Below are 72,089 nucleotides of genomic sequence, written 5' to 3'. Positions count from 1 at the left end.
GAACCTGTACGTGGGCAGTCTTCCCCCTTTATCTCTGTGGCTTTGCCTTCTGAATCAATAAATATTGAAGAGGTAGAAAAAAAAAAAGAATTTCCCTTAAAACTGAATAATATAAAATCATTTCAAATTACTAATTTCTGTGATATTACCTTGAGGAAATCTCCATCCCACTAGAAATCAAGTGGAAAATAACAATAAAGAAAGGAAACCAATAGGAAGCACACATGTGACAGACAGGAAGCTGAACTCCCAGGTGACGTTCCAGAAAAGGAAAGACATCGTCAGGCCTTCTAAGCTCATGGGCAGCTACATGCCAAACACATCATATTTATCCTTGTCTTCAAGTTCACATTTGGTTTAATCACAATTCATTTCATGATGAGTCATACACTCGATAGGGGCATGTACTGTATGCTATCTTGCAGTGTCAACCAACGGAAAACATTTCATGCAAGTGTACATTTTTGTTTGCTTGACACATTACAAAATAGCAATTAGAATACAACCAACACACAAAGCTTTTAGCCAGTATTCCTGAATTCAGTGGGGTTCGGTTTTTTATTGTCTCTACACCCTGGAATTCTACAACGCCACGGACCTCCACAGTGTAGCACCTTTGCATCCCAACGTTAACTCTATTCAGGTCTTTCAATTTAGTCAAGTGAACACTCTTCTCTACATCAAGCAAATCTTGTATTTTTCTTTCTGTCCTAATGATCAGGACTGAATCTGTGCCTTGGATAAAAATGATTAGATAAGGCTTGGCACAATGTGTCAATGAGCTACTGTGAATGCATGCAAAGCAGGCTCTGCTGTTCTCTGCATCAGGTCACAGATTCTGCCACTGGGGACTCAGGTTGCAATAGCCAGTCATCCCGGAGGTTCAACTGCGGGAGCAACTGCCTGGCATGTCTCCAAGGTCAGAATTCTAAGACTAAATGAATTCATTTTAGGATTTTGATGAATGCCTTTCCATTAGAAGCTACAAAATGAAGAGTAATTGATGTCTTGACAGTCTTTTTTGATACTGTAAATCATTTTAAAATGGTAGTTTTATACCTCAAGATGCATAACACTTACACACTTTGCTAAGTATGTCACAATAGTAATCACCTACTTTGCCTAACAGTCAATTTAGAATTTTTTTCTTTTTAAGATTTACTTGTTTTTATTGGAAAATCATATAGAGAGCAGAAGAGAGACAGAGGAAGATCTTCCATCCACTGATTCACTCCCCAAGTGGCCTAGAAGACTGAAGCTGAGCTGATCGCATGCCAGGAGTCAGGAGCTTTTCTGGGGTCTCCCATGCAGACACAGGGTCCTAAGGCCCTGGGTCGTCCTTGACTGCATTCCCAGGCCACAAGCAGGAAACTTGATAGGACGTTAGCCTGCCAGGATATGAACTGATGATCGCATGAGATTCTGGGTCACGCAAGGTGACGATTGTAGCAACTAGGCTACTGCACCAGGTCCCAAGTTAGAACATTTTCAAGGAGCGTCTTAGATTACTCCATATGATTGTTGCAATGAATTATGGAATGATGCCATTGATTTCATAACGAAATATTCCTGTTTTGAAAACACTCATGCATTTAAAAGTGAGCCCACACACAGTACCCCCTCCTCCAGCCCAGAGCTGTGGCACCTGGACCTGTAGCGGTTTGCCTGCGCCAATACACACGCGTCCTGTGGAACTCTGGCGCCCGACGGCCACCGTCCAGCCCACAATCCCCGGATGTTCTGCAGCCCTGGCCCCATGACGCCCGAGCCTCCTCAGTGGCTCAGTTCCCTAGGTGATGGTCCAGCGCCGGCCAGGGTGTCTCCCAGAAGGCGCCTTCTCGGCCACGCTGCCTGCTCCCGCCTGTGGCCATGGTGGCCTAACAGGTGCCGAAGGACACGAAGACCCTGGACGCTGTTGGGGCCTGGAGAAGGCGCTGCTGCGGGACTGGCGGTGCTGCTGCGGGCCTACCTGGCCAGGCACGTGCTCAGCCACACGCGCTGCTGCTGGCCATTCACAGGCCCAGGGAGTGGACCAGAGCCATGTCGGCTGCTCCCCAGCGGCTCTGGGCGAGGACTGTGGTGGCAGCGGCCTGGTGCGGCAGTGTGAGGCAAGGTGCCACTTTCTCCATGCATGCATGCCCCGTGCTCCAGGGCATGGCCACCCGTGCTGAGGGACTCAGGCATGGGCTGCGGGGAGAAGGCGCTTCTGCTGATGCTGGACTGGGTGGAGCAGCTGCTGTGGCTGCACCAGCTGCAAGGCCTCCTGCATCCACAGTGTTCCTGCCGCTTCCACAACTCCTTCTGCATACTCCTGCGGCCTGAGGAAGAGCTGCAGCAGCTTTGTGCACACCTCGCCTACCAGCTCGCCCTGGAGCAGGCTGTGGCCTTGGCTCTCTTTATCTGGATAGACAAGCAGAACGTGGTCGGAGGTGTCCACGAAGAGATGGCTGAAGATGGCTTCTTCCCCGAGCATCCGGCGCCCAGCACCTGGTGGTGCAGCTCAGGTACTACTGTGTGGCTGGTGGGGGGTTTGCTGTTCGAGGCCCTTAGCAGGTGGTTCCCAAGGTGAACGTCCTGGACCCCCGCGGAAGGGCTATGGGGCTGCTTCCCATGAGCAGGCTTTGGCCCACTGTGGCCCTTGGGAGCCCTGAACAGGACTCGTGCCATTCCCCTGGTGAGTCCCAAGGGCATGAGCCCTGCCGCAGAAGGCCATGGAGGCCTTGGGGAGCAGGGAGCTGTATTAGTGCAGCCGTCTGGTGGTTGCACTCAGCCTAGCGGAACGGGGGCCTTGGGTTGAGCATGGTGACATCTGTGTCCCCAGACTGCAGTCCTGGCAGTGGTGGCCTGCACAAATGGGACCAAAGGGCTCAGTGTGCCCTCCCTGGAGAATCCTGCCTGCCTCTGTGCATCTCCTGCAAGGGGTCCACACCACTGCCCTCTCCCAGTCATGGCTGGAGGCCTCTTGTCCGTTTTGTAGATCCTTCTACAGAGGCCAGTGTTTGGCTCTAGGTGCCAGGGCTGGGTTGCCTGAGGCCCACGAACCAGGTGGCAATAAACTGGCTTATCCTTGAGAAAAGGTGTTTTTTTAAAATTAATTTATATTTTGAAGGCAAGTTAGATAAAAGGAATGACATAAGAAAATCTTCCATCCACTAGCTCCCTCCTCAATAGGCTGTAACTAACTGATCTGAACTGATCTGAAACCACAAACCAGGCTGTGTCTCTTCTGGGTTTCCCCCATTTGGACAGCAGCCCAAACACTTGAGTCCCCCTCCATTGATTTCCCAGGCCATAGGTGGGAACTGGATGGGAAGTGCACTGCTGGGACTCCCATATGGGATGCCAGCACTGCAGGGAGAGGATTAGCACACCATGCCACCACACCAACCCTGGTAAAGTTTAATCTTAAATATGATTCGAAACAGGCAATGATAAGACAGGCCTGCTGGAATGCTTTATTGAGAATTATTTTTTCTAAGAAAAGCACAAGCTGCAGCTGCACAATCAGAATCAAAGAGTCTTGTAAATCTTACATTAAAGCATGGCAAGGAAATCAGCTTTAATTTAGAATTTACTTTTTTTTATTAATTGAATTGCATTATGTGACAGAGTGTTTTAGGCACTGGGATTCCCCCCACCCCTCCCAGAACCCTCTCCCCATGGTGGATTTCTCCACCTTGCTGCATTACCACAGTTCAAATTCAGTTGAGGTTCTTTCATTGGAAGTATTTACCAAGCATAAAGTCCAGCATCTATTATCCTGGTGAGTTCAATGATTTCTTGGTGAGACCATCTCTTTTCTGAAAGTGAAGCCGGCAAAGTATCATCCCAATCAATTAAAACCCTGAGCATCACATCAACAACAGTTTACAACATTATGGTATTAATTGACATGGTATTGATTAACCAATATGTTAATAGGAAAATGCAGGTGCTTAACTACATCCTGTGACTTCTTCATAGACATTTCAATTTTGTTTTATATTCAACTGGGTTCTAAATACAACAAAATGGCTAGAGATTACTATCCAGCTGTCTCATGTCTATTTTATCCGTTAATAGTGTTGAAACACGATTTTGCTGAACTTGGTTGTTTTTCGGATGGTCTGAACTGGCTTATAACTCTAGCAAAACATGTGTCATCAGTTTAGGTACAGAACATTTTTTTTTTTTGCGGGGAGAGTGGTGTGCAGAGAAATCCCCAATACCCTAGTGAGGCGTAACTAATCTTTGTGTCCCACCTAGTGAGGTATGAGTGAATCCATGCTGACCATTTCCTATCTGATTCTAAGCTTTCCTTGTTGTCTGTCCATTCTAGGTTTTTTGTTTGTCTGTTTTTTTGTGTTAAGGGGTTTCTGGAGTGATCCTAATAGGCATCGTGAGAGAGGGTGGGGACCCAGAGCCGGAGCTAAGCAAGGACCAGAGAAAGCTCGCCTCCCTAATCCCGAAGGAACTTTATTCTTCTGTTTCTGCAGACCGCTCAGGGCTCCTGGTTGTTGTTCCAATGACACTGGTTTCTGCACAGCAGAGTTTGGACTTCTTCCATCCCCTGTGGAAGCTCCAGATGGGGGTGGGTGACCTCAGAGTTCTCTGCCTCCGAAGGCACTCCTACTCCCCGTGGTCTCCTTGGCAGTTGGGATGTAGTCCTTGGTGTCTGTACTGATAGTCCTTGGTGAGGATCTGGGAGTCTTCAGGGTTGGGATACAAGCCTCCTCCTGCTTGCTCCATATGCACGACCTCCTGTTAAAAGACTGTCAGGATCATTCCCGATTCCCCCCTTATGCCTGTGTAGCTTTACTATTGTCTAGTGCCGACTCGAGTCTGTTGTCTATGAGTTACCAGATTTGATTCTGCTAGGCTGTATTTCTTGTCTTCCTCACACTTTTTAGGGAGATGGAAGATTTCTCTGCATTCCCTCCCCATTACGGAATAACATAGGGTATTAAGAGTGTTTTAGGTTTTACAGTTCTTTGATGTAGACCATAAGCATTCTGACTCGCATTAATTGTTGATTTATAGATTACAACCGCTTATCTTATTGCATTGGATACAGGCTGCCAGAGATTGCAATAATATTTCAATATACAGGTACTGTTTTCCAGATTGACATCTTTTCATGTCAAATTAAGGCAAACATGTGGTATTTAACCTTTTGGGATTGGTTCATTTCTCTTAGCATAATGGATTCCAGTTGGGCCCATTTGGCCACAAAAAACTGCATTTCATTTTTTTTTTAATAGCTGAGTAGTATTCCGTGGAGTAGTTGAACCAAAGCTTTCTTATCCAGCCTTCTGTTGATGGGCATTTAGGTTGCTTCCAAGTCTTTGCAATTATTGATTGTGCTGCTATAAACATAGGGGTGCATGTTGGTTTCTCATGTAGCAGGTGTTTTGGACATATTCCTAGGAGTGCTGTTGCTGGGTCATATTGTATGCTGATTTTCATTTGTTTGCGTATCCTCCATACTGATTTCCATAGAGGCTGTACAAGTTTGCAGTCCCACCAGAGTGGAGTAGGGTTTCCTTTTCCCCACATTCTCGCCAGCAAGTGTTGTTGGTGGTGTTTTGTATGTGTGCCATCCTTGCTGGCATTAGGTGGTCCCTCATTGTTGTCTTCATTTGGATTTCCCTTATTGCCAGGGAATTTGAGCATTTTTTCATATGTTTGTTTGCCATTTGGGTTTGTTCTTTTGTGAAACGTCTGCCCATTTCCTGTGCCCATTTTTTGAGTAGTTTGTTTGTTTTGGTGTTTTGGTTGTTCTAGAGATCTTTGTATATCCTGGAGATTAGCCCCCTATCACCTATGTAGTGTGCAAAGATCTTCTCCCATCCTGTGGGTTGCTTTTTTCCTTTGTTGATTGTTTTCCTTGCTGTGCAGAAGCTTCTTAGTTTGATGAAGTCCCACTTGTTTATTTTGGTCTTGTTTATTTTGGTCTTGATTGCTATTGCTTTTGGAGTCCTTTTTAGGAAGTCAGGGCCTACACCTAAATCTTGTAGTGCGCTTTCTACATTTTCCTCCAAATGTTTGAAGGTTTCTGGGTGTTGGTTTAAGTGTTTTATCCATTTTTAGAGTTGATCTTAGTGTATGGTGAGTGGTGTGGGTCTATCTTCTTGTTTCTACAGGCTATCGTCCAGTTGTCCCAACAGCTTTTGTTGAAGAGATCTTCCCATTTGCTTGGGTTGTCGCCTGTCTTTGTCAAAGATTAATTGGCTGTATCTATTTGGGTTTCCTTCTGTTGTTTCTATTCTGTTCCATTGATCCTCCTCTCTATCTTTGTGCCAGTACCAGGCTGTTTTGATAATCACTGCGCTATAGTATGTCCAGAGGTCCGGGACTGTGATTCCCCTTGATAAGTTTCTATTCTTCACAATGGTTCAGCTATTCGTGGTTTTTTGTGTTTCCAGATGAACCTTTGTATCATTTTTTTTCCAGTTCAATGAAGAATGTTTTGGGTAATTTGATTGGGATTGCATTGAAAGTGTATATATTGCTTTTGGTAGTATAGAGGTTTTAATGATATTAATTTTGCCTATCCAGGATCATGGGTTGTTGCACCATCTTTCGAGGTCTTGTTCAGTTTGTTTTTTAAATGTTTTGTAATTTTCTTCTAAAAGGTCTCCTACACTTTTGGTTAAATTTATTCCTAGATACTTCATACTTTTCTCTGTTATTTTGAATGGTAGCTTGCTGATTAGATCTTCTTCCATCTTTGTGTTGTTTGTGTACACTGGCTGTTGATTTTTGTTCATTAATTTTGTATCCTGTCACTCTTCCAAATTCTCATATAATTTCTAGCAGTCTCTGTATTGAGTCTCTTGGTTCTTCTGTGTAATAGATCATGTCGTCTGCGAATAGTGAAAGCTTGACTTCTTCATTTCCCATTTGGATTCTTTTGATTACTTTTTCTTGTCTTATGGCTCTGTGAGCACCTCTAGGACTATGTTGAATAGCAGTGGTGATAGCAGGCATCCTTGTCTCGTTCCAGATCTCAGTGGAAAGGGATCCAGTTTTTCTCCATTCAGTCTCATGCTGGCGTTTGTGTTTGTGTATATTGCTTTGAGTATGTTGTGTATTGTTCCTTCTATGCCTACCCTAATTAGGTTTTTTAACGTAAAGTGATGTTGCATTTTGTTGAAGGCTTTTTCTGCATCTATTGATACTATTATATGGTTTTTGTTCTTAAGTCTTTGGATGTGGTGTATCACATTTATGGATTTCTGTATGTTGAACCATCCCTGCACTCCCTGGATGAATCCTACTTGGTCTGGATGAATGATCTGTCCGATGTTTTTTTGAATTCTGTTGGCTAGAATTTTATTGAGAATCTTGGTGTCAGTGTTCATCAGGGAGATTGGTCTGTAGTTCTCCTTCTTGGTTAATTCTCTACCCGGTTTTGGGATTAAGGTGATATTAGCTTCATAGAATGAGTTTGGAAGGGTTGCTTCCTTTTCTATTATTTTGAAGATTTTGTAGAGGATTGGAGTTAGCTCTGGTTGGAATGTTTTGTAGAATTCTGTGGTAAAGCCGTCTGGGCCTGGGCTTTTCTTTGTTGGGAGTCCTTTAATCACTGACTCTATCTCTGCTTCGGTTTTGGGTTTATTCAAGTGTTCTGTTGCTTCTGAGGTGAGTTTTGGTAAGTGGTGGGAGTCTAGGAACCTTTCCATTTCCGAGTGGTTATCTAATTTGTTGGAGTACAGTTCTTTGTAATAATTTCTGATTATTTTCTTAATGGTTGCAGTGTCTGTTGTTATGTTGCCTTTTTCATCTTTGATGCTGCTAATTCTCGCTTTCTCTTGCTTTCTCTTTTTTTAATCAGGCCAGTGGGGTGTCTATTTTATTTATCTTCTCAAGAAACCAGCTTTTGGATTCATTGATTTTGTGTATAATCTTTTTGATATCTATTTGATTTATTTGTTCCCCTGTTTTGCTAGCTCCTTGTTTCCTATTGTTTGTGGGGTCATTCTGCTGCTGTTTTTCCAATTTCTGAAGGTGTGTGTTTAATTCCTGTATTTGATGCCTTTCTTGGGCCTTGACATGAGCACTAATGAGCTTACCCTGTAGCACTGCTTTGGTTGTGTCTCACAAGTTTTGGACTGTTGTATCTGAGTTTTCATTGGTTTCCATAAATTTTTTTATCTTGTCCTTAATTTCTTCTCTAACACATTGCTTGTTTAATAGCATATTGTTCAACCTCCAAGAGTTTACATATTTCCTGGGGCATTTTGAATTGCTGATTTCCAGTCATTCTGTGATGGTCTGAGAAGGTACATGGTATGATTCAGATTTTTTTGTAGTTAGTCAAACTTGCTTTGTGTCCTATCATGTGGTGTATCCTAGAGAAGGTGCCACGTACTGCTGAAAAAAATATATAATCTGCTGCCTTAGGATGAAATCTATCTATTGGAGTTAATGGCGTATTCAGATCTCCCAGGATTATCGTATATTCAACTATATCTCCCTTTAAGTCTTTAAGTAATTGTTTCACGTAACTAGGTGCATCTGGACTTGGAGTGTAAATGTTAAGAATGGTAATTTCTTCCTGATGGATCTTGCCTTTCAGCAACATATATCGCCCTTCCCTGTCCTTTTTGATGCTTGTCACGTTGAACTCTATATCGTCTGAAATTAAGATTGCTACACCATCCTTTTATTCTCATCCATTGGTGTGAAATATCTTTTTCCATCTCTTCACTTTCAGTTTCTTAGCGTCTTTTCTGGTTAGATGCGTCTCTTGTACGCAGCAGATAGTTGGGTCCTGTTTGTTAATCCAGTCTGTTAATCTGTGTTTTTTGACTGATGAATTAAGGTCATTCGTGTTAAGGTTTAATGTTGAGAGATTGCGATTTTGTCCTGCCATGCGTGTGTTTCTTTGAAGTTGTTGGTATCTGAGTGTCTTTCCTTGCATGATCTTTAATGTGGTGGTCTTCCCACTTGCCATCCTTACTTATGGTTTGCTTCCTTTTTCTCTGGGAGTAGCACATTTCTGAGGAGATTTTGTAAAGCTGGTTTTGTGCTGGCATATTCTTCTAATTTCTCTTTGCTATGGAAGTATCTAATTTCGTTCTCAAATACAAATGAGATCTTTGCTGGGTACAATATTCTTGGTTGACAGTTGTTCTGTTTCAGTATTTGAAAGATTTTATTCCATTCTCTTCTTGCCTGCAGCGTCTGCTCTGAGAAGTCAGTGGTGATTCTGATGGACCTGCCTCTAAAGGTAAGCTTGTCTTTGCTTTGTGCTAGCCTCGTGATTCTTTCTTTGTGTTCATTGGATTACTTGATTACTACGTGTGTGGGAGAAGATTTTTTTGGGTCACACCTATGGGACGTTCTCTGGCCTTCCTGGATTTGGACTGGGCTCATGTTCCAAGCGTTTTGGAAGTTCTCCTGTATAATTTCATCGAGCACTGGTTGTATGCCTGACTCTTTTTCCACTCTGTCTGGGAGCCCCATAATTCTCATATTTAACTTCTTGATATTGTCGTTCATCTCCTGGATCACCTTGGATGCCTTGTGTAATTGTGTCTCCAGTTGGTCAGTGATCTGCCTCCTTTCATTCTGGGAATCTTCCAGTTCGGATGTCTTATCTTCTGTTGGCTAAGTGCTCGACCCTGTGCTTGACATCGAGAATCTCGTTTTTGAGTAATTTTGTTTCTGTGATTATGTAGTTTGTGAATTCCTTAAGATTGTCCCATCGTTTTTCATTGTCTCTGAAGAGTATCATAATTACTTTTATGAACTCCTTATCTGGTACATCTTCGATATCTTCATCTGTAATCTCTGTGATTGACCAGGCCTTCTGGTGACTTTTTGGTGTGTCACCGGCTCCTTCCTCTGACTCATTTATTTTCCTGTGATTTCGCCCCATGTCTGTGTAATATAAGGGTATTGCTGCCTTCACACCCTTGACTTCTGTGGCCACCTAGTGGGGTGACCTGAAGTCTTGCTGACCTAGGTGTTTTTTTGTTTGTTTTTTGTCCTAAGTTCCTCCTGCTAAGGACGTGTCCTTCTCTGTGCTAGGGACTCATCCAATTGTGCTAGCCCGAGTTCGAGTTCAGTTCCTTAGCCTGATTTTGCCTCCTGCTGCTGGTGGGGAAGTGGGGTTCTCTTTGTTTGAATTTCACGAAGGCTCACTTCCTGACCACTTGCCCAGTTTTGCCTCCTGCTGAGGGCAGGCACTTCCCTGTTAGCGATTCACTGTGGCTCGCTCCCTGATTTCTTCCCTGCGTTAGCCATTCACCGAAGTTTCGCTCGAATCTCTGCAGTCCAAGGCTCCCTCTTTGTCCTTCTCAGGTTGTTGGCCCCATTATTTTGTGATTGTTTTACTGCTGTGTGCCTGGCGGGACTCATAAATTTCCCACAGTGTTCCCCGTGGTTCTTTTCCTCTCGGGCTCACTTCAGTATGCTCCCATCCCTATATTTTAGGACCCTCGGTTACATCAGTCTAACTCCGTCGGCCATCTTCACTCCTGCTGCCTAAAATTTGCCTTTTTAGAGAATGTGCACATAGGGTTTCAGGAAATAATCTTTGTCATATGCAAAGGAAATAGTTGTATATTTCTTACAGCTTTGAATTGAGGCAGTTTACACACCATTCTTGCCTTTTTTTGCTATTCAGTTATCCCCTTTTTGTCAACTTCCTCAGCCTCTTTTAATACACACACAGTTTTATTATTGTTTGTAATCAGAATATTCATTTTCCTGATGTGTTTGCTATTGTATTTACTGTTGCACAGCCACTCTACCTTCTGAACAGCTCTAGGGGACATTTGTTAATAACTTACACTTTAAAAAGATTTATTTACATGACAGAAGGAGAGAGAGGACAAGAGACACAGAGTGAGAATCTCCCATCTGCAGATGGTCACAAGGGCCAAGGGCACATCGGGCCGAGTCAGAAGAATGGGTCTTCGTCTGGCTGGGTCTCAGTGTGAGTTCCAGGAACCCAAGTACATGGGCCGGCCTTGCTGTCTCCCAAGGATGTGTGATAGCAGGAAGCAGGGCACATGCAGGATTTCAACCAGCAATTTGGACCTTCTTGGCTCCAGTAGGTGGCTTATGCACCTGTACCAATATTAGCAATGCAGCATCTTACATATTACTGACCTTTATGCTAGCTAGTGCTTTCCAAGACAGAATAACAAATTTTATTTTTAAGGTCCTGTAGTAGTTTATTCATGTAGGGAAGAAAAAAACATGCTACAAAAGAGCGCTGATGAAGGGATTCTGACTGCTTGGCATTTTATTCTTTCACTAACAGAGTGGAAATAAACAAGTTAATCTCTTTGTGCTGCAATTTTATAATGTATAAATTGACTTTCAGAATGCAGTAACAACAATGAGAACCAAAGGTATAGTCTCTGCATGGATGAGATTTCAGACAGGATGGTAAGAGATGGTTTGGTTAAAACAGAAAACAGTAATGTAACTAGTTGAGGGAAAGGATCTTCAAAAACAAAAAATAGGAAACAGAACAATGTCAGGCAGTTGCAGAGCTGAAATAGGTATGCAAGAGGTAGAGGCTTAGGTGGATTTTTACAGTTGAAGGGCGAGCCAACCAGTGCACAGGAATGTGCCATCTGTGGCCAGGGTGACTGAGCTCTGAGTGGAGACCCTCACCTCTCACTGCTGAACACATCCTGACAGTAGGATGCTGGACTCTATGATATTGCCTATGCTACAGAACAGGAAAACTCCTTAATAATGGGATGATGGACTTAGGACGGTTCATGAAGGACGCGCTGACCCTGTAATACTGGAGTGGAAACAGGAGGAGGAGAGGTTACATGGGGAATGGGGACAGGAAATCCCAGAGCCTCTGGAATGATATCAGAAACCAATAAAAAAGCATGATTTTAATTCTGGAAATAAATGAATTAATACTGCAGGTGTATGGACATTTAAAAACATAAATAGAGGTTTGGAATCTATAGTAACTATATAAATAATAAATAACATGAAAGTAACAATCTAATAATAATTCAATAAATAAGAGAATTGTATAGCATGTATAAAGAAAACAAAGGAGGGAAGCAAGAAATTTCCCTGTCCCTAAAATATAAATAAATTATATGGAAATCTAAAAAATAAAGCAACAACAACAACAACAAAATCTCCAAAACAAATGAATAAGTAAATACTTGAGTGCATGGATAAATATAAGAAAAATAGGTGAAGAGTTTTTATTCAACAAATACATAAGTAAAAATATTACATACATTAAAAAAGTGTGTACTTTGGTCTTTCCTAGAATTTAGTGGCCAAGAAATGTTTTCTCTTCAGGGGCAAATAAAGTTGTGCTCACCTGGACAGATATAAGGGGCAGCATATTGGGAATGGCCAGACAGGAGATTTCTCCCGGGAAAGCAGTACCTGGGCCAGTGGACAGAGTGTCCCAAGGCACCTGTTGACCTTAGCTGGTTGCCCTGACCAGCTGCCCTTAGCTGGTGCTGGCAGGGTCTGGATGTGGACATGGGCTCCCTGGGTGGCAAAGCCTGGTTTTATTCTGGGTCTTCGTCCCTTATGCCCTTGATAGGACAATCGTCACCTGTCACAGACTGTGCTGGTAGTTTGGTGATGCAAAGCACATCGACCATCCTTCCATTTGGCCTGGGGTAGCAGGGAGCTCCCTTGTGCTGGCAGAAACACACCTCCTCCGAGACCTGGGAATGCTTTTGTATGAATTTTCCTCCCAGGATAAAAGTCTAGGTTGACATAGCATTTTCCCCTCTCAGGGGACCCTGTCCTGGGGTTCTCTAAGGCCCACAAAGAATCCGTTTCTGGCTGAGCCCCTGTTGGGGGCACAGGATGCTGGTGAGAAATTTTGCTGTTTTTTGGTTTGTGGAAATATAACCTTCAGGAAGTTCCTTATCCTGCTCGCTGGATGGTTGGCTGGGATGACTCTGGTTTGTTGGGCTGGAGCAGCGAGGTTAATCTTGTTAGACACTCTATAGGTCGCTTGTCCTGGGCAGGGTGTAGCACAGCGCAAACACATGGGCAGCGTTCTATCCTACAAACCTTCCTTCTTGCCCTCCTAGTCTGAGTCTCCTGCATACATCATCTTGTAAGTCAGAGAGAGCATTTTGGTCACTCTGCTATTGGAGTTTCAGGTTCAAGATCCTCTGCTTCTGCTGCTCCAGGCTCCTCTCTGCCCCTGATAGGATGTCACTTAGCCCCTGTGAAGTTGAGGTTCTCTCAGATATTGCCCAAGTGGCCTGAAAAGCCAAGATATCGGCAGTAAGGGTCAATTGTGGGGTACACTCTTAGAGCTGGTGCAGTGGCAAGATAATGTAGAATGGTGCCCATTGCCAAGTCCTCTGACTCTTCTTCCACTGGGAGGACTTTCTGTGTGTGACGTGGGCCTTCGGGTCTTCTTCTTGTGTCTGTGCAGTGGGAATTGTGTTGGTTCTTAGGGATTCTAAAAGATTCACTCGAGTGTTTTGGGAGTTGGCTACTACATTGTCTGCCATGGTAACTTCCCGAGGTGATGGCTTCTCCTCCCCTTCCTTTAATCCCTGTCTGGTCTCTCCAGGCTGTGTATCCTGGGCTTTGTAACAAGAGTTTTTGTCACCCTGTCCCTTTTGGGATATAAAAATCTGTATCTTCTTGGGCAAGGTGTATCATCCTAAAAGCATGGATGATGGCTGCAGTGTAGTTTAATCATATCATTTCTCTGCTAAGCATCTTCTCATTATCTCTTCAAGCAATCCTGATATCTGGCACCCAATCAGGGCCTCATATAACAAATTCATGTTACTGATTTTCTTTCTTTTGGATGTCTCCATAAACCTCATTATGCTATATTTATTCTGGTCTTCATTGGTTCACTCCCTTATCTCCTGAGAAAAGTTTGTGTACTTATTAAGCATTTATATGAATGCCTTAATGTGATGGGTCTCCCCTATATAATAAACCTTGCAATGCTCCTTTTTATCATAGCAGTTCTTTTCAACAGGTTTTGCATTGTTTAACCTTAAACATGCTATTGAAGTCTGTTATAACTCTCAAACAGAAGCACAAGCTCTTTGGTATCATTCTGAAGATGCCCAGTGGAAGGAACAAGGGAAATGTTAAGATCTGGGTGTGAGGCTATGCACTTATATTTTCACATTTGCAAGAACAGTGGTTCCAGTTTGGTGGCTGTGATATTGCCATGAGCAAGAGTATTTGGTTCAATCTGGAGCTACTGGAGGAGGAGAGAAAAAATTTACTATATCGATAGAAGTACGCTGTCAGACAACTAAAGGCAAAACTCCCTACACAGGTTCAGTTAAAAAGCATACACAACAAGCCGGGATGTGGTGCAGAAGAAGGGCAAGATCTAACTCCTGAAGCATTCTCTCTGGCAGTGTCAGTTATTGTGATGGTGGCAACTACATCAGCGGACATGACTAATCATCCATATTAAGTTTATGTTCCACACTGTCCATTAAACAGTCCTACTACATGGTAGATCCTGGCTCTTCCTGAGTATGTTAAGCCACATGGCTTGCGAGTCCTTTTCATGAATGAGGATCATTTTCACCCAAGGAAGAAGGAACTGTATTATTAGGAAATGAGGAATTAGGTCCAGAAGGAATTCCAATATATATCAGGGCTGAAGATCATTGTCTATAGCCTGAGAGATGAGCACAAATGAGAGTCCACAGGGGGGAAAAAGTAGAATAAAGAAAAACTGTTTTTCCTGTCTTCTATGTTGTTTGGTATTTGCATAACAAATGGAGTGTCAGGGTTCTGTTTAAAATAGCAATATTTGATTATGGCACTGATTGGCTATAGTGGGTCTTGTGTATAGGACTTGAAACCCAGCAGATGATTAATATGCCCTATGGAAACGCCATAGACTCTGGCTGGAACAAAATGGAAGGAAAGCAACTGCAATGGTATCAAGTGAATGACACAATAAAGACCAGCAGAAACTAAAAAGATTGTACTGTGTGGCATGCAGAAGGAATGGCTGACCCTTCCCCTTCTATCCCAGGATTTGTCATCAAAGTTACATATGCCAATTGGAAGACACATTATACCCCATGGGAAAAAAAATGGACCAGGTTACTTTTAAACAGATCTGGTAATGTTTTTTCAGTGCCATTTAAAACAAACTGCCTCATGTATACTCAGGGATGTGTAAGATTGCTAAAATAACATGCTTTGGTTTCTGTAACTTGAACAAATTCCTAACAGGTCAGGGCAACAGAGAAATTCCCCACTTTCTGAGAATGTCTGAGGAAGATTGAAGTTTGCTCCATTAAGGCTCTAACCAGTGATTTATAAATTACAGGCTACTAATTGCCATGGATATTGTGAAAAAGCCCCTGAGACTTGCACCTGGACCAGAGAGCACCCTGGACATCCTCTTGAAAGTGGCCATATGGTCTTAATCACAGATAAGGAGGGTGTCCCATAGCAGAGCAGGGGCTAACAGGATGTATGTTCTCCTGGTCCTAGCAAGACCCCTGGTGGCTTCAAGTGCTTTCCCTGCAAAAGCAGTGGACATTTCAGCAACGATGGTCACAAAGGATACCCAGGACCATGTTCCAACTGCCTAGGCGATTGCAGGGCCTGGTCTCCCAAGGGTTAACTCCACAGCTTAGATTGTTTTCAAGGCAAAACAGGATGTGCAATCTTGGCCTGATGCATTTTTAACTCCTGGCTTAACCACAAGTTCCTGCTTCTCCTTTGTCAAGATGCCCCTGGGGGTCTTAGGAGCTGCTTGAGCATTAGAAAATTATTGGGAGGAACCAGAGAGTATAAAAGGCAGGCTAGACTTCAATAAAGCGGCATTCTCTTTGCAGGAATGACCCAGTGTGTGTTGTCTTCTTTGTAACCCTAGTGCCTCTGCTTGACTCGGGGTATATGGTGATGTGGGCATTGCCGACAGATGGAGGTCCAACTGAGATCAAGAAAGAGAGGATTCAGCAAAGGATCGTCCCAGGAGGCTGGCCAGCGGATTAAGGTAAGTCGGACATATTGTAAGCCTTTCCTAGACAGGTAGGAGAGGGAGTTTTATTTTGAAGTATAGTTAGGTCTTAGATTTATTTTGAAATATGGTTAGGTCTTGGTGTTTAGTTTATCCTGTGAAAAGGATGGTAAAATGGGTTCAGCCTTCTCCCAGGATAAATCGGTCACCGAGCGTGAAGATCTTCTACTTGAAATGAGAATGCTGTTGGTCAGAACAGGCTGACCAGAGAATTAAGCAATTCATGCAAGGTTGGGAAAAAAAAGGAAAAAAAAAAAAAGAAAGAAACAAAGAAACATGTTTTGTAACTTAATTTAACAAAAATAATCTGATCTAGAGTGGTCCAAATCTACTGTTAAATTAACCTAAAGCATGAGATAAACTTATGTACTTGTTTTACAAAATATCTCCAGGTTAAAGTATGTTGAAGAAGAGGTTAGAAGTCGCAAAGGGTTTAAGAGTTCTATGTCTCTGTTCTGATGTGCTTAGTGATTGTGCATATGTTTGTTTTTGGTCATTATTGTTGGTGTTCTATTATTTTTTTCTGGACAAAAACTAGATTTTGTTTTAATACTCTTTCTCCAGTTCTGTCTTTGTCTTGAATTGTTAAGTTGTTCTTGTTCTGAATTGAGTGTGTGTGTGACTGACTGACTGGCAGACGATATGGGAAAGACCATGACTGACCCCCTTTATCTCTCCTGGTAAATAATTTTAGAGAGGTCTAACAAATTTAACAGGCCCTGGCCAGACCAGACTCCCCACCTCCACTGGGGAAAAGTTCGTATGATGTTTTCTTACTGTTTGGTCTTCAGCTTACAGTGTTGTCCTGGCAAAACTGTCTTGTATACATATAACATCTTAGCACTATGACATTCTTGAATGTTAGCATTTTCAACATTACTTGTACATTGTTAAGTATGTCTTTTTGAATCTCAGCAACCAGCTTGCTGCCATCATTATTAAGGTCAATGAGCCCTGGGGGCCGCTCATGTTGAGGGAAGTTATTCTAAATGGCATTAGACTGGCAGCATGGATATTTAAGGAATGGAGTGGAGTCTCAGCCTTGGGACTGATGGTCATAGCCATGATTGCAGTACTGTTTCCTCTTCTTTGCCACCTAGGCAGGCAACAAGCCCGGGAGCAGGTCATCATTTGACAAACCATGATGGCCTTGGCTGTGGAAAACCCTAGTGCTCAAGTCTGGTTGAGCATGATATGTGATGGGCAGCCAGAGACGGGTGAGATCTGGCAGAGCTGATGACCAGTCTAAGACAGGGATCCCACGTGCCCCAAGTGGGGCTCCCCATGACAGGTAAGGCATCAACTGACTGCTGGACAACCTAAGACAGGCGTCCATTAAAAAACATAAAAGGGGAGATATGCAGAGCCAGGTCTCTCAAGGGTTAACTCCACAGCTTAGCTTGCTTTTCAAGGCAAAACAGGATGTGCAATCTTGGCCTGATACATTTAGCTCCTGGCTTAACCACAAGTTCCTGCTTCTCCTTTATCAAGATGCCCCTGGGGGTCTTAGGAGCTGCTTGAGCATTGGAAAAATACTGGGAGGAACCAGGGAATATAAAAGGCAGGCCAGACTTCAATAAAGCGGCATTGTCTTTGCAGGAATGACCCAGTGTGTGTTGTCTTCTTTGTAACCCTAGTCCCTCTGCTAGACTCCAGGTACATGGTGATGTGGGCATTGCCAACAGGCAATCACTAGAAATTTGACTGCCCTCCAAGGCTCAGAATTCCAGGGTCAGCCATTTCCTATTAGATCTTCCATGTGGGAATGAAGCAGCCAGTATCCTCCATGGAGTGCAGTGACACATCTGATCAGCACTCAGGAGCCCTGGTTGGTTCTCATAGAGAAAGGGAAGCCTACAAAATCCCTTCTGGACAGAGGAGAGCAACTTTCTCTGTGCTTAGCTCTAGCTTTGGCCCCTTTTTCTCCATTAGAGTGACCTTAATGGTCTCTCAGGAGCTCAAAATTAGCTCAGGTAAAGACCATCATTCTTACATGTGTTCCTCTGACAGTGACTAATCCAAAATTTTGAGGCATCCAGGAATAGGGGCTGGTCTGTGACTGCTCAGCTTGTGCCACTGGTGCGGCTCACTGTATGCTTGTGTTTACATGTCTCCCTTTTAAGTTTTCTGCTAAATTTTACAGAAGTAGGACACCCTGACTTCTCTGATGCAAAGTTCAGGTCTCCCTCACATGCTAAATTGTTTGGGATTTCTCTGCTCACCTGCATAAAATTTCTGCTCTCCAACTATACATATATGTCTTATTGGAACTGTGGAGCTCTTTCATTGTGACTGTGGTAAAGTGTGTAAAGCTCTGTGAGATCTTCCTAGAATGCTATACCAACTTCTGAGATTTGTCATTTAGAAAGCAGAAATGAGCATTGAAAAAGGCAGGATTGGGTTTTGGCCAAAGATAGCTTACCTTCCAGATGACCCCATCTCTCCTTGGTTTTGGTGAACATTTTGTTTTTGTTTCACAAATAGTTTTTTCACAAATTATTTTGATATTGAGTACAAAGGTGAGCGCTATGGGTATGTGATTAGGGTGAAGAGTGTCATGATGGGAATGAAGATAGGAGAGAGGAGTGTTTCAGTTCTTAATCCTGTGTCCATTGGGGCAAGTGTGTACATTGATCCGTGCTATTAGACTCTGTCATCTCCTATGGACAGAGATGTTCATTTGATGTCACCTTGGAGACCTTGATGTGGAGAAGAAAGTTTTCAGAGTACTGCTTGAGTAGTCTTGATATTTAGCTCAGTTTCCCCGGCCTGAGTTGTTATTCTGAAGCCTGGCCTCAAGTATTATTCAACCTGTCTTGCTTTCCATTTTCAGATGAGGCACTGGGGGTCCTCTGTTGGCTTAGATGAGCTGCCTGACTTGGTCATTTGTGTGTAGCTGGGTATGATCTGCATTATTACACAAGAGTCGATAACTGAGGCGGTCCAGTCCATACTTTTACACAGGTGCAAACAGAGAATCAGTGATGATCTCTATTTTGAAGTGTTCAGAGGAGAGAAAAATGTTCTTTGCAGTGAAACAATTCTATCAAATCTTTTGATACATAGACATAAAAAATGAGCTGTTTTTAAATTTAATATTTAGTGTTGAACTAAATTCTGTCTGCACCATTTTCCCCCTGATATTTTCATGGCCTCTTTCACATCTTCGTTCCTCAAGCTGTATATGATAGGATTCAGCATGGGTATTAAAATGGTGTAAAACACAGATACTATCATGTCATTCTGCAAAACATAGCTAGATCTTGGCCGTACATATATGGAGAGGATTGTTGTATAGTAGATAAAGACTGCAGTTAGGTGAGACTCACATGTAGAGAAGACCTTTTGCCTTCCTGCAGCTGAATTTATCCTCAGAGTGGTCACAGAATGAAACCACAGGAGGCTGGGACAGTCCGGATAGTGACAGCCTCAGTGGAACTCACAGGGAGGAACGGTGTCTGATTCCGACCTCCTGCTAATAGCATCACTAGGTAGCAGCAAGTAAGAGATGGATAATTGGGCTTCCTATCACCCACAAGTGAGTGACTAATATAGTGTAAATAATATACAAAAAAATGAAAATAATTGCTAAAAATGTGTAGATAACGCTAAATAAAAATTAGTATCTCCTTTATACTAAAATCCATGGTTTTGATTTTAAAATGATGCTTTGTGGTGGCATTCGATAAAGTAGGTTGGATGTTATATCCATGTAATTTTAAGGCTCTTATCATTCATGAACATCCATCAATATTCACTATGCAGGTAAAAGACTTTTATGGAGTAAATTGACTTTGGTGCTAGGACTTTAATTCCTATCTGCTAAATATTACAAGGCTTTAAAGCTCTTAGTTCCATAAAGCACCCAGTGGTGCTTGATCTGTTTCTGTAGCATGCAGTCATATATGGTTTATATTATAGAAGTAAGAACAAATTGTTTTCAATACTATTCATAAATACATATGGTGTATAGGATAGTTTTATTATGAGTAACATATTTGCATATATAAAAGTTTGACTTGTATTATTACGAATTTGAATGTGGACAGTCAGTGAATACATTCTAACTGGAGTGAACCAGAGTCACTTTCTTAGCGTTCTTTCCACCACTATTCAATGAAAGCAGAACTGCATACAGTGTATCCATCCGCAGCTTCTGCTGCTCCAAATACTTCCACAGAATCGTCACTTTTAAAATTATCTCTTGTTAGGAATCACTGCTTTGTAGCCCTTATTCGTGGCATTGTGCTTTGCAATATTTAACTGTCTGATCCTGACATGGTAAGCTTCAGGCAGGGGGAGAGACCATATTTGTTTTCATTCACCTGTGTACGTATCACTTCCATACAAGGTCCAGTTACAAAAACCTGATTGGCATTTGTTACTTGCTTCATAAATGAGCTAATTGATATGAAAAATCAAAATCATTTTTAATTATTTTTAATTTGAAAAAGGATAACAAACAATGTTTTCTTTTTCAACATTTATTTTTATTTGAATGACAGTTATAAAAAGAGAGAGAGAGGGAGAGAGAGATTCTTCCTACGTGTTGTTTAGGTCCCCAAACATGTGCAAAAGGCAGAGCTGGACTGGTCTGAAGCCAGGTGCCTGGGCCTTCTCCCTGGTCTCCCATGGGGATGCAGGTGCCCTAATGTTGGGCCTTTTCTCACTGCTTCTCAGGCACAACAGCGAGGGAGCTGGATTGGAACTGGAGCAGCTGAGACTTGAACTAATGACCATAGAGGAATGCTGGCATTGGCTTACCTACAAAACCACGGCATGGTTACCAGTGCCTTCTTATGTGTCTGTGTATAGCTATAAAAATTCATTGTTTAAAACATGCAAATCCTTTGGAGAGAAACACAACACTTATTAATGATGGCCATCATTAAAATGGAAAGCAGAGATGTGACTATGATGCTTACTGAGATTTTTTAATTTATGATAATACATTTTTATAGATATAGCATTCATCCCTCGCTTTATCCATCCTCCCTTCACATTTTCCTCTCCCACCACTCCCTTGCATATATTATTTGAGTTCAGGGACTGTTCTCATGTCTGAAAGAAGTTGTTTGACTCACTCCTAAACAAGTCTCAGAGAAACTAATTTGTCAAGGACATTTTAAACGAAGAGACAAATCAGTTGAAGGCATAAAAGGAGAAACAAAACATCATACACACGCCTCAACTCCCCAAGCTGGAGGGAGTTCTCCAGAGGGTGGCCCCTGGACTTCACTGTCCCATGGGATCTGTTTGGGCTCATGCTGCTCCTCTGGAAGGGAACATGGAACAATCAGAGGTCTACTGGCTGAAGGAAAACACTGTATACTTGTGTGTTTGGAGTTTCCAGCCTCCATGATTTAAACACAGCTACAGTGCACATGTTCTGCAGAGGAAACAATTCCCACAGGGAGGGAAAGAGTTTACTGAGACATCTACACTGCAGCACACTCTAAAGCATGTTTGAAAAACCATCGATGCCACATGGTTAATAACATTGTATTGAGTTGTATTCTTATTTTTTTCTTCCACTAGAATTATTATTAGCTGCATTTCCTGGCATCGTGATACATTTCTTGAGATATGTTCTGAGGTTGAGATGAACTTTCCACACTTAGATCAAGCAAAGGTACATGATATGTACATATATTGACTTGCCTTTGTATAATGCGGTTTAGTTGTGTCTCCTAAAAGGTTTTGAATAGAGATTCTTGGACAATAGTTAGAATGTCCTTCTGTAGCTGTGAGAATAGATTTATCAGTTTAGATTTTCTTTTTCTAACAGCTGTTCACCTTTAAAACAATGTATCTTTCAGTTTCTCACAAGTACCATAAAATAATGGGTTTCCTTCAGTTATTATAACAATTGGGTCCATCAACAATAATAATATATATATCTTATATATATATATATATACCATTTTCATTACTAGTGAGAAGCAGAATGCATCTTTTAAGAAAGTAGAAAATGAATTGGCAAAGCTTCTAAGTTCAAACACTTGGAAATTATATGGCCAGTCCGGTGTCTACGGGGTTTCCCTGTGCTCACCTAGGATTTATTCAACCCTGGGGTCTCATGTTTCAGGTTATTATAACGGGACAAATATATAGAGCAATCTTTCCCTCTCTCTGTGGAGTACTACATTATCTAAGTCCAGTTATCTTATTGGCAGTTACAAGAATTTTATTTCTTTAAAACTTAAAATCAATCCAAACTGGGACACATCTCTGATTTATACATATAAATTGCATTACCATTGCTGTACTTTGGAAATTTAATAAAATTTAAGTGCCATGTTCCATATTGTGTCTTTTATTACTGTCGATATTTCATTACCTAAAATTTTATTTGCACAATACATAAATTTTACCATAAATTTTTCTTAAGGGAATTTTTGTGTTTTTTGTGCTGAGATCATTTTCCAAGTTGCATTATTTGTTACAGTTATTATTTTATGTCGGCAGTAGTTTTGCTTTGATCTTAGAATACCAATATTTTAAGTAGAAATCACATCAGTTTACTCGTAGAAAACAAAGGGGAGCCCAGAGAGTTATTCAATGAGTGACAGAAGTCATAGCTGCTCCAGAACGAAACTCATGTTGGGTAGATTTAAATAGGAAGGAGCATGCTTGCTGGATCTCATAGCAGTATTCCTTGGGTATTCGTAGAAATTTCAGTTAACATTACTTGGTAAAAATGTTTAAACATTGATGATTATCTTTTAAAGATATGTAAGTCTTGAGTGTTCCCTAGTTAAAAACCACAGGATAATATTCAACATTAACTCAATACATTTGTCCTTATTTGACCAAATAAACACATCAATTCTGTTCTCTGAATATCAGTTAACCAAATCTTCAGCCAGTGAGCTCAAGTTATGCAGCTCCTTTTTTAAAAATTATTTTGTTTTTCATGGTCATTGGTTTCAATCCAAAGTGACATGGCATTCAAAACACATCCTTTTAATTTACATTCAAATTTTATCTTCTGCTGTTCAATAACTTGCCTGTCTTGTATCACCTGAACTGTCTAATTAGTATTTAAGAGGAGATGCTTCAACCTCCATTTTATGAGCATTAATTCTGATGTAATTTGTTGAGAGCTCTACTTGAAATAGAAACAATTGATTATTTAGAGTCTTCTAATTAGAAGAAAAAATCAGTTTTACCTGCAGAGTTTGTTCAGAGCCTCTTTCACATCTCTATTCCTGAAGCTGTAGATTATGGGATTCAGCATGGGGAACACCACAGTGTAAAAGGCAGACACAATTTTGTCCCTAGACAAAGAGTAGCTAGACTGAGGGCGAGAGTAGATGTAGAGAATGGAACCATAGTATAAGGTGACAGAGAGGAGGTGGGAAGAGCAAGTGGAGAAGGCCTTGAGGCGGCCCTGGGTGGAGCGTATTCTCAGGATGGTGGCAATGATAAAGAGGTAGGAGGCGAGGATGAACACAACGGGGGTGAGGACATTGGAGGTCAGGAGAAAGTACATCAGAGTCTGGTAACCTTCCATTCTGCCACAGGCCAGCTCCACCAGGGGAAGCAAGTCACAGAAAAAGTCATCAATGACATTGTCACCACAGAAGTCAAAGGAAAATGTTTTCTTGGTGATGATGGAAGAATTAATAAAGCCACCAAGATATGAAGCTGTCAGTAAAAACGCACACAGTTTTATGGACATGACTTGAGCATAGAGCAGTGGCTTGGAGATGGCCATGTAGCGGTCATAAGCCATGGCAGCCAGCAGGTAACACTCAGTGTAATCCAACCCAGCTGAGAAGAAGAACTGACACAGGCAGCCAGCAAATGAGATGCTTTTGTCTTCAGACACACAGTTCACTAGGATCTTAGGAGTATAGACAGAGGACAACCAGAGATCCAGAAAAGACAAATTTCCGATGAAAAAATACATGGGTGTGTGTAGCCGGGAGTCATGGCAGATCAACACGATGAGGATGGTGTTTCCTACCAAGGTCATGGAGTAGACTCCCAGGAACAGCACAAAGAGGACCAGCTGCATCATGGGATTTGTAGTGAAGCCCAGCAGGATGAACTCGGTCACTGAGTGATTGCCGCTCTGCATGAGATGGGGCATTTCACCTAGGAGAGACAACAGGAGAATTTAACGAATCACTCTGTTGAATAGGCAACATGCTAAATAAAGAATTGGACATCTGTCATAATCCTTAATGTCTAGGATCCAGTAATCTGCTGTTTTCATTGTGTGACTATGGGTAAACATACAAAATCCCTATAAATATGAGGTTTTAGCTATTCAATATAAACTCCATATTTGAGTGTTTATAATACTGCTTATCTTTCTAGCTAGGATAACAGTTCATTCTTCATGCTTGAGATTAGCATTAATGAGTTACAGTATTAATATGCAGTTTTATTTCTGAGGAAGTTTAAGAATACTGTTAAGATTGTTCCAATTGGACTTCAGCTCTTACCACTTACCTAATTTTCAATGATTCAAAAATTTTGAATCCTCATTTGAACATACCTAGCTGTATTTTCATGATTTATCTTAGTGTATAATTCCTTCTATTTGGATAAATGCCTTTCTTGCCTTAATATTCATGTGATTTTATCAGTTTTTCTTTCTGTATGTGGTCAACTTTTTTCTAATTTTTGAATGGCATCAGAACCAATCTTCAATTTCATGTCTTTACAATGAAACAATTCCCTGGAATTTTCATCTAGTCTGATGACTCAAAGTGATCTATATTTTTGAATAGGTACAAATGATGTATCTCTTTTCCAAATGTGCTCTGTGGACTACAGATGTGTTGATTCAAATGCCAGTCTTTTAAATTGACAGCATATCTCTGTGGCATGTGCAGAAAATTGCTACTTTTTTTCATTCTTTCTTAATTCTCCTCTTTTTTCTCACCTTATTCAATAAATAGCATTATTCTATTGTAGGAAGAGTGATCTAATATAATTCTTGACTTCTAAATTTCTGTTTTTATTTAATTAGTAGCATCTTTTATGCTACTTTTAAAATATATGCTTGGCTCAGCCAATGTTTTTCAGCTGCAGTTTTCCCACAGTAGGTGCAGGTACCATTATCATATGCTTGGATGCTACAAAGTTTTCTCACAGCATCTCTGCTTGCATCCCTACGTGAGCTTCTCAGCATCAGCACTGGAGTGGTCCTGCGACCTAATAATCTACTTGCAGATTCCTGTCTCTTACTTAGAGCCTACCCTGATGATTGTAGCAGCATGCATAGTTTTAACTCAGGACTAGCATGCTTACCTTCAGCTCTCAAAGTCACAGTCAGCACATCACACTGAGGCTCCAGATGACTTATACTTGCTCAGGCTCTGCAGTGTGTCTGATTCCTCTAACCCCTCTGGACTTCCTGGTTTAGAAAGATTCTGAGAAATCAATACATCAACAAATGTGTTGAACTCATTTGGCCTGTACAATTCAAACTTTTTAATTTGAAGATGATGATGCTAATTATCCCATGCTGAATATTTGCTGTATGAAAAATCCCCAGCTGGGAATAGAAAAAAAAGCAATAAATGAATACTGTGAAGCAACTCCTAGAAGTAACTGTAGCAACTCCTGTTACAGTCAAGAATACAGGAGGGAGCTTTGCAAAGTTCACAGGAGTGTAGAATGACAATGACAATGTAGTTTCCCATGGGCCTTTTGAGATCTCTTGAATACTGAGAGCAGACAACTGACATTCCCCAACAAAGCTCAAGTCTATGTCCAGTGAGGACTTCAAACCAATGCAATCTGACTACAAAACGCATGGATTTCTCCTACACTAAGGGCATTTTAGAGAAAGGCAGCCTTTGACTCTCTCATCTCTGACTGAATTCTTTTGTAAGTGGATATCCATATGTATGTCCATGCAATACACTTTGCTGTTTTTCAACTCATTAATTTGTTTTTTACTTAGCAATATGTTATATTAACTAATAAAATGATTCCAGCAAATACGATCATTTTAATCAAGATAGTGTGCTAGCTCAAAGCTTCTGGTCAACGATAGCTATCAGTGATCATCATCATAGTCAAAAATACACTCATGTAAATACTCTAAAGGTGTCATGTAATTTGATCTTTACAAAAAGTTAAGAAGTCATTGTGAATGCCTTCTCAGTTATGTCAGATAAGTTATCTGACAGGAGTGGTTGTGTGGTTTGGTCAACGTTGTTCAAGATCACACAATCCAAGTTTCAGTTACAAATCACCTATGTACAAACTCGTAGTATTTACTATGTTCTATGTATTCTGCAAGCCACTGAGGATAAAAAATAGAATAAAGATAGGATTCCTGTCGTAGGAATGTTGTAGTTTATTGGGAGTAACAAAAATAAGTAACTTTAGTGGGTTATGGTAATATTATCATAACTAAGAGAAAGAGGGAGAATCTATTTATACGGTCTACTTGGTTGACACCCTACTATGAATGTTGAAATTCAAATTTTACACTTAATCAGAGATTTTAAACAACAAACAGAAACACAACCTTATCATTAAGGGATGAACAGACAGTTATTAGGCGGTAGAAGACCTGTCTGGCCCAGGAGATTATAACTATTAAATTACAGATGAGGGAACAATAATCAGTGGCAAAGCTGTCAGAAATTCAGCAGATCTGTAGACCTCACTTAGAAGAAATTCAGCAGAACTCACTTGGAAGGAGAGATTGTGAAGAACATACAGGGCGGTGACCTGGATTAAACTTTTACTTTACATTAGAATGTGTTGATTTTCTCTCTCATGTTAATGTCTTCACTTTGATGAATATATTATCACTGTTTTTTCAGAAGATGTGCTCTTCAATGTATGAAGTCCTATTCAAGCACTCAGACTTATTCAATTTGTTGCTTTCTCCAGGGAATGGATTTTAAGTGGTAAAACCAGGTCTCTTCATTGTATGAGAAGCCGTTCCTTTCTTGTTGGTTTGCCCAAGAACTATGAACTTGTGTGTGCACACAACTGATCCATTGTTGTACATCCTGATTTTTCTCACCAGTAGCAGTCAGTCCTTCAGGTCAAGCCTGAAGTAAGTATCAGGAAGATCCCATTCTTAGCATTCATAAAGGAGTGGTTGAAACATGAAACTCTTTTAGGTTAACTTTACTGTTTCATTGTCATGATGCTTATTTTTTAAATAGAATCAGAAAGAGTAAAGTAAAATGATTAAATTTCCATACAGTCTACCCGACTATGGGGAATTAATAATTAATAATGATGTACTATCAGCTAAGATAGAACACAGAAAAAAACTAGTGATAGCCCTTGTATTTGTGATCTTTAGAGCTCAGGTTGTCAGGTTTACAAAATGAAGCAATTGCCTTGATATGACTGTTGATAGCTTACACAACAGGCCCCAGACCAAGGGAGAGATAATGAGCAAACCTATGCATGGGAATGCCTTGGTTGTGTGTCTGCCCTTAGCATTTAGCCCTGATACCTCTTTTTCTCGTGTTAGTAGATTTCTTCACTTCTTTAAACCATGGGATCATAACTTGAGCACACTGATTACCACACATGATAAATTTATCAGCCTCAGGGAGTACCAGGTATGTAACAGGATCAGCCTAGAAGCTATGTGTGCCTATCTGGGCAGGAGTCTGTCTGGCCCTTAACCATGTGTCTGGTTCGACCCATGTGCCACAGGTTATTGACACTTTCTGAAACAGAACTTGGCAAACCTGGAATATCCTTTTAAATACCTTTGTCAGCCAAACATTGAACAAAATTTCCATTTTGTCATTTTAGCTTAAGCAAAGGAAGAAACTAGGCAAATCGATGTGAAATATTACTATGTGGAAAAAGAAAATAAGGATATCTTGATATTCATTGTAGCCACGATACAAGGATACACCCTAAATGAAGAATTAAATTCTTGTATGAAAGAATTTTAGACCAGAGCAGAGTCATAACACTCAATAAATTTCAATAGAGCCATCACTGGAAGGAAGCATTTGCTATGCAAATCTGTGTGCCTTCCTTGTTTTTAACACCGAAAATAAACAAAAAGAACAAATGATCCTGTTCTCTTTTTTAATTTATTTTTTTTTAAATAATCTTACTTAGTTGATACAGTACAAATTGTTGAGGGCTACAGGAAAGTGGTTAATATCATTGTTTCCACACTAATATCAGCATCATTGTTTTTCGCTGTATCAGGGGCCAGGGGAGAAACAAAGGGAGAAGCCTCACCCAGCCTCCCTCCCATCCCAGGTCCCTGATGTGAGGCACACTCCAAGGGTCCTGCTCATGCAGTTTTGATAGTTCAACAGTTCTGAATTGCTGCCAATCTCTCTGTTCCAATCACAATGAAATCTATTCAGAATCCACTGGCTGACATATTCTCTTCATGGTTTGAATTCTGAGGTCAGCAGTTCAGTTAGAGAGATCTCCAAAGAAACTTCGTCTGAGGTGATCCCAGACCTTATTCTTGTGTGTGCTTGCCACTACAGGGTCCAGCACAGTCTGTCACCCCAATCATCCTATGCACAAGCTGGTTGTTGCAATTGCTGGGTCAGTTCTGTTTCCAGCCCTGTCATCCATTTGAACCGATGGGTGTTGCAGTCCAGCCCGATCCTGTCCACTTCATACTCGGTCCTCACGCAAACCAGTGTTAGCTGTAGCATAGTTGGGGCAACTCCCTGAAACCCCCACCAGGCCTGCCCCCTACCCTGGTTCCCATGCTTACCAGAATTACTGCAGACTTGTTTGGTCTATCCCACATCCCATTTAGCTCTCATACATATCAATGGGCATTAAAGCCTAGTTCAATCCAACCAACCCTACTATCCAGCCCACACATATACTGGCAGGCGCCTTTCTATCTAGCCACACCTGCCCCTGTCCTGATTTTTGATTTTTGTGCTCTCTAGTGGGAGTGGTAACCCAAGTGGGAGGTGCAACTATCTTCCTACTAGGTCACTCCCACTCCCTGATTATGCACTCTCCAGGTGGTTCTGCAGTTTAACTTGACAGATTAAGCCTCCAGTGCTAGGATTTACCCTTCATTGACTAACACAAACAGTATAGTTAGATGCTCAGCAAGCCCTTCTGTTTTTTCTCAACACTTAGACCAGCTACATTCCCCAGGATACCTTGTAGGTGAGACACTATTGTATGGTTTCATTCTGCTCAGTAAGAGATGAATAAAGGCGACATAAAATATTTCTGGTCACATATCTTCACCATTCTCTGTTTTTATCTTCTGACAAATCTCGATGGCCATGTATTAATTATCAAAAGAGAGAAACAACCTGAATCATGGAGTCAATGGGGAACATAACAGTGAAACTTCCCAAATTTGCCTTGTGGGTTAGACTGCCTCTTGGTCTTTCTAGTAAACAGTGTTGGAAAAATATTGAACATCAATGTTTAAAAACAATCCTGTATTCTTATCTCATGTACAAAGAATAGCTGAAGTAGAACGAAAGATAAACAAGGGAGCTGAGGCTATTTAGAAATATTAGGAAATATCTTGGCAACACACGTCTGGGCACAAAATTCTAAAGGATTCAAAAGCAGAGTGATCAAAAGCAGAAACAGGTAAAAGGGATTGTAGAAAACTGAGTAACATTTTAACAGGGAATACAGTAATCAACACCATGAAGAAAGTAGCCCTGTAGAATGGGAGAAAATATCTCGGAAGAGGTCACACTAATGACAACAGATCCATGAAAAAAAAATGTTTTATTAATCTTATGATCCAAAAGTATCAGCCAGAACCACCATGAGATATAACATACTCCAGTTAGAAATGCTAGTTTTTAATGAAGACATTAAAGGCCCAGCGTGGTGGCCTAGTAGCTAAAGTTCTTGCCTTGAACGCACCAAGATCCCTTATGGGCACAGGTTCTAATCCTGGCATCCCTGCTTACCATCCAGCTCCCTGCTTGTGGCCTGGGAAAGCATTCAAGCACGACCTGAAGCCTTGGGACCCTGCATCCCTGTGGGAGACTTTAAAGTAGTTCCTGGCTTCTGGCTTTGGATTGGCACAGCATCTGCTATTGTGGTCACTTGAGGAGTGAATCATGAATGGAAGATCTTTCTCTCTGTCTCTCCTCCTCTCCATAAACTATGCATTAAAAATAAATAAATCTTAAAAAAAACATTAAAAACAAAAATAACAAGTACTGATAAGAAAATGGGGAAAGGAAAAGTCATACATTGGTGGGAATGAAAAGTAGTGTAGCCATCATGGAAAGCAGTAAAACAATAGAAGCTTGCTTAAAAAAAGACATAATCTCCATGCAATTTGACAGTTCCACTGCAGAGTACATATATTCAAAGACATATTCAAAGAAAATCTGCTGAAGATCTATTTTCTTGTTTGCGTTGTAGATACCTGAGAATAAATTAGTCATCGCTAAATTTGTGTTTCCTTTGAATGGGGTCCTGGTAACGTGCATTTTAGGGTGATCAGCTCCTGTGACGAATGCACTCGTTTTCACATCGGGCAATGTAGCACTATGGTGTACCATTATCTTTGAGCCACTGATGAGATTGATGCTGTGGAGAGTGGAAAGGTAGCAGGGGAAGACAGGAGAGCAGTGTTCAAGGAACACATCAACCAGAATCCCTAAGAAGAGATAATTAAATTTTAATGACTGGTCTGGGACATTATCCCCCAGGAATTAAAAATTCAGCCTAAGCCTTTAAAATGAAAAATATATAAACACTTGGGTCATTTAGGGATGTTACTCTGTTTGCTTTTATCCTCTTCTTTTGAAAATGTCTATAAAGGGCTGACTTGGATCGTATCTGTGTTTCATTTGTAGTTATCAGAAAAGGACACACACATACTTGTGTGCAAGGGACTGTAGTGTTTTGCACACAGAGCTCATCTGCTTTGTCTTTCTTGAGCGTTTGCTTCTGTGCTCGTACAAGGAGGACAGGTATGAATTGGATCATTTCCATGCTGTTAACCATGGATACCTTTGTTCTGCTGTGCCCATATTGAAAGTAGTCAGCTGAGATGGGAAAAAATAATAATGACAAAAAAAAAAAACAACAACAAAAAACACAGCAGCTATTTAACTTTGGGACTATATGTTCTGACATTGTGGAAATGTATATTCTTTCTGATTCTCAACATTTGCATTTTAAAAATTGATGTGAATGTATTTTGAAGTTTTTGTCAAGATAGTTTTTATGTGAAGAGCGTCCTGTAAAGTACTTGCTCTCTAGAAGAGGATCATAGTAGCAGCCTGCTACCCGTTTTCTGAGGGACTTAATTCCTTAGTTTTTGCTAGGGAATTCATTGCTTCCTTTGAACATCAAAAGCTACAAACCTTGCTAAGATGTCCATCTGCATGACATTATTGCTGATTTAAAATTTGATTTCCTGTTACGGCATGTTCTTACAGAGGAATTCCTCCCATCAAATGCTTCTCTGCATATTTTATCAATACCTCCTGCTATCTGTTATTCAAGAGTAGTCTGTGGAATGACTTCATGCTAACTGGTAAATAATCATCTACAGTGTAATTTTCGCCTAAGTTATCATTTTTTTTCTTATCGAATGATAATTCCATTTCCAGCATAGTTTCATAAGTCATTATGGATTCATTGGCCAGATGTTTTGTGGCTGCCTGGAAACTTACCTAATGCTCATACTTTTGTGGAATAAGACTGTGATAGGGTGATCTTTATTCTTAGCTTCCAAGCTTTTCTGTTCTTAAATTTACTTTCATTTGTTAATGAATTACTAGCCAACGAGGAGTCAGTGTAAAGGTTGGCCATAACAAACCTTGTATAGGATGAATGAGTTCCATGTGGGCTGTAAGAACCTCCTCATCCTCACTGATATGCATTTACAACTGCGTACAGTTGTAGCTGAAAGTCCCAGTGCAGCACAACTGAATGCAACAGTGAATTGTGTAAAGCTAGAGTTTTATAAAATGCTTTTAACTGTACTTTCTAAATCTCACAAATGCTACGTTAAAACTTCTAGATGTGCTTTCTCCCATAACCAGTGTGATAATCCATGAATTAAATACTTGGGCAGTTCTTGATCAATGTAGCACAAAAATGATTAGGAGTTTAGGAAAACGTCCAGGTGATTCAGAATGGAAGTTATGATTTCAGAATCCATGTTCTCAGTCAGTCTCTAAAATCCATTGTTTTGTAAAAATTTTCTCCAGAAGAAGATATATTGTTTAAAATACCCTATTATAACACTGCTACCTAGGAAATCTACCTGCTAAATAGAAGTAAATAATTTAACCACTCCCAATGAGCAAGACAATGATTTGGTTGTGCAACAGTGACACAGATCAATGTGCCAGTCTTTGTAAATGTTGAGTTTATGGAGAAACAAAATAATTTTTCTCCAACCTGGCGTTTAAGATATTTTAAGGTTTTTTTCTTGTGATTTGTAAAATGCAAGATGCGTCTTTAATCTGTGAAATATGTATAACTCCAAAAGTGCTATGTCAGTGTGATGCCAAATAACCCAATTTAGAGGAAAGTGCCACAGAGTCAACTGCTGCCCAATTCTGCCACGAAGCTCCAGCACCTTTAAAACAACACAATTCAGTCACATGATTTTCAAGCATTAGGCACAACTGTATAGAAAAGTCAAAGACTCTGGAGCAGACAACTATACCGGATTATATACTTTGACTAAAATCATGGTTCCCATGAAAATGTTTCTGTTATGAACAGAAGGTTAAGATTTAAACAGTAGGAAAAAAGAATTTATTCAATAAGTTCTTTCAGTACATAAATTCTTTCAATAAATAAGTTACTCAATAAGTTAAATTCAAATAAGTTGGAATTGATCTGTACTTAAAAGCCCTTACTGTGAATTATAAACTGGCAGAAACAAAAGCACGGCAAGATCTCTACAAACTCAGAGTCAGTTGGGCAGACAGACTCATATTTTGTCAGGAAAAAGACAAGTTAACATCTTTTATTCATATGCACTTAATCACATGCACACAGTCAAAGGTCAAAAATCTCTCGGCTGAAGAAACCTGCATTAATTCTGCATGAGTGAATAATATTAGGAAGAATTTTCAAGAGCATTATTTTGCATGCCTGAATAAAAAGAATCAATAGATTTCCACATAGACAAGCTGCAGAAGGCTTGTAGAACAGTTATCTTTGTCCTGATGAATTGGTTGGTTGGTACACAGCTAAACACATGATTCCTCACACTATCAAGGTGTCTCCATAGGTAATTGTAGACACAGAATCTCTGGAAAACTGATACTGGCTTCCTGATGTGGTCTTAAAATTTATTCCACTTTCCTTATGTATGAGATGGAGGCTATGCATCTTCAGAAGAATAGGATAGGAATACATGTTGACAAACTGTAGAAGTGAATGAGTCCCAGTTAGCCTGTCAATGAAACAGCTACAAATGTTCTTTGAGGCTAATGTGTATTCTGAGGCATTAGGGTCATTAGGGTCTACATTCATTTTTAATTTTTTTAAGATTTTTTTTTTAATTTGAAGATAGAGTTATCACACAGAGAGAGAGAGAGAGAGAGAGAGAGAGACAGAGAGAGAGAGAGAAAGAGAGAGACAGAGTTTTCATCTACTGATTATTCCCTAAATAGCTAAAACTGCCAGGGCAAATCCAAGGTTTGGCCAGGCCAAATCCAGGAATTCCATTGGGTTCTCCTACTTTGGTGCGGAGGCCCAGGAACTTGAACCATTTTCAGCTGTTTATTTAGGTGTGTTAGCACAAAGCTAATTGGAACCTGAAGCAGCTGGGACTTGAATTAATAACCATATAGTATGTTAGCATCTCCTGTGGTGGCTTAACCAATTATGTTACAATGTCCAAGCCCCTTTTTTTAATCTTCAAAATACAGATAATGCTTACATGTTGATAAATAATTTTCCTGTTCTTTTGCATTTACAGTAGTTTAAGTATTCATATGTACCAATAACAATAAAAATGTTATTTTGGGGTGGTCTTATTTCTATATAGATAGAATGCCATATAATATATGTGTGTTGCAGGAACTAGGACATAACAATCACTTACTCTTCAAGTGACTACAGAGAAGTTGCTTATCTTAAAAGGCTTACACTCTGTCATATTATTTTTATGGGGGGCAGGGGTTATCAACAACTCTTATTTTCTTGAGTAATGAGAATAAATGAATGAATGAATGAATCCTTTTATGAGAATCACATGTCCTAACCATGATATAATATTAGCTAAAATATATTAAATACTTACATTATGTCTGTTTTAGATGATGTATATTCAATATGTGTGTGTGTACTTATTTATTTGATGGATATAGATACAGAGAAAGGTCCCCCAATGCTTAGAAGGTTACTCAAATGGCTGTCATAATGCAAAGTTGGTTCAAGGAAAAGTCATGGTCCTGGAATTGCATTTAGGTTTCTCACATAGATTGAAGAGGCCCAGGTACTTTGGCCGTTTCCCAACCTTCTCCTAGGAGCATTAGCAGGAATCTGGGAGCAGAGTAACCTGTTCTTGGAAAGTGCCTGAGATGCTCAAGTTGCAAGTGGTGGTTTTACCTGCTACACCACAATGCCAAGTCCTGCATGCATTGTCTTTCTTCTGCAGAAGCTGTTCCATTCTCACTTTCCTACAGATGAAGGAAGTGAGACAGATCCATTGCATGGATCGTGTAAGGCCTCCTGAATAGGCAGGTGGTGGAGCCACACATGTCATCCAGTCTTGATAGAAGCTGCTGTGTATTCCGTCACTGGTATATTGTCTCCTGATTGTAGTCATCATGTCCTCAGTGCAGAAGTGCATTGTTTGCCATTTGTTGTCGTTAACATCACTTCTGAAAACCACCAAGACATTTCTTGTGTACGGCATGACTTGTAATCTCTGTTTGAAGGAGCTACAAGGTAGCTATGTAGACTCCCTTTCCTGTTTCTTGTTCGTTTGAGGAAAGGAGAACTTTGAATGGTCTCCCTCTCTTTTGAAGTCCCTCTTTGCTGTAGCCATGAACTTGATATTTCCCATGATATTGCTTACAAGTTCATATACTTGTTTTATTTGAAAATACTGGTTTAAAACAAATGACATTTAATCCATTTTAAATGAGTAGATATTATTTTTAACAATATATGATATTGGAAGACATAGTCCTCATTGCGAATTGTAGCTATTTATTTCTTAGTGTTTTCTTGATCTGTATTCCCCATTACCTCAGAAATCAGTTTATTTATTTATTCATTCATTTTTTTTTTTTTTTAGTTCTTGGAACTTTCTGTGAACTACACGTTCAGTGAGTGTGTTGAGGACATTTAGTTTGCTTAATTTTGTGTTTCCAGCATTCAGCACATGCTGCAATGTAAATGTCACAGGTAAAGAGAAAGAAAAATTAAAAGAGAAAAATAATGAACAAACACATTAATTAATTGTAGACTCTACTGTGACTATGCTTATTTTTAGGATTTTTCACTATTGATTTCCTTTTTAGAAAAATATTTGTTTTCCATCCACTGGTTCACTCCCTGAATAGTTGCTACTGTGTCCAGAGCTGGGGCTGGTCCAAAGCCAGGAACCAGGAGTTTATTTCAGGTCTCCCATATGAGAACAGTGATTTCAATATTCTGACCCTCCCCTGCTGTCTTCCTAGGCTTTTAACAGGGAGCTGTATTGGAAGTAGAGCCACCAGGACCCAAACTAGTGCCTGCATGTGATGCTGTCGCCACAGGCAAAGGCATAGCTTGCCACCACAACACCAGCCCTGCATGTCTTTTTAAATTGCTTCTGTTAAATATATTAAGGCTTGAAGGCAATTAACCAGGTTTGCTCAAACTCTATAAACAAGGATGGAATAGAGACGAAGAAGTGATTATGGATTCTTCAACAGTAGACCATGTAAATTTACTCCATCTGTGTGTTTTCTATTTTATATATTTTTTGAAATGGTGATTGTAGAGATGTAAAATCCACAGTTACTAGTATTACTAAGCTACCCTAGTGCTTGACCATTATCTTCGATCCTATGAACACATCATTTCAATCAGTACTTAATATTTTCTCAAAACTAATTCTATTATTCGTATTTTATATACCAGGAAGCCACCCAATTACACAGTTAGGAAATGGTGCATCTGAGAGAACTTACAGTGAGTATCTCTGATTTTTTTTTTTTTTTACAATTGGCATGCACATTGTTTGGTGTTCTGGGTCTAGAAGTGCTCGAACATGGCCTGAGGAGCATGTATGAAGCAACACAGGGCACGGTTCCTGATTGACCTCTGGGTTAGTGGCATCTGTGAAGCCACGACATTCACTGAGTTTCATTTGCAGGCTGCTGCATGTTGTTCAGTGCTAGCCGAGAAAATATAAGATATTTTGAGCTGAGTGACACCTAAGCAATACTTTGAAGAATAAATAAGTTTTGGATAGTTATCAACAAGCAAAAAATCGTGTTTCAGAAAACAGAATTGTTTAACCAGCAGAGAATTCTATCTGTTTAGTGAGGCTTGAGTGCGATACTCTTATGTGATCAGGATCTTCCTTCCAAATGAGGAGAGACAGATTTCATTTGTATTAGAGCCAAAAAAAAAAAAAAAATCTTAGGGCATAAAATCAGCTCTGTATTGCTTTTTCCTTTCCTGTGTCTTGGGTGTCTGACATATTTGGATATTTTTGTCTATAGGCGAATGAATGATTCTGAGAGAGGCATATGACCTGACAAATGGATGCTAAGAAAATGAACTTCACGGTGACTGAATTTGTGTTCCTGGGGCTCTCATCTGAGCCCAACACGCAGCTCATGCTTTTCATTATGTTCTTGCTCTTCTATTTGCTAACAGTGGCTGGGAACATCATCATCATCACTATTATTCAGATAGAACCTCACCTCCAAACCCCAATGTACTTTTTCCTCACCAATTTGTCCTTTTTGGACATTTGCTACACTTCCACCAATGTTCCACAGATGTTGTCCAACATGGTGGGGAAAAAGAAGACCATCCCCTTTTCCAGCTGTGCTATTCAAATGTACTTTTCCCTCTCATTTGGAATGATTGAATGTGTTTTGCTTGGTGTCATGGCTTATGACAGGTATGTTGCCATTTGTCACCCTCTTCATTATACTGTTATCATGGACCGAAATACCTGTATCCAACTGGCAGGTGTTTCTTGGTGTAGTAGCTTCCTGAGTTCCATGGTAATCAACGTCCTTGCCTTGAGTTTGCCCTACTGTGGACCCAATGTCCTGAATCATTTTTTCTGTGAAGTACCTTCTGTTCTGAGACTGGCTTGCACAGACACCTCGTTCACTGAGTTGGTGGTTTTTGTCTTCAGCATCATCATCGTCTTCATCCCTTTCCTCCTCATTGTTGTCTCATACATGCGTATTCTCCTGTCCGTTCTCAGAATGCAGTCAGCCTCTGGCAGGTACAAAGCTCTGTCCACCTGTGCCTCCCATCTAACAGTGGTGGCCTTATTCTATGGAACTGCCATCTTCATGTACATGCGACCCCAGTCCAAGTCCTCCCGGGCAGGGGGTAAAGTCATTGCGGTGTTCTACACTGTAGTCACGCCCATGCTCAATCCTTTGATCTATAGCCTGAGGAATCAAGATGTGAAAGGAGCATTGAGGAGAGCTATTGTGAAACGGTCCACTTGAGAGCTGTGCTGACTCAGCACATTCAATTGTTTATCTAAAATGGTTTCCTTTTGAATATGAAGTGGGGAGTAAAAATAAGCTTGGGCAATCAATATCCTTCCTGCCCCACAAAAAAGACACACAAGATTAGCTGTAACTCAGCAGCAAAAATACTTCTTCTGAGGACGTAACAGTTTACAAGTGTCAAGTGACTGCTATTTTGTCACTGAAGAATCCTGTTTCTTTCAAACAAAAGACTCTGAAGTTAATTATTTCTCTGGTGAATGTTGCTTTCCTGGAAGACATAAGTGATATTTTAAATAAACATTTGATTTATTTTTATTGGAAAGGCAAATTTATAGAGAAAAGGAGAGACAGAATGTTTCACCCTGCAAGTGGCCACAATGGTCAGAGCTGCTCAGATTTGAAGCCAGGAGCCAGGAGCCAGAAGCCTCTTTGAGTCTCCCATGTGTTTACAGGGACCCAAAGACTTGAGCCATCCTATGCTACTTTCCCAGGCCACACACTGGGAGCTGGAAGGGAAGTGGAGCAGCCAGGACACAAACTGATGCCCCTATGGGATTCCAGTGCTTACCAGCTGAGGATTGATCCGTTGAGCTATTGCACAAAGCCCAAGATTTATTATTGATGTTGTTGTTATTTTATTTTTACTGCAGATGCAGATTAGATGGAGAGATAGAAAGATTTTACCCACTGACTAACTCCCAAAATGGCCACAAAAGGTGGGGTAAGATGATCCAAAGTCAGGAGCCAGGAGCCTCTTCTGGGTACCCATGCAGGTCCAATGTTCCAAGGCTTTGGGACATCCTCCACTGCTTTATCAGGCCATAAGGAGGGAGCTTGGTGGGAAGTACAATAGCTGGGACGTGAACCTGTGTCCATATGGAATTGTGGTGCTTGCAAGGTGATGATTAATTCAACTGAATCATCGTACTGGGGTGGGCAGAGGTAGTTTCTGGGTTCAACTCAGCAGTACTACTAATGGGAGAACTTCTACATGTAACGTTTCAAATGTATGGTAACTTCATAGCTTTCTAGCAAACAGGATCCTTCTCCTATGTTTTTTAATCTGTATTTGATGATGACCCCTTCCTATCCATCCTGCTTTCGAAAGAGTCTATTAAAATATTACATCATTTCAATTTTACTTGAACTCTGTCCTTCTTGTAATTCCATGGCTATTGTTTCTTCCTTTCTTTGTTGCCCAACTGGGTAATTTCTACACAAAAATTGATTTGGGGCTATGGCAACAGAGAAAACACACACTTAGGAAAAGCGCTGGAATTTTAATGTAATGTATGGCTTAAAGCAAATCAAGAATAGATTATTTTCATAAGTTATAATTTCTCAGTACTTGGTTCATCAGTATTAAGCGCTATAAGAGGGTTTATTTAGAGTGAGGATAAAATTACAATTCGAATATTCTGATTTATCTATGAATTGTCATTTATTTTTCTACTGGAATTCAGTTTCTTCATTTATAAAATGAGGTGGTTGTTGGATTAGTCACTATATGTGTATTTATTAAAATATTTATCTAAATATCTATTTCTGTCTGATTTGTCTAATATCTATCGGTCAGTATCTATCACCTATTTGTCTTCCATAGTCTCTGTAGTTTCTAGAGAAAAATCTACTCTAAACAGAACATGTCAAAAATTCTGAAGTGGATATTCATCTTCATTTTTTTTGAACATGTTAGCTAATTTTACGGAAAATAATTCAACATTAAAGATTTTAATGTTATTGTTATAAGTATAGAAGATATACTAAACACAACTATTTATGGCATGTTATCATTTTTCTTAACAGCAGTCTTTTCTCTGAACTTGGAAAATATTTTATTTAGTATTGTAGTTATAAAGTATGAAGATTCAAAACCATGGTATGGAAAATAATTTGGTAAAGCAAATGATGTCTCATCAATTTCAGAGCTGCAGAATAATCTGAATTCTAAAATGTTTCTTTGATATTATTCTTTCTTTTTTTCCCCTCTACTTACTCATGCTATGATGATTCCTTCAGCTGCTTAGCTTCTCAAACATTCAGTCCATTGTATTTATAGGCAAATGTTGTCCAGATCTATGCCAAGGATATGTTATGCAAAAATGTCTGTTTAGTTGTTATATATAGAACTATGCTCTTTGCTTTTTGTTTCTTTTTAAGATTTCTCATTTGAAAGCCTGAGTTACAGAGATAGGGAGAAGCAGAGAGAGAGAGATCTCCCATCGACTGGTTCTCTCCGCAAGCTACAATGGCCAGAGCTGGCTAGTGTGAAGCCAGTTGCTTGCAGTTTCCTCCAGGAGTTCTGTGTGGGTGCCCGGGGCCAAACACAGGGGCCATCTTCCGATGCTTTCACAACAACAGGGAGCTTTATCAGACTTTGTGCAGCCAGGACATGAACTGGTGTCTGCATGGGTTTACCCATTATGCCACAGTGCTGGTCCCTTTGCTTGATTTTCGGAAGGGTTTTCTGCAGCTTTGTATGCCATCCTCATACAGGTTATATTTACCACAGTATCTTGAGGACATTAAGAAGCCACCTTTGGTGCTGTCTTAGACATGGTAGGTCTGTGCAAGTGTGCTCCATGTTGTTGCTCAGGTGATTAAATGCACAGCAGCCAGTTCTCAGAACGTAGCCCCCTTTCTTCAGAGATGCATGCTTGTACCTCTCAGACTCAGCCCACAGGGATGTGTGCCATTAGCTTGTTATATGTTTTCCAGGATAGAAGTTGATTAGGGTGATTTTCTTCATAGTGAGTAAATACATGGTTGTGAAATAGTGAAGTTCATGATGAAATTCATTACCAGTTGAACTCTGATCTTAGCTTTGATTAATCAATCAAGCAATCAATCAACTGCATTGATGGAGAAGAAATCCTAGCTCTGACATTGCCCAGTGATCATGCAGTTGAACTATTTTTTAAGTTTATTTAGTTTTGTAGGAAGGGCAGAGTTACACACAGAGAAAGGAAGATAGGATAGATAGAGACAGACAGACAGAGATCCTCCAAGTATTGGTTTGCTTCTCAAATGGCCACAGTGGCCAGAGCTGAGCCAATTCAAGGCTAGCAGCCAAGAGTTCCTGCAGGTCCCCTGTGTGAGTGTAACATCCCAAGGCCTTGGGTCATGATCCGTGAATGCCTGCTGCTCCTCAGTTACAGCCCCAAAATGATGGTTGTCTTTATTTCAAAGGCATTGGGTCATAATCTGCTGATTTTTTTCTTAGGTCGAAAGCAGGGAGCTGGATCTTTGTGCTGCAGCTAGAACTTGAACAGGTACCATTAGGGGATGTCAGTGCCAGCAAATGGAGGCTTAGCCTACAATGCCACAGTGCTGGCTCCCATTGAGTTGATATTTCATCTAGATACTTACTCTTCTTTTCAGGACTATAACCTAACCTATGAATTCTCGGAAACTCCTATAAATCTGGATATGATTATGTAATATTGAAGCATAAGTTATAGCAGAGTTTAAAAATTTAGGCCCAACATGGTAGCCTAATGGCTAAAGTCCTCACTTTACATTGGGATCCCATGTGGGCACTTGTTCTAATCCCTGCTTCCATTCCAGCTCTCTGCTTGTGGCCTGGGAAAGCAGTCAAGAAAGACCCAAAGCCACGGGAGATTAGGAAGAAGCTCCTGACTCCTGGTTTTGGATCAGCTCAGCTCTGGTTATTGTGGCCAGTTGGGGAGTAAACCAACTGATGGAAGGAAGACCTTTCTCTGTGTCTTTCCCCCTCTCTGTATGTCTGACTTTCCAATAAGAATAAAAAAAGATAAAGTTTACTCGTATGATTTAAAGTGTTACTCTTTTAAGAAAGATAAGAAATATGTGGCTATCACCGTGCTCTAGTAGGTTAAGCCTTTTCCTGTAGCATGGGCATCTGATCTGGGTGCTAATTGGAGTCCCGAAAACTGCTAAACTTTGTATGCATCTCCAGTTTTTCTTTAAAATATTTTTAAGAGCATACTATAGGATTAGAAGCATCACCAATAGTGATACAGAAACATGAAATTTTAGAAGATGGATAATTCAAGAAAGGCAAAAAACGAACCACAGGTCTGTTATGAAAAGGAAAAAAAAATCAAGAAAAAACACTTTGGTAGAGTAAATTTGGAAAATTCAAATAACCTATCAGGTCATATGAAAATAAAAGCTATGGTTTTTTTGTGTGTGAAGAACACATGTATTAATCAGCAGAACCAAATTTACACTTATTCATTTACCATCTGATCAGTTAATTCATCTGAAATTATTTTATTATTTTATTATTCAGAATTAGGATAAACCTAATACTTGCATAGTTTTGTAAGAAGAAACACTTCAAGACACTGATATGGGCTATATTTTGTGTGTGTGTGTGTGTGAGAGAGACTCAGAAAATACAGACACTGAAAGTCAAACATTTATAGAGAGACAGACACAGGCACACTGAGACCAGCAGAGCAGGGCACGGATGGGGCGAGGTCTGCTCACTGCTGGTCTCGCCAAGCTGTCAGAAGGGCCAGAGCTGGGCCAGGCTGAACTTTCACTGCAGAGTTGGCCCTCTAGTCAGGTCAGTCTGGACAAAAGATAGCAACCAGTGCAGGAAGGATAGTGTTTCTTAAAAGGAGCAATACAAATTTTGGATCAGCTATGAAACAAAACAAACACTAACTCATCATTCATGCTATTAAAACACACACACACACACACAGCATTAACAGAAGTGTAAAACAAACTAAAGCTTGTGAAAAACAATTGCCAAATAGCGATTGAACAACGAAAAATAATGTGTCCAGTATATATTAGTATATAATTCTCAAAACTTGTTAATATGAAAATCAAAATAGTAGGCCCAGAATAAAAATTGAGCATAAACTTAGGCAGATACTGTGATCAGAAACCATGGTTAATTTCATGTTTTAGCTACCATGAACAAAGCTCTTTTAAGCACGATGAATTCATATCCCTTTGATAAAATGAGTTCATGTTTGGTTCTATATATCCATTACTGGGATTATTGGAGTACATGCCAGTTCTGCATAGCTTTTTTTTTAAAAGATATCTTCATATTGTTTCCATGACAGCTGTACTCACTGACATTCCTGCAAATAATGTGCAGGAGTCCACTTTCTCCTTATCCTTGTCAGCATTTGTTTCTCTCTTATTTTTTAGTATGAAAATATTTACTGTATTTCAATATTTACTGTATTTATTATCAATGTTTATATTTTTATTTGTGTAAAGATGACAGACTTGATGCGTATAATTTTATGTGCATAAGGATATATCCCATCTTCCATACGGAAGGTTTTTTTAAAGATTTTTTTTTAAAAGATTTGAAACACAAATTTCACAGAGAGAAGGAGAGACAGTCTTCCATCCTCTGGCTCTCCTGCATTGGTGCAGGACCAGAAGACTTGAGCCATCCTCCGCTGCTCTCCCAGTAACAACAAGGGAGCCAGATAGGAATTGGAGCAGCTGGGACATGAACAGGTGCCAATATTAGATATCGGTGCCACAGGTTGAGGGTCAGCTTGCCATGCCACCACATCAACAGCTATAATAGCAATGTTATATCTCATGTGGTTTTGATTTGCATTTCCCTTATGGCTGGTGCAGGGAGCATTTTTTCTTATGGTAATTTGTGTACCTTTGAGAATCGTTTGTTCAGGTCCTTTGCCCATTTCCTAACTGCATTATTTTTGTTGTTGGATTTTTTTTTCCTTGAGTTGTTGATATTTATAGGTATTTCTCTTTTATTGAATGACTAGCTTTGTGAGCATTCTCTGTTGTGTTGATCTCTTTTTTTTTAATTTCCTTGGTTTATCTACCTGTCAAGGTGACTCAGTCCCACCTCATGTCAACAGAGGCATCAGAGCCACCAGGTGCGGGAAGAGTGCAGAGGAAGGCAGAAGGCGAGACAAACCTGTAAGCTGGGAAAGATGCCCAGGGCATGGCATGATGGCTTCTCAGAATGCCTGTCACTTGCAATTTTAAGGGAGAATTGCAGGGGGGTTTGTAAGTCAACTGCATAGAGAATCAGTTGCTCCTGTGGGAGCTGGGCTTTCTTCAGAAAGCTCCAGATTTTTGCATTCAAGGGTGTTTAGTGTTTAGTGATCTAAGTTTATTGTACAAGAGTTTTGTCACCACCATTATCCAGGTCTGCCAAACAGGTGCAGAGTCCCAAGCACTTGGGCAGTTTTTCGCTGTTTTCCCTGGGTGCATTAGAAGGCAGCAAGACTGAAAGTGCAGTAGCCCGAACTAGAGCCAGTGCTGCTAAAGGCTGCTGGTGTAACAGGCAGCGGCCTGACATCCGGAGTGAAGCTTGTCGACAGACAGGAGTCAGGAGACAAGTCCTGTTCCCACATAGATACAGGCAGTTCTCGGGCCTGGAGCCCTGGAGCCACACTTCTGCAACACTTGCTGTCCAGAGGAAGGACGGATGTGAGGGCTGTGTCCTGTGCCTCAGATGTGTGCACAGTGGATCCAGGACCAGGGTGATAACTTGCCGATGTGGAGTGGGGGATTGTCCAGGACATGGTACCTTCCTGGGTTGAACGAGAGCAGATTGGAGCTGCTGGTCAGCATGAAATACCCTTGGCCCACCCCTTCCACCCATGACTAGCAGGAATCACAGCTGTGTCCTCTGGGGCTCCTTCTAGGATGGACCCCCCTCCATCCAGCTTGACCTGATGAGCACTCTTCATCCTGGGCCTCCATGTTGCCATCCATCCTTCCCACCCTTCTGTGTCCAGCCTCCGTCAATAATCTTGTTCTCCCAGCTGCTGTAGTAGTGCCTGGTGCCGAGAACAGGGAAGTCCTGGCCTCTCTCTGCTGCTCATGGTGGCTGGCGGCCACGTGTTTTCCCTTCTTCCAGTCTGTTGTTGTGGCAAAATATAGCCTGACATAAATATGCTATCTTCACCGTTTCTTTGTCAGTACAATTCCAGTGACTTTTTTTTTTTTTAAAGATGTATTGGGCCCAGTGCAGTGGCGCAGTGTTTAAGGTCCTCGCCTTGCACACCCGGGATCCCATATGGGCGCCGGTTCTAATCCCGGCAGCCCTGCTTCCCTTCCAGCTCCCTGCCTGTGGCCCGGGAAAGCAGTTGAGGACGGCCCAAAGGCTTTGGGACCCTGCACCTACATCGGGTACCCAGAAGAATTCCTGGATCCTGGCTTCGGATCGGCATAGCATCGGCCGTTGTGCTCACTTGGGGAGTGAATCACCGGACGGAAGATCTTCCTCTCTGTCTCTCCTCTCTGTATATCTGCCTTTCTAATAAAAAAATAGATACAAAAGATGTATTTTTTTTTTTATTTGAAAGGCAGATTTTACAGAGAGAGAAAGACAGAGAAAAGATTCTCCATCTACTGGTTCACTCCTCAAATGACTGCAGTAGTTGGGGTCTGTTGGACCAAAATCAGGAGCCAGGATGCTCTTGTGGGTCTCCCACATGGGTGTAGTGTCCTAAGGACTTGGGCTATCCTCCACTGCTTTTCCTAGGTGCATTAGCAGGGAGCTGGATTGAAAGTGGAGCTCTCAGGATTTGAATTAGCACAGATTAGGATACCAGTGTCACAAGAGATGGCTTAACTTGCTATGCTGTAACTCTTTCCCTTTGGGATGCTGTTCCTATTTGCTTTTCTCTTCACCTTTGCCTGCTGAGGGATTGAGTGAAGACCAAGTCATCCCACAGTATTTGTCCTTTTGAGCACCTTTAAGAACAAGACAAGACACAGTCACTCGCTGTAGACTGGGGATGCGGCATCTTCTCCCTCCGTCCCCAGGGGTTTCTAGGCAGCAGGTTCCATTACTGCCACTTTCTCTCCATTGCTGTCAGAGTGAGCAAGTGTCTCACAGGGCTTCTGCTGAGGGGATGAGGCCAGTCCTGAAGGCTGCGTGCCCTGAGATCTAATTTATGTGACATTCTTAAGGACAGAACTGTAGGAATGAAGAACAGACCAGCAGTTATAGAGGTTATAAAGGCAGGTAGGCAGATGGAGAGAGTGCTTCTATCTGGTTTTCTTTCCAATGTCCTTGCCCACCAGGGCTGTGCATGCCAAAGTCAGAAGTTAGAGCTCAATCCACCACTGTCTCCCAGAGTCTACATTAGCAGGAAGCTGGACCAGAAGCAGAGCACCAGGAACTTGGACCAGGCACTCCTACATGGAATAAGGGCGATCCCAAGCAGAGAATTTAGCCTATTCCTTTTGTTTTTCTACTTTGACCACAAATCATCACCAATCCCAACCATTAAGTTGCTCTGCTCAGGGATTCCCAAGGTGATTTCTTTTCCTCTCTGAGTTTTGATGGAGGTTTGGTCACAACTCTTCTGCAGAGCTTAACAGAATCAGTGACTCTCAGACTCTTTTCTTCAGAAGAGCTGCCTCTTGGGGTAGCCCCTTGTGTCAGGTCATCCTTTGATACCAACACTTTTTTCTAGACTTGGCAAGCTCCTTGTCACCTGCTACTCCTTTCTCATTTCCTTCTTTTCAGGGCTGGTCAAAGGCCCATTCTCCCTCCCTCCCTGCAGCTTAGATCTCCACACTGGATGACAAAGACAGATGGAACCCAAAGACAGATGCCATCAAACCATTCCCTTCTTCATATAAAAACCTCAATAACCTCTCCCCAGTCTTGGTTCCCATCAGCAATGAAATTGACATTCTGAGTCCTCACAGACAAGATCATAAGAAGCCTTGCAGATTTTTACAGTGCACTTATTTTGGACACTTGCTTAAGATAAAGTCTAATATGGAAATCATATGGAAAACAGCCCGACCATCCTAAGATCTCCATGCTGGGAGGGAGCCCATGTTAGTCAGGTGGTTAGCACACATTGAAAAGGAGATGTGCAGGATTAGCACAGTAGCTTATGATGCAATTTTTTGCATTGTGTTGGTTTATGTCCTGGCTGCTCCACTTCCAATTCTGCATATATGTGGCCTAGTAGGCAGTAGATGCCTAGAGTTCCTGCATCCTTGTAGGAGATTGGGAAGAAGCTTCAGACTCCTGGTTTTGAGTTGGCTTATCTCCAGCCATTGCAGCCACTGGAGAGTGAACCAGTGGATGTAAGGTCCTTACTCTAACTTCTCTGTACACCATAATGGTGTCTCACTCTTCCTGGTCCTGGGTGAAACACAGGTGAATCATGGGAAAGTGGGCACACCAGACTGATGGATAAAGGGTGGAGTTACAGTGCAAGGCTGGAAGCAGACATTGTGAGGATCATCTTCCAGCTCATCTGTTTCTTAAAAGCAAAACAAAAAGCAAAAAGCATTTATTTATTTTTATTTGAAATCAAGGCAGAGCTACAGAGAGAGAAGACGCAGAGAGATCTTCCTTCTGCTGGTTCACTCCCCAAATGCAGCCAAGGATGGAGCTGGTCAGACCCAACTCAGGAGCCAGGACCTTCTTTGGGTCTTCCATGGGGCACAGGAGCCCAAGGACTTGGGCTGTTATTCTGCTGCTTCCCCTTGCCATAAGCAGGAAGCTAAATCAAAAGTAGAACATCCAGGATTCTAACTGGCACCTAAAAGGCAGAGGTTTAACCCACTATGCCATGGTACCAGCATCCCAGCTCACCTTTGCCTACCTATATATTTTCCTGCCTGTCTCCCCCATAAAAACAGCAGCCAAGCCCCATGGCTAGAATTCACACTCAAGTGGATTGATCCCCTGGAGGAAAGGAACCAGGCAGGGGGTCACACAGGGCCCTATAAGGGCTGATCCCCCCCATTCTCCTTCCAACTTCAGCCAAGCCACATGCCCCCAGGCCACTTGTGGCATGAGGACTTTCATTGCCCTTGCCTCCCACTCCTGAATAAGTCGTGCCAGGACCTCAAGGCTTGGTCCTTTCCCTGGGCCTGCCTCACAGGGAGGGTTAAGTTCCAAAGTCAAACTGCAAGGAGGCAATTGGCCACAGAGTCCCTAGTCCTGTGTGTGTTTGTGCGAGCACGTGTGTGTATATGAGACTCAGCAGTGCCCCACCCCCAGCCCTGCCTGCCTGCCTTCTTTACCCAGCATCAGGTAAAGTCGCTGCTAGACCTTCAGGGCCCTGGTCATGCATCAGAATTTTCTCCGTTGTGGCAACTGTGGTCTCTGTGGAAGCAGCTGATTCAGGCTTCCTGTGTCACCCCCATCCTGGGATGGATGCTTTTTGATTGGGGTGGTGACCTGATGGCCAGGGTCAGAGGGGTGAGGCACGGGAGCTTTTGGGAGATGATTACTGTGCGGTTTCAATAGCAAAAGACACTAATATATATATTAAAGTTTTGCCTAAAGAACTTATGCTAAATGCCCAATTTTTCTGTAATAAAAAGTTGTATTATTTGTTTATTTTAAAGATAGTGTGACAGAGGAAAGAGAATCATCACTTGCCTGGCTCACTCCCTAAAGGGCTGCAGCAGTTAGGGCTGAGCTGGGCCAGGGGCAGCATTCAGGAGCTCCAGCGTGGCTGCCTAGGCCACAGGCTGGTGGGTGACAGGACCCATGGATTTGACCATTCTGTTGATTTCCCCAGGTATAACAGCTGTCATCCAGCAGCTTAGCCCATTGTGCAAAGCCAGCCCCTGGTGGAGGAGACTGTTACCAAGTGCTGTAACTGAATCCTCACTATTTTACTTCAATGTTCTGTAAAAAGCAAACATGGTACAATGTTGACACTGGACAGAAATCTCTCTTCCATTCCTCCATGTGCTCTCCTGTCAATTCTTCCACATTTTGGCCGTGCGTGTCCTTCTGGGGGACGCTGAGGAATAACTTCCAAAGATGTTGACGTTCTTGTCCCTGAACCTGTGACTGTGTCACCTCGTGTGTCGCCTGAAACCATGAAGATCTAGTTAAGTTATAGGGTTTGAGATGGGAGAGATTTAGCCTGGAATACTTAGACGTGCCTGTTGAAATCCCAAGAAGTGGTCGGAGGGTTCATAGTCAAAGGTGATCCATGCACATCTGGAAGGAATTTGGGCTCAGCTTCACCTGGAGCCTCTGGTAGGGACATGGTTCTGCCGTAGGTCATTAGTCTAACTGCCACAAGTCAGTTTTTTTTTTTTTTAAACAGGAAGAAATTTTATTAATTTTATTTAATTTTACTAATTTCATGTGCACATAATTGCCAAGTTTTAATACGTTAAAAATATGTGTAAATGCCCACACAGTGTACAAAATTCAACACCCTACTATGTTAAATATTTCCAAATGCCTCCCACCACAAATATACAAAAAACTATTTTCACTCTGTCAATGCTGCATGCCTAAAGTATCAGAATGTTTCCTAAAGTTTGGGTCTTGCTCTTCCTTGGATATTGTTATGTACAGCTGTTTCTGGAACAGACTACAGACATTGAATATTGTTGTTGGGACCACAGCTTCAGGGCAATTTGTTGCAGCAGCAATGGGTAATCCACACAAGTGAGTAATCATACTAGGCAATGGTGATGATTTCTAAGCATGGGAGCAATAGACTCAGGGAAGGTATCCGCAGTCCAGGATGGCAGAACTGGCATTTCTCAGTCTGTCAGTCTTGCCTTGGATTAGGGTCTAGGCAGCCCTGTGTACCTGCTGGTTGAAAGCAAAGATCTGCCAGGAACAAGCATGTAGCCAGAGGCAACACCATAGGTTGGTCTCATTTGTCTGTTTTCCACTGACAATATATCTGGGGCTAGGTACTTGTGTAGTTTTGAGTATCTAAGTACATGGTGTTAGTACCTGCTTGGTTCCGATGAGGGTACCCACGCTTGACTAGGTACCCATGATAGAGATGGGGAAAGATAAATAATAGTATCCTTTCAAATGAATGACAATGCCCTGGCCAGTTGGGTGTTAGTGGTGTCAACACGAATGTCAATACCTTACAGAGACGGCTACATGGGGCCAGGGAAGAGCAGTGGAGATTTTTCAGAAGAACTGGGGCTCCTGCTGTCTCCAACAAGACCCTCAGAACTGTGCTGGGAGAGGTACTGGGGCACTGGCAGCCACGGGGATGTTGGAAGGGGTGCGGAGTGGTATTGAAGTTAGGGCATATGCTGTCAGAGTTTTGAAGGGGGGAAAAGGACAGGCTGAGCAAAAGTCTGAAATTGATGGAATTTACACATCAGTCTTCAAGGAACCTGGTGATATCCAGGTGCCAGGGTGAAGGAATAGGACATTGGCTAGGCTTTATTTCTGACAAGTTGAACAGAGGGATTTGAAGTTGGGGAGCTAGAAGGCTGAGCAGTAGGGTGTGGTGGTAGTTCAGGTCTCTGTGCCCTTGCCCCGCCCTCCATAGTTCTTTGTGACAACAGCTCTGTGATGCTGGCCTAGTGCCAAGGGAAACTCCCCGGGCTCAGTTAGCTGTGGCTGACCGAGCGGTTCAGATGATGGACAATGCTCTCTCAGTTAGCTGCGGCCTACCGAGTGGTTCAGATGCTAGAGAATGCTCTCTCCTCTCTGAAAGCAATTAGCGACACATGGCTGAGCCCCAGCTATACTCCCTGGCTGGTGGATGTCATCCTCCCCATCCTGTGTGGAGTGGGACTCTTTCTCCTGATACTCCCATGGTTGGATAGAAAGCCAGCCTCACCAAAACCTAGGCAAGATGGGGTGGTCTGGAAGGTAAGCCAAAACCCAATTCTGTCTTCTTCAACACTTGCCTCTGCTTTTCCAAATGAGAAATCTCAGGAAACTTGGAACAATTTCTACTTAGGGATAGGTATCATAGGGCACCGCTAGGATGAACACTCAGGATTCTACTGAGAGCACTCAGACAATCTGTGTGGGAGCCTTGGAGAGCACCAGGGTTAACACCTTAGTACATAGACAAAGACTGGAGGACTTGGAGTGGGGACTCTGGGGTGGTTGGAGTTGGGAGGTTGGGGGAGACAAAACAGTCTGGGAAAGGCACACCCCTTGGGGTCAAAGCTTTCCCTTGGGTCAGGCTACCATTAGGGCATGGCAGTGAGAGGTGAGGACTGGAAGGAGTCCTTAGGCCCCAGGCAGCAGGACCATCCAAGCCAGCTGGCTCCCTGTTCCCTGGATCACGGCTGGCTGGTGGTTCACTGGCTCATCCTTCACTGCCTCCCCGTTTGCTTCCTCAGCAGAGGATCAAGGACCAAAGACACCCAGGGTGACATCACAGAGAACACCCCTCTGTGCTTCCCATAGAAAACTAGTGCAAGTTTTGATTTTATTTTTATTCTAACTTAGAAATGAGCAAAGGAAAAGAACACAGAGCAAGTCCTAGTGTTCATGAGCACAGAGCTGTCTACACTCCAGACAGGAGAGAGAACTGGGTTCCAGACCTCCTTTCCCTCCTTTGTCTCTCAGAGTCCAGGGCACACAGTGAAAAAGATCAAGAGCCGGAAGTGCAGAACTCTGAGAGGTAAGGCCTTGCCCTTTGGCCCTGAACCATGTAGGTGGCTTTAGCTCACCAGAGTGTCCATGAGGGGACTCACAGGGAGGCTGCTGGGAAGGCAGGCCCGACAACTAGGGAGTGGGTGTTTGCCCACTAGGGGGCACTGTGGGCTGCAGAGACCTGCACTGCCTCTGCAATCCAACTGTGGACAAAGTGGCCTCACTTCTACAAGGACTATTTCTCTTTGAGAGGAGCCCCTCGTTTCTCCCCCTCAGTGCACTGGTGAATGTTAGCTCTTTTCTCCACACCCCATACCTGATACAAGAATGAGCCACAGGAGAGTTCCTTTATTTGGATGGTCGTGGTAGCTATGGGGCAGGGAGAAAATGCAGCACAGAGTGCATGAGGTTGGAAGAGAGAGAGAACAAAAGAGGTAGGAGAGAAGAGAGCAGAGAGACATAGAGCAGAGCAAAGAGAGAGCAAAAGGAGGAGGCATCCATATAGCCTTGAGATGGGCTTGTTGGGAGTGAGGGTACGAAGTTCACTCAGGCCAGTGGGCCTTAAGGGGGCCCAGCCCTAGGGTTAACAGGCATTCAAGGGGACTAGGACCCAGGGGGATTTAAGGTAGTGCTGGGGAAGCAGGTATTCCACTAGGTGGCACTAGGTCCAGGAGGGTGGGGTCAGTCTCCAGGGTCATGTTCCACTCTCCTTAGAGTGAGGAGAGGTACAGGGAGATAGAGGTGTGGAAGCACTTTGTAAATGTTAGCCCCATGATGACACGGATGCTTGGGCTCAAGGTCTGTTCTCCAAGGGCCCCCCCAGAAGGGACATCCCACCACATCACTCTTCTGATTTCCAGCCTTCAAACATCACCAGGGGAAACCCAAGAAGGCTCCAAGCCTCACTTCCCTTCTGCAAAGGTGAGGAACATTCTACATGTCTCCTTCTTCCACCTCCTGTAACTCACAGGGCCCGGAGCCCCAAGGGCAGGGAGTCCATCAGACTGAAATGGGGAGGGGGAGGTGAGAGATCTATGAAGACATGGTGGGGGGGGGGCATGGGCTGCAGGCACCAAGCCCTGTCTTGACTGGGTGGGTGAATCACTGGCCCTGCCAGTTCCTAGCTTTAGCTGTGCCTTATTCTCCCGACAGACAGCTGGGGAGGCTCCCATGTGGCGATCCCCATGATGATGAGCAAAAGACAGCACCTGCTCCAGCACAGTGGCCACATGGGGATGAAGACGATGACTATACCACCCTGTCCATATCAACTTCCCCAGGGCCCCTGATTGAACAGGCTCCGCCAGTGGCTCCTACCCTGTCACCAGACCCAGTGATTCCCCCTGATCGCTTATCCCCAAGTGCCTCTTGCTCACCAGAGCCATTACCACCACCAGAATGCCTCTTGCCCCAGACATCTATGCTGATGTCTCCCCAACCAGCTCAGGTGGCCCAGCCTCTCCAACCCTCGGACTTCAGCCTGCCTCTCCATCAGTTCAGATCAGAAACTCTCCCACTGGACTCCATGCCACAAGGCTTAACTTCTCCCAGCTCTTTTTGGCACTCTCCCACAGCAGATCTCTCAGCCCAGGATTCCACCAGCTTCCCTGTCTCTGCCCTCTCGTGGTGGCAGACAGCTGCCAGGGCCTGGAGCGTGAGCCCTCCACCCTGCAGCAACACCCAGTGGGCAGGGACTGGCGACTGCTGTTTCATCAAGCCCAATATCCAGAAGCTGCTGGAGACCAATATGGCAGCAGGGAAGATGCAAAAGGAGGGAACAGAGGAGGACTCAGTCCACCTCCTGGATGCCCTGGGGGTCAGAATTGAGTCCTCAGCTGGCTGGCAGGAAGCCAACACCCCTTCTCCATTTTGGGTCTTGAAAGAGAAACTGCCTGATCCTCACAGGTTTTATTTTCCCAAGATCCATGAGGACACTTTCCAGCAGAAATACAGCCAGCTGTTCTGGGGCCTTCCAATTCTGCACAGTGAGTCCCTGGTGGCTGCTGTTGGGGTCCCATTTGAATGTCCATCTGTTTTATTTAATGGGTTCCATAAGTCACTGCTGCCCTGGCGACAGTCCCCACCTCTAGCACCGATCCAGTCTCAATCTCCCCACTCACCACCCCATCACATGTCTACACTTCAACCCGTGAAAAAATTGCACCAGATGTTGGACCAGTGTAATCCCAACAGTTGGACCTCCCAGGACCACAAGCTAGCTCTTAAAATGCATAAAGAGCTGGCTAGCCATGAACTGCGACAAAAACTGGAGCAGCAGCTCCAAAAGAGGCTCACACAGCCCTTGTGTGGGTCTCCCCACAGGATGAAGCCAATGCTAGCACAGGACTCGCTTCCTGGAACAAGTCAGGAAAAGGCTAAGCCCCGGTCCCCTTGGGCCTCCATTCTAGGACTGCAAAGCAAGAACATGCAAATAATGCCACTCGGGAGTCCTTCAAAGCTACACCTGGAGAAGGACCCGGGCAAGGCCACAGGCCTGGGAAGAGTCCTAGATGATCCACCCAAGGATTCCCAGAGCCCCTTGGCAAAGGTGCAAGGGGAAATCACCAGCACACTGTCAGAAGGTGACTTGATGACCTCAAGAAACAACCTAGTCAGGAACCTCAACATGCACTTTGAGAAGAAATTAGAGGACATCAAGGCAGGCAGGAAGCTGGGGTCCGTGCTCAGTCAGGACAGGCTGGAAACCTTCCCAGCTCCAGCCACTGCTGAAGACTCTAACAACAGAAAACCAGAGGTCTTAAGTAATGGGGAGTCCTGTGAAGTGCCCCCCATGATCTTTCTAATCAATTCAGAAAGTCACAAATCATTAGAAGATCACATTAGGAAGCTTCACGTGAGACACAGGTGGAGCCTCCCATTCAAGGTTCTCACACCCATCAATCTCTTTAAGGAAAACAAAACAATAACTTCTCCACTTCCATCTCCCTTCTTCCCCTCAAATGTCACGTGCATCTCTGAGAGATACTCTGAAACTGAGCTCACAATTTCCTTGGGAGAAGCTAATGGGGAAGTGCCAGTGGAGACGGTGAAGGCAAGAGAACCAGTGTTCACCCAGAGGGGTCATCTCCCTGTCCCCTGGACTGTCTACAAGAAAACCTACAGTACCGTGAAGATGACTCCACCCAGGGCCATCTGTGGACTCTCTCAGACGCCAGGCAGCAGCCAGACCCAAGAACACAGTGGGACCCTGGCCTCAGCAAACACCTGCCCCAGCCCATTGATCACGGAGCTTTATGAAGCTTCCCAATCTGTGCATTCTGGTGAGAGCCGACAGGCAGCACAGGTGGGGGAGGACAAGTCCTCTCCTCGGGAAGTCACCGTGGGAGTGAATTCAATCACCAACTCCCCCAAACCCTTAAAAAACCAGAACCTCTCACTCTCCAGCAGTCCTGCAGGACTCCAGGAAGGAGAGACAGACCTGAAGGCCCAGGTCATGCACACGAAGGACCTCCCATTGCAGGAGGAGTCAGAGGACTTGGCAGTGGGCACTGTAGTTGAAGACCATGCCACTGACCACCACCTCCAAGACTGTGCCCCCGAGCCTTCCTCCACTATGGACATCATGCCGTTTCAGGGCACTGGGGCCAGATATGGGAGTTTATCAAGCATCAACTCCTTTACAAACATGGGACCAGAGTGCAGCCCGGAGCCCCAGGAGCCGAGCAGGATCCGCAGCATGAGGCCCCCATGGGAGAGTGAGCTCAAGATGCTGTGCCCCACTGACACAAGAACCCCAGTACGGGGGCAGGATGGCAAATTTTTAGGCCAGCAAGCTGCCCATGCCACTGGGTTGTGCCACCCTGTCCAGGACATCCTGAGAAGAACATCGCTGCTGCAGTCCAACCCAGAAACACAACCCCCATGCAACGATTTGGGGAGCATGATAAAGAACTTATTAAAAAAATTAATTCAGAAAATGGGGAATACAACCTTTGCACACAACAGTGTGTCAGCCACAATCACACAGGTGACCCAAGGGGATAAACTGCGACCTCACAAAACTTTAAGATCAAAGGACTCCATGGAGAAGCGTGCCTGCCACCACAAGGGGGTGCCCTTCTCGCCGACGACAAAGCCAAGGACAACAGCAGTCCACTGCATCACCAAGCCACCTGCAGATGCAGTGGCCAGCCACAGCTGCTGTCTCAAAAGCAGATGGGTCCAAGAACCAGAGAACAAGCAGGCTCTGCCACCCAGGGAGGCTTGGTGCCCAGTCAGACCATGCCAGCACCAGCCAAAAGCAACAGGTGCCTTAGGACATCCTGTTCATTGCCCCAGGCACTGCTTGAGGCAGAAAAAAATTGCATGTAGCCATTCCCAATTTGCCTCCAACACATGTCAAAATCAAGGCAACACTTCTTTGCCCTCGCAGAGAAGACTCTTTTAGGACAATAACTGCTAGACACTCCAAAAGATACACACTGCTCTTTTCATGTTTATTTCTTTATTCCTTTATTTATTTATTTTTGAGTTAAAACATTTTTATTGATGTCTATTTTTAAATATTCACACAGTTCATTTTTGTGGTAAGGAAATTTAAATATTTTTTCCTATTTTATTATTTATGTAGCTAAAATAACAGATTCTTTAAATTTTTAAAAGTATCTTTACAACTTCATTATTAATTTGTGTTTCAACATTTTGAAGTTGAAACCTTTTAATTTTTTATTTTCCATACATTTTACTTACTTATTTATTTGCTTTTGTAGGTAAAATGCCTCTGATACAATTTTTACAAACATTCAATTTCATTATCTATTTTTGTGTTTACAAATCTGTTTTTTGCTTTTTATAAATTCCAGTCCTTTATTTATTTATTTATTTATTTATTTATTTATTTATTTATTTATTTATGCATTGTTTCTCCATAACCCTCTCTTTTACTTTTTAGCACCCATAAAATTCAGTTATTTATACATTTATTTATTCATTTATTTTTGAAGTCCAAACAACATTTATTTCTCCATATATTTCAGTTATTTATGTATTTGTTTATGTATTTCTGGAGGTAAAACCACATTTTTTCAGATGCAAATCTTTATTTTGTTTGCTTTTCATTCAATTCAGTTATTTATTATTTATTTATGTAGCCCTAACGTTCAACTTTATTTTGTTTGCTTTTCTTTCAATTCAGTTATTTATTATTTATTTATGTAGCCCTAACGTTCAACTTTATTTTGTTTGCTTTTCTTTCAATTCAGTTATTTATTATTTATTTATGTAGCCCTAACGTTCAACTTTATTTTATAGCAGCCATACAATAGTTATTTATACATTTATTCAGTTTCTTTTGAAGTCCAAACTTTTTTCTTTTATTTGAGCTTTTTTAGAATATCCATATTATTTATTTATTTGTTTGTTTTTTTAATTTGATGTTATATATTTATTTTTAGAGTTAAACCCATTTTTGTTTACTTTAAAACTTCATACAGTTTATTGGTTTGTTTATTTACATAACTCCTTTCCTTTTCTTTATTATGATTTATTTTAATACATTTAAGTTACCCCTGAAGTTGTGGTTTCTGTCTGTGCCGTGCTGGGGTATTGGGAAGCGGGCAGCATTCTCTCTCGCTGAGTGCAGCGTCTAGAAAGGGTGGGACGTGGATGAAAGCTGGACTGGGGTTGCACACTCCCCATTCCCCAGGTCCCTTGCTGCACCATAGGTCTTCACAATTTGGGATGCTTGGGACGAGCAAAGGAAGAGTCCACTGCAAAGGACCCAAGAGGGTCTTTGGTCCCACAGCCTGGAACTTTTTTATGACTGTAGCAAGGGGTCTCATGACCAGCTTAGGGCTAAATGGCTTCACACATCCAGTGGGTGGGGAGGTTGTAGTGCACAGACTCCGAGTCAGAGGTGGGAGAAATCTTGCTCTTATGGTCTGTCAGCAGGGAGCAAAGAGCTTTGCATCTTCCCAAGAAAGCATCGGAGGGGGCCCAACTACTCACCCCTGTCAGACCACTGGGGGTAAGAGGTTGCAGGACCCAGAGGCCTCCCCAGAGGATATGTCTTTTCCGGATGCTACAACCCAGGAGCCTGCTAGCTGGGCCCAGAAATGAGAGAGAAGCTGGGACACAAGAGGGGTTGGGACATGGGGCAGAGCCACTGGTGGGCCTAGAGGGTGATGCCCAGGTTGGGACCATGGGCCTGGAGCCTGCTGGATCCTCTGGCATCCAGCAAGACAGGCAAGGGGAGTTGGGTGGGAACTACATGCCTCCTTCAGGAAGTGGGCCACAGTAGGTGATGGGGAGCAAGAACAGCCTCATGCAGGAGGCAGCAAGCCACTGTGCGCTCTGCCCTGGAGAGAATACACACACACACACACTCTCTCTCTCTGTTCATACAATGTCCCGGATGCTCACATCTTGACCGAGAGAGAACTTTCACAGTGTACTAGCAGACATCTCCCCCAAGGACCTAACAAGTAAGCCTGCTAACATCCCTGGCTATAGTTGCCAGTCTCTCACTGAATGCCCTTCCCCAGTGACCCCCTCTGTACCCCGGAGCACCTTCCTGGTGCAGTGCTCAGACTCACACACCCCTCCCTGTCTAAGGCCCTTACAGGTTCACCTAGCTACCAGGCAGTAGCACAGAGATGCCTCTGAGAGACCTCACACAGGACCTCATGTTGCCCTGGAGTCTCCACCAGAAACAGCACAAGAGATCCCACACAGTGCCCTGGCACTGGGACAACCCATCCAATGGTCCTTCCCAGGGGCCAAATGGACAGCTTGGGAACCAGACTGTCCCCTGCACTGCCACAGACATTGTCAACTGTGACCCTAGTATGCTCTGGTGCTTTGGGTCCAGCACACAGCAATTCTTTCATTAGTATCACAGGTGCCACTAAATACTAAAGGCAGACAGCTGACTTGCATAATTTGCGTCTGCACTGGTTGCCATTCACTTTCGTGCAAATCCACAACTTAGAGAATTACACATTTGATTGTTCTCTGTAGTCTTTGCCTATGCTCCTGCTTGGCTACAGATTTTTGTTTTCTGAACTCTTTAGGGAGTAAGAGATCTTAGAGAATATTGCAAATTGAAAATATGTTTCCTGCAAAATTTCATTCATATCATTCTAACAGTAATGGTGCAACCAATTTTTTGAATCATAAACATCCTCATACAGGGGATGTATAGGGAGAAATTGATGGAGGTATTCTAAAACTGGGAAAGCCTACTGCATCTCTAGTAAACATTTTCGCTCAAAAATACAACGAACAGATATTGAGAGTGCACAGTAAAAAAGATTGTCTTTTACACAGGTTTATGTTAAACTGTTACCCAAATTAAGAGAAAATTCTTTTTACCAGCATGGGAGGCAACTATGAAAAATTGCAGCTACTAGCTGAACAGGAAATCTGTAATAATAATAATGTATCTTAAATGACGTTTGCAACTTAGTATAAAAAAGTTGTTCAAATTAAAAGTAAATCAAGAAACGATTTCTAATTTGAAGAGAACAGACAAGGGCCCATATTGGTAAAGTATGACCCAAAATATATTTGGTAAGTAATATGCTGGATTTTTTAAAAGACATATATAATTAGCAAGCTAAAAATAGAAGCGGAATAGGCTAACGTGTGGGAATTGAATATTTATCTATTTAATGATTGATCCAAAGGCATTTAGTTTACTCTTGCATCACTGATGCTCTCTCATGGTTCACATTTCCCAGTACCCCCTGCCCCTTACATAGTCCATGTACAGTCTCACAGGCAGGGTGTAGGGGCAGGCAGGGCCTTGGCCCTTCATTGGGGACAGAGGCAAGGGCATCTGAGCCCTTTGTGAAAGGGTCCACTCCAAAGTGGAGCCCTATAGTCTTTTATTATTATTCCCCTCAAAATTTTTTAATGTCCGTGGGTCCCCTCTCAAAGACCCAGATCCTTGCCAAGTGACCAGGATACTGATTTTTGCTGGGGTGCGGAGTGAGGGCAACACTAAGGTGCTTGTGTTTTAGCAGGAGGGGGTATCAACTCCCCGCCCCACCCCTGCACACACACACTAAGGCTGGCTGGGGGCTAAGGTGTTGGGCTGGGTGCTGGGAGAACAGAGTGCCAGGATTCCAAGCTAGGCTGTAAATCCCAACTTCTCAAGGAGAATCAGGTGTGTTGGGAGGGGATCCTGGCCAGCTGGGGGTGACTGTTAAGTGAAGGGTGCCCCTGCCAAACCCCTTGGGTGGAGGTTGGGGATGGGGGTTAGGTGAATTGGAACAGTGTTACAGAAGGTGACTCCACATTTATCCCTACCCCACCAGGCTCACACCGGGGAAAGGGGAGGAGGAGGTCACGGAGAGGGGCAAAGCATGCAGCACACACAAGTAGCCCATGACCAAGATTTGTGTGGGTATGTGTGTGAGAGAGAGAGAATGAGGATTGAGAGAGAGGACTGTGGGTACAGGGGCTGAGTGTGGAGTGGTTATTCCATGTAATGGAAACAATAGCATTGATATATAACCTAGCAGGCTGGATTCAAAGCCCTTATTCATGCCTTATGGCTTAGAAAAAAACACTAGCATTAAAAAAAATGTCCACATTGACCCTCTGAGAAGGAGAAATGCTTCTAACCATGGTATCCTCATGGATAAAGAAAAAGATGCACTATGCATCTTCCTTGTATTCAAGAAAGACAGAAGAAAATATACGGAAAACTGCCCATTTCCTAAACATGCTTCATAGTTGAACCAGGCCGAAGTTCCACTGGTGTGATGATTTCCTGTTTGTTCTGGAGGCACAGCTAGAGAAGGTGATGTTGTTCTTTAAGACACTGGCCAATGGTATTCAACTTGTCCTAAAATGACAGTGCTATACACTGAGTCTTCATCAATGTTTCTAATTTTCAGTGGGAGAAATCATTAATTCTCTGGATCTCATTATAGGGATAGAAATGCTAACATCTTGTCTTTATAGCTACTCTGGAATGGTGGCATCATCAAGATAAAGCCATACAGGAACTGGCTGGGCCACTGCTCTGGCAACGTGCACGATCTCCACAGCTAAACCTGGGACTAGGAAGTTTCCTGACAGCTTACTCTTCTCGGATCCTGAGAAGACCTCCACATCACCCAACAAACGGTAGGAAATTGTCAAAATGGTCATTGTCGCGGGCCCCTCAGGATTGAGGAGTAACATTAATTAGGAGGGACTGAAGCCAAAACCTTGTAATTTAAAAGCATGGCACAATACCCCTGCCTTTTACCCCAGCCCCCAGGTGTCCTTGTCCAGCTTCCCTAGCACATGATGCCCTTGCCTGCCTTTTTATCAAAAGGAATTCACCTGACTCAGAGGTCTTTTGTTTCTCCAATAGATAAAATAACCTTAATAGCCAGTATTGTCTGGAGGAAATCCTGTAACCACGTTCAGTTATCCCCATTCCATGGGCTGGAGCCCACCAGACCATTGCAAATTCCCTAATGAAAACAGCACTGCTGAGCTTCCACACACACACACTTCTCAGCCCCAAATGACCCTCTGTAAGAACCTTCACCCCCAGGAAGCCCTGGAATTAAATAGCTACCCTGTTCTTTGCTTTGCAATAAATACTACTTTTCTTCTTCTTCTTTTTTTTTAAAGATTTATTTATTTGTTTATTCCCAAGTCAGATATACAGAGAGGAGGAGAGACAGAGAGGAAGATCTTCCATCCAATGACTCACTCCCCAAGTGAGCCACAAAGGCCAATGCTGCGCCGATCCGAAGCCGGGAACCAGGAACTTTTTCTGGGTCTCCCACGCGGGTGCAGGATTCCAAGGCTTTGGGCCGTTCTTGACTGCTTTCCCAGGCCACAAGCAGGGAGCTGGATGGGAAGTGGAGCAGCCGGGATTAGAACCGGCGCCCACATGGGATCCCGACGCGTTCAACATGAGGACTTTAGCCACTAGGCCACGCTGCCGGGCCCAATACTACTATTTTTCAACCATCCCAATATCAGTGACGGATTTTGTGTGTGTCTGACCAGTGGACCCAGTTTGGGGGTCCTGCTGCTACAAGGCCTCCGAGCTGTTCTGAGTGTTGTTCAAGACATGACCTATATGCTTCAAGTGTACCAAGTAATGGCATCACTGGTATTTAATCAACTGGTATTTAAACCATTTTAAATTTCAAAGCAAAGTACTTTACTTTTGGAACAAGCAGTGTCTTGTGCCTATCTCAGAACCATATCCATTGTTATTATTAAGCAATTACATTTGTTATTTTGAACCGGAAGATAATTGGAGCCTGTTTTCCCTGGGGTATCTCTTGTGGGTTTTGTCAACACTTGAATTCATTTATATAAGCAGCTTCAGCTAGCCTTATCTATAATACAACTCAATCTGCACTTGTTCCTCAGGTATGAGTAATATTTCAAATGCTTTAAAGATATCTGGGAGCTAGACTCTAAGATGTTAGAACAAATATGTTACTATACAGTGAATGTTTTAGCGGAAACACAAAATCCTCATGCTATAGTTTGGCTTTTACTTATTGGATTTGAGGATGGAATGTATTAACTCAAGTATCAGTTGTTAAGAATTCTGTGGAAGTAAATTGAACAATTCCTTAAAAATAAGGGAAAATGGAAAATAAAAGCCTGAATTTTTATGTGTATTTGGGTAATTAAGGGCTGTTCCAAGTAAGAACATTCATATTTTTTTCAGAGTTAAGAAAACACTTGGCATGTTCAATCTTGATGTAGTTCGATAACAATAATTTTCTCTCCATGTTATGTAGCAAACACTTCATTATTTGGCATAAACCTAGTTATAATGTCTTCCCTGAATACTACTGTAACGGTAGCTGGGTAAACATTAGCCTATTTGAAAAATAAATCTCTGTGCAGTACGTATGGAAAGAAGCCTCAAAAACAGACAAGCAATCGCTGAAGGAATTGCTTTTGTTCTGTAATCCAGTGAGATGGGCTTCAGCTCTTTCCCTGAGGTCAACATGGGAGAATCCCCCTGTCGTGCACAGCAGCAGCTATTAAATTCTATAGCTCTGTGCCGTTATTTTTCTGAAGGTTTCATGTAACTTTATCTCCAGAAAACCACACCTACAACTTCCCAAAAGCAGGAAGAAAGGAGTGAAACAGGTAACCCATATTCACATCCATAAAAACCACCAAATATTGAGTGTTCAGTTTCTCTGAGTGCAAGTTTATAATACCTACATAAAAATGATCACAGCAAAATGCGAAGTATTACTATATCTAAACATTGATATAATTTAAAAATAAAATAAGAAAAAAAGGAAAAAAAATGAAATCCAAATTTAAAAACAAAGGCTTTAATTTCTCTGAGGCTAATGTGTGTGGGGAGGGAATTTGCAGAATGAAGTCACAATTTAATAGGAGGTGCCTGTGAGGGAGACCCAAGACTGAATTATGGCTCTGCCAATTAAACCCTATGAAAATTATCACAGGACGCAATAAAATAGTGTACACAACAGTTTATTTCTGAAGCAAGTGCTTAATAATGTTTACTCACCTTGAATTTCGTATGAAAATAGTTAACACATGAAACTTATTGCTGAATTAACAATGTGACTTGGTTACTTCTGAGACAATTCATCCACTCCTGCCTTCCATTTAATGCTGCAGCGGATGACACAACTCCCAGCTGACCTCTCATCATGACACTATCTTCAAATCCACTTTTGGGAAATTGTGTTCTATTAAAACTCACACAAATACAAAGAGATAGTTCATGTTCCCTTGAGCATCAACTTTGTTATTCTTTCTGCACTAATTTCAACTGTTTCAACAATATCTTCCAGCTTGCTTTGTGGCATCTCAACATGAAGAACGCCACTGAAGTTACCATGTTTGTTCTAAAGGGCTTCACAGAAAATCTTCAGTTACAGATTATTTCTTTCTTCCTGTTTTTGGCCATTTACCTCTTTACATTAATGGGAAATTTAGGACTTATTGTGTTGGTGATTGCAGATTCTCGACTCCACAACCCGATGTACTATTTTTTGAGTGTGTTGTCCTCTGTAGATGCCTGCTATTCATCAGTTATTACTCCAAATATGTTAGCAGATTTTGTATCAAAGAACAAAACCATTCCACTTCTGGGATGTGCAACACAGATGTTTCTTGCCGTTAGCCTGGGAACCACAGAATGCTTCCTCCTGGCTGCCATGGCTTATGACCGTTATGTAGCCATTTACAACCCACTGCTGTATTCAATAAGCATGTCACCCAGAGTCTATGTGCCTCTCATTGTTGCCTGCTATGTTGGTGGTGTTTTACATGCCACTGTTCATACAGTGGCCACATTTAGTCTCTCTTTCTGTGGAACCAATGAAATCAGACATATCTTTTGTGATATCCCTGCTCTGCTGGCTATTTCTTGTTCAGACACCCACATAAACCAGTTCCTACTCTTCTACCTTGCTGGTGCTATTGAAATATCCACCATTTTAGTGGTACTGATATCCTATGGTTTTATTCTGTCAGCCATTCAGAAGATGCATTCTGCTGAAGGGAAGCACAAAGTTTTCTCTACCTGTGGTTCTCATCTCACTGGAGTTTCCATTTTCCATGGAACTGTGCTTTTCATGTACGTGAGACCAAATTCCAGCTACGCTTTGGAGCATGACATGGTAGTGTCCATATTTTATACCATTGTGATTCCCATGTTGAATCCCATTATCTACAGTTTGAGGAACAAAGATGTGAAAGAGGCAATGAAAAAAGTGTTTGGGAAAAATAAGTCCATCAATAAAGTTTAATTTTCATACTAAAAACTCAGTTGGGGTATATTGAGTAGTAGTTTGTTCCTGCATATTCACAAGAACACCTTGTCTGAAGAATCTTGATAGGGTGCTTGCACAGTGTTTTACAGTCAGTTCTGCAATTTCAGCATCTCATCATTGGGTGTGTTCATTTGAGTCACTGCTATTCAAAGTGGTTTTGACTAAGTTCCTTACCAATCCACCTGCGAAGACAGTAGACCTCAAGAGCTTAGGTCCCTTTCACCTGTGGAAGATACCTGAATGGGATTCCGGGCTCCTGGATTCATTTTGGGCCAGTCCTTCCTAGACATTGTGGTCTTTTGGAACTGATTCAGTAGATGGACAATCTTTTTGATTGGTTCCTTGTTGCTCTCTCCAGTCTCTGCTACTATCCCTTTCAAGTATATGAGTAAGCAAGTATTTTATTGAAGAGAGGCTTACGGCTTGCTAAATGTGGAGAAACATCGGCCAAGTGGTCCTTTCTGAAGTCACAAATGATTTCAGGTTGAAAAGAAAAGGCTAATACACCAACTTACATACCTTGAGATGTATGTCATGTCCTTAATTCCTTCATATGTAATACTTAAAGACTTGTTTTCCTTTATTAGTATATTTTCAAGTTGTACCACAGATGTCAGAGTCACGATGTGAAACATTTATAATTATATCTGATTGGCTTAATCAAATACAGTATCACTCCATCCCAAGAGAATCTGCTTTCCCCATGGTACAGATCGTTTTCTTGGAGTGCTTGAATCTATTCCAGTTCAAGGCTTTGTGTTTTATCTGTAGGTCTACACAGCAAGCTAATTGCAGCCGGTGGTTCAGGTATCAGAGAGAGCATGGCCAAATTCCAGGAGGTCCCTAACAGGCTTGTCTGTGAAGTTACAACTCTCGTCATCCACTGTGTCTTGAGAACATGGGCAAAAACCCTCACTTAAGACTCCATGGAAATAGCATGAAGTGTTAATACTTACGAAGATTATACCTAAGAAGAACAGCAAAATCAAAGACCAGATTGGCAGATCGGGTTCTTCTGGTGAATAGGTTCTTGGCCATCTTTAGGATTTCTTAAGATCTGTCCTGTAGTCAGCCACCAGCCCTGCTTGCTTTGACCTGTGCCACACCCTGCTGTTCTGAAAGGAGATAAGCTCCGAAGAAGGTCCTGGTGTAAACTGTGTTTCAAGCAAACCTCATTTTCATTGCAGAAAACTGCCTCTTTCAAAGAAGTCCCTCCCACTCCTCTACTGATTGGAGTAGAATTGTTTTCTGTGTTGTTTCTGTGTGTGAGGCAGAGAAAGAGAGCGAGTCAGGAGAAGGAGTGCACTCCCTTTCATGGAGTCACTGCCCAACTACTAGAGCCTTAATTTTCTGTCCTGCAGCATTTGCTCAATCACCTCATTTGCCCCTCAGAGTTCCTTTTAATTGTTAATGACAGCAGGACAGCACCCCTAGAACACAGGAGGCAATTGAGAGATGTTTTTCTAGAGTGGAATATACACATTTAAAGAAGAAACAGTAAAAATACAGAACATCTATGTAATTATGCACGAGGTATTCCTACAGAATGCCTCAGACTCGTTTCGCTCTGGATGCATTTCCCCTCTGATATCCTTCACACGTCAAAACAAGGTCATAGTTATTTGTCAGTGATTATTTGTGCATATACAAGCCATGTGGAATCAGGACTTTCCCCAGTCAGTTGGTACGTATGTGTATGTGCACACGTGTGTGTGTAAGTATGTGTGCCTCATTAAACATGGCAGAGATCTGTAAACGTAACAAAATTAAAATATATACAATTCTGGGCCTGGTGCAGTAGCTTAGTGGCTAAAGTCTTCACTTTGCCTGTGCCAGGATCCCATATGGGCATCGGTTCTAATCCTGGCAGCCACACTTCCCATCCAGTTCCCTGCTTGCGGCCTGGGAAAGCAATCTAGGACGGCCTAAAGCCTTGGGACACTGCACTTGCATGGGAGACCCGGAAGAAGCTTCTGTCTCCTGGCTTCAGATTAGTGCAGTTCTGGCCATGACTTTGGGTAGTGAACCAGCGAACAGAAGATCTTCTCTTTCTTTTCCTCTTTGAATCCCTGACTTTCCAAAAAAAAAAAAACTTAAAAATGTATGTATATATATTAGATATACTATCTATATTGTATTATATAAATACATATATAATTCTTATATAAATCCAGAACATGCTTGCTAATGGGACAAGTCACACAATTGAGAAAATAGGTACAACTATGCAACTATTAAACTAGTGCATAATATAGTGAAATCCACAAGGTATTAGTCACAGTGTACATGCAGACAATTTACAAAATGAGAATCTCTTGGGGATAACATTTGTCGTCCAATAACAACTTATAAAACATAAGTGTGAAATGATATAAAACATACAATTGACACAAATCTAAAAATGGATGGGCCGAGCACGGTAGCCTAGTCTTTCTCACTGGTAGCAGGGGGCCACATATTTGAGTCATGGCTTTCTCTCCCCTCCGCCCCCATGTTCTGTACCAGCAGGAAGGGAACTGAGGAGCATATCCGGAACCCAATAGGAAGGTGCAGGCCTCCCAATCTTTGTTGTAACCATACATCTCTCATGACATGCTCTTCCATTTCCATGCATGCTTTGTGCAATTCCCTCTGCCTATACTGCTTTCTCTACTACAAAGTGCCAATGAACAATTAGTTGTGATGCCTCACTTATATCTGTCCTGGCAGATCATTTTCTATCTATTTCAATGTTTCTCTATTTCGGCTTTTTCAAATAAAAGGACTGCTTTAAAGATTACAGTGTTGGCTTAGCTGCTCTGAGTTTGCAAAATATTTATGAGAATCATACTTGTGTGTATTGCTTGTTTGTTTTTTTTTTTTTTACAAAAATGTTAATATTTGCTGATGTATTTACTTGTAAGGCAGTATCAGAAAGAAACAGAGAGAGTAGGAGATCTTCCACCCACTGGCTCACTCCCTGAGTGACAGCAAGATCCTGGGCTGGGCCAAGCTAAAGCAAAGAAGCAGAAATCCCACTGTGTCTACCACTTGGGTAACAGAACTCCAACAACTTGCCCATTTTCTGCTGATTTCCCAGATGCAAAACAGGGAGCTGGACTTAAAACAGATAGCCAGAGCTCAGACAGGCACTTTGAAATTGGATGTTGACAACACAAGCCACAGCTAAACCTGATGCCCTACAATTGGATCGCTTCAATTGTGCTGGATCCCTTCAATTGTGCTTAGCACAAGGTATGCACGGACCATTTCCAAAAGCACTGGATAGGCCCAGTGATTTAGCTCAATGGATAAATCCACACCCTGCAAGCACCAGGATCCCAGACTGACACCAGTTACTATTCCAGATGCTCCATTCTTCCACCTAGGTCCCTGCTTGTGGCATGGGAAAGCAGTAGAGGATGGCCTAAAGCCTTGGGATCCCACACTCATGTGGTAGACCCAGAAGAAGTTTCTGGGTCCTGGCTTCTGATCAGTTCAGCTCTGGGTGTTATAGCCATTTGGACAGTGAACTAGTAGATGGAAAACTTTTCTGCTGCCTTCTCTGCACGAATCTGATCTGCTTTTCCAATAAAAAAAGAAATAAGTAAATCTTAAAAAAAAAAAAAAAAGCGCTGGCAACTTTTAAGCACAGTGCTTCCCAGCTGATCTCCGGAACTTGACTTACAGAACTGACTTCATGCTGGACTATCAGTAACTCCTCATCACTCCCAAACTCCTGATATCATACAACCGCCATTCTCAAGTCCCGTAAGTTGGAGCGAGTTAGATGCCTTGTGTAAGGGAACTCATGAAGTATTCGTTCTTCTGCAACTGATCTCATTTAGAGAATGTTCTCTAGGTTCATCCATTATATCTCTCATTACACATGTACTATGTTAAGGCAGGATAGCATGCAATTGTGTGGAAGTTAGCGTTTGGGCTCTGCACTATGGCAAAACAGGTAGTCACCACCTGCAGCGCTGGCTTCTTTCCTGGTCGTACCTTCTCCAGTAATGCTTTCTGCTGACATAACTAGGAAAAAGCAATGAAATAGGGTCTAATTGTTTTGTCCTTGCCATTCACGTGAGAGGCCTGGAAAAGTTTTGGCCTAACCCAGCCTCAGCCATGCCAGGCACCTGGAGAGTGACCCAGCAGGTGGAAGGTCTCTCTTGTTCTCTCTTGTTTTCCTCTGTTTATTTCAAATTAAAACATGAACCTTGAAAAAAAGGAGGAAGATTGTGGAGAAACAATCTTAGAATGTCTGTATTTCACTTTGAAAAATTTTGGACTGCTGAATGTATGAATAATTTTTATAATACACAGTGTCTGTAAGCATTTTTAAGACCCCTTCAATTGATCACATTTTACTTCTCATCATTCATCAGTCAGTGGATTATTATGTGGTTTCCCTATTTCCATACATGTTAGACACACATGAGAACAGTAGCACATCATTGAAATTGCAGTACAAGAGTGTTTGATTAAATACTTCAGTAGGATTGCTGGAGAGCAGAAGAGCCAAGCAAACAAACAAAATCATAATTGAATATACATTGTTACTGACAATTAGTGGATAGCCTCTTGGTAGTTCATTAAACTTTCAAATGATTTAGTGATAATCAACCAAATGGCTGGCATTTCCTTGGGGAGAGTCCCAGAAACTGAAAAAAAAAAATCATAAATTGACCTCAACAAGTGCCATGCTGAGGAACAGCTGGGAGAGTCGAGAAAGAGATTGCATGACAGGTAACAGATGGATATTTCGTGTGATGCCATTATGTCACCAGTAACAACAATATTTCAGTGACATTTTCAAAAAATTGTCTTGGATAGCAGAGGTGTGCTAAAATGTGATTCTTTCCAATTGTGTTTGTATGCTGTCTTCTACTTTCTAAGTTCTAACCTAAGGACTTATACATTTTCATATATATATGCACATGAGAGGTTAAACATCTGTGAGGATCTTTTAAACACATACTTCGTGCATGCTTACAAAATTTAATACACCCTGGTCAAAGTAAACATTTCGTTACCTTTTATGAAAATTAATCCCTATCAAGAGGACTTTATTTTTCAGCCTTTTATTGTGACAAACCAAAACAAAACAAGCACGATTTCACTGTTTCTTATTGCATTCTCCAGTTATATTTTTTCATATTTCTTTTTCAACTTCTTAAAAAATTATTTTGGAAATCAGAGTTAGAGAGCGAGACACAGAGAAGTCATCCAAGATCTAGCTCAGTCTCCAGATAATCTCAATGGCCAGAACAGGGCCAGGTAATACCAGGAACCATGAGCATTATGTTGGTCTTCCAATTCCCACATTATTAACAGCTGTTGAATTAGAAGTGGAGTGGCCGAGACAGGAGCCAGCAACAGCGTGGGCTCCCCATTGTGGATGGCATCATTACCCACTGCATCACAAGTTGGCCCCGCATATTTTTTTTTACTTTGCTAATAAAATAAAGGTGTTTGCATGGGAACCAGGAAGAACATCTGGTAATTGGCAACCTTAGGCACAGTATTTTCAAAGTTGAATGCAAATTATATGGATCAGCTGTACAAATAATGCTGTAAAATCATGTGCTTTTATTTGTTTATTTTAGCTCATTCAGAGACTTTATCAGCAAGATTTGTCTGTGAAGAGAGCTTTTCTATTTTGTTCACGGTTTTTTATAACAGTGATTAAATGTCTTATTTATCATGCTATCCATGTGCTATGAAGCGAAACATTCTAGCATTTGAGTTACTTGATATACTCAGCTATACCTTCTTTTTTTTTATCTCTTGCATTAAATGTTAATTAGGTTGGGTAACTTAAACAATGTTGAGATTGCATATTCTGAGTTTACATCATAGTCACAGGCTGAATGCTCCAGGAAATAAGTGCAACAAACAAGAAACAACAATACCATAGATGACCAGGAATATGGCTGTTAGGTTATAACAATAATGAAGTGTAAAAATATATGTTTCATTCATGTGCAGGTAATTTTAAAATATCCAAAGATTATTTAAAGTTTTGATTTTAACCCCTAAAAGGGTTGTAACTCACATTCAAGCATCATCTTTAGTGCTTCTCATCTAGTTTCTAAAGCACTTTGGCTTGAAAAAGCAAAACCTTTTAAGAAAATTTATGATATTCATTATAAAAGCTTTAAATATTTCCCTCTAAAATATAATATTCTCCATTAAGATGGAGATTTTTATTAGTCTTGAATCAATATATCTGTTACATAAGGCAAATATATCTCGATTATAATGAAAAATTGACTAAGATGAGTGCCTCAGCTGAATAAGTTAAATATTAAAATATTTGTGAACACATAATACAGTACAGTTGTACTTTGTCCAATTTTAGTTGTGAGGTATGAAATGGGATAAAATGCATTTTTTTCTGCTCACAGATTGGGAAAGAAGTTAAAGCTCACATGAAAAGAATGTGCATTCTGATTTGTAAAAACATGCCTCTCAAGTAAGCTATTGTGACTATTAAAAAAAGACAAAATATTCTATATAAAATCTTTGAATGTATTTCAGGTAGAATGGACACAGAGTATTGTTTAACCATCAATTATCCTTCCCCAAAGTGCTTCATGTTCATTTTTGCTTTGTAAATGAGAAAAAATCAGATGATGCTCCTAATGTAAATTGCATACACCGTAACACAAAATAGAGCAGAGAGACTGGCACAGTGGCTCAGTGGCTAAATCCTGGCCTAAGTGCGCAGGTTCATGTCCCAGCTGCTCCACTTCACATTTAGTTCCCTGCTTGTGGCCTGGGAAAACAGTCGATGGCCCGAAGCTTTGGGACCCTATACCCACGTGGGAAACCCAGAAGAGGCTCCTGTCTCCTGGCTTTGTGTTTGGCTCAGTTCCGGCCACTGTGGCCACTTGCGGAATGAACCAGTGGATGGAAAATCTTTCTCTCTGTCTCTCCTTCTCTCTGGAAAATTTGCATTTCCAATAAAAATAAATAAATCTTTAAAAAAAGAGCATAAATCTAGTACATATATCTCCTGAGTTGTTTCCACATATGTCCTCAATATCCAGTGTGATATTTTACAGATATTTGTTCTTCTGTCCAAATTCTATCACATCTGTTTGTTTTGACTGTTTACATTTAAATACAAGGGTTTCCTAGGATATACACTGAGGCCAGGGATAATATGCATTTTTGGAAAACCTAGTAAAATTTTTACATGCAACTTACATATATAATGAAATTATACTATATTTAATTTCTAAATTTACTTTGTCATTAAGATTATATGAACAGGGCTTGGTGCGGTAGCCTAGCAGCTGAAGTCTTCACCTTGCATGTGCCAGGATCCCATATGGGTGCTTGTTCTGTCCCTGTGGCCCCGCTTCCCATCCAGTTCTCTGCCAGTGGCCTGGGAAAGCAATTGAGGACGGCCCAAAGTCCTGGCTCCTGGCTTCGAATTGACTCAGCTCTGGCTGTTGAGGCCACTTGAATCATTGGATGTAAGATGCTCCTCTCTGTCTCTCTTCTCTGTTTATCTGACTTTCCAAAAAAAAATAAAATACAACCTTTATATAAACCACAGATACAAAACTTAATTAGTAGAGCTGCTTACTTATTGAATACCCAAAGCTTTAATAATGTTAGAAATAATAAAAAGAAAATTATTTTCACTGTGACCTAATATTCAAAAGAACATAAAAAAAGCTCTGGAAAACTGAAATATATTGGGAAGTTTTGAATTCCTGGTGCAATATTTTTACATAGTACATTTCCATAAATTGTAAACACCACATATTTGCATATCATTCCCCATTTACTCAAATTTCATGAATGTTGCATTTATATTTGCATCTATGTATGTATAAATAGGCATTTTATCTACATTAGCTATTCTTTCTGAATTTCTAGATGGTGGCACTATAGATATTTTTGACTAAATATTATAGTGGACTTTATCTGGTATATATTGAAATATACATCAGCATAATGGGTATTTAATCATTAGACAATATATCAATCCAAATATCAGTTATAAAAGCCAGAGTATCTTTAGATGGTAACATTTTTTAAAATGACCTCAGTTAAAAACTCCTCGTCTATTTCTTTCACTGTCTATTTACTCATGTTTTATATGTGGCGATGGGTTTATTTTTAATTACTCATAATTGCAAAGTTTAGATGTGTCTCATTTTCACTAATTTTGCATGATGAGTATGTTAGATGAAAATATTTGAAATCTCCTGACTTCATTGATGTCTTTACCCAGAACAGCTTTTCTGATCAACTAGGATGGAAAAATGCAATTTCACGGTGGTGAAAGAATTCATTCTGCTGGGAATCACAGATCGCCCCGAGCTCCAGGCTCCACTGTTTGCATTATTCCTGCTCATCTACCTCATGTCAGCAGTGGGCAATCTGGGCATGATCCTCCTCACCAGGATGGATGACAGGCTACAAACACCCATGTACTTTTT

At 41.9% G+C, this 72,089-nt stretch overlaps 4 protein-coding genes across 4 annotated transcripts in view; 3 read left to right on the top strand and 1 right to left on the bottom strand.

The window, feature by feature from the left end:
• Positions 1-23,144: 23,144 nt before the first annotated feature.
• On the bottom strand, positions 23,145-24,062 carry LOC121172358 (olfactory receptor 1013-like). The gene has a single exon (XM_041004220.1). It carries the CDS (start codon positions 24,060-24,062, stop codon positions 23,145-23,147), a length of 918 nt encoding a protein of 305 aa, XP_040860154.1.
• A 12,574-nt stretch (positions 24,063-36,636) lies between these two features.
• Positions 36,637-37,572, top strand: LOC121172144 (putative olfactory receptor 2B8). The gene has a single exon (XM_041003985.1). The coding sequence runs from the start codon at positions 36,637-36,639 to the stop codon at positions 37,570-37,572; it is 936 nt and encodes a 311-aa protein (XP_040859919.1).
• Positions 37,573-62,625: 25,053 nt separating this feature from the next.
• Positions 62,626-63,624, top strand: LOC121172350 (olfactory receptor 5T2-like). Its single transcript, XM_041004212.1, has one exon. The coding sequence runs from the start codon at positions 62,686-62,688 to the stop codon at positions 63,622-63,624; it is 939 nt and encodes a 312-aa protein (XP_040860146.1). The 5' UTR covers positions 62,626-62,685.
• An 8,280-nt stretch (positions 63,625-71,904) lies between these two features.
• LOC121172265 (olfactory receptor 8K3-like) overlaps positions 71,905-72,089 on the top strand; it is a 942-nt gene continuing 757 nt past the window's right edge. The window contains exon 1 of the mRNA XM_041004118.1: positions 71,905-72,089. This exon is cut by the window's right edge and continues 757 nt beyond it. Within this exon, the coding sequence (XP_040860052.1) occupies positions 71,905-72,089 (185 nt within the window).

The sequence above is a fragment of the Ochotona curzoniae genome, unplaced genomic scaffold, assembly GCF_017591425.1.
Source record: "Ochotona curzoniae isolate NIBS_2020 unplaced genomic scaffold, NIBS_Ocur_1.0 scaffold_3171, whole genome shotgun sequence".
Classification (NCBI taxonomy): Eukaryota; Metazoa; Chordata; class Mammalia; order Lagomorpha; family Ochotonidae; genus Ochotona; species Ochotona curzoniae.
Note: the sequence above shows the minus strand (reverse complement) of the source record. Positions and strands in the feature narration are given on the sequence as shown.

Bases quoted from the DNA above. Each gene is read 5' to 3' on its own strand.
- LOC121172358 (XM_041004220.1), bottom strand. From the start codon at position 24,062: ATGCAGAGCGGCAATCACTCAGTGACCGAGTTCATCCTGCTGGGCTTC.
- LOC121172350 (XM_041004212.1), top strand. From the start codon at position 62,686: ATGAAGAACGCCACTGAAGTTACCATGTTTGTTCTAAAGGGCTTCACA.
- LOC121172144 (XM_041003985.1), top strand. From the start codon at position 36,637: ATGGATGCTAAGAAAATGAACTTCACGGTGACTGAATTTGTGTTCCTG.